The following is a 72,089-nucleotide window of genomic DNA, read 5'->3' on the forward strand; positions in this document are numbered from 1 at the left end:
TTGTAACTGCTCAGATGTAGTCTTCCCATTGGTTTCGTTGTTTTGTTCCTCATGCAATATTTGCTCCACTTTGCTTTCCTAATTTGAAAATGTTCTTCATCAGGTAATTGAATATAATTGTTCTATAAGAAATGATGAGCAGATCAGTTTCAGAAAAGCCTGGAAAGATCTACATGAACTGTTGCTGGACTTGGTTCTTCTCAACAATGCAGTGATTCAAGACAGTTCCCATTTCCCAATTCCAATCCCAAAATTAATCAGTTTCCATCCCAAGTCCCACCAGTGTACTTACAGTACCTAACATTGTACCTGGGAAATAGTAGGCACCTCATTAATGCTCAATCACTGACAACTCTAATGACTAAGAGATATATTTGATTCAGCCCTCCACCTCTCTAACTAGAGTTCTCATCCCATCCCAAGGGAAAGAGGAATGGCTTTAGGGTCAGTGGACATGACTGTGAAATCCACGTCAAACTTTTATTACCTTCTTATTATTGCATTCATCTCTGTGACTTTGAATCTTCCTTGGTTATTGAGTGCTGCTTAAGGGGCCTGTTTCTTGCCTTTTTTGGTGATATCCACAATAATATTATTATTCAGGAAGTCCCTATCCTCTCCAGGTCTCTTTATTCATATGTAAAATGCCAAACACCCATACAAAACAAGAGCAGAGTTGAATTTAGGCAAGCGTTACTCTATGGGAATCCGTCCCACTGGTAGAATCTCAGCGATTGAAGTTTGTAAACACAGCTCAGGCTATTTCAGTAATCTGGTCAATTTTTTTTGTCTGAAGGTACTTGCCAAGAGATGATTTTTTTTTTAACAATCGGGTTAAAAATAGTCTTCTGTCTTATCTTGGGCTTATCCCAATGGCTGTATATGTACACATAACCTAGGAGAGTTGGCAGCCTGCCAGATGTTTAGGATTGTTGTGGAGAGCCTGGTCTTCTCCCATGATTGTGCAGTCTGAATGCATTTAGTTGTTCCCATTTCTTTGTGGTTTAAATAAAAATCATTACACTTTTTTGTGGTAAACATTTGTGTGTGTCTGGGTGTATGTCTATCTATGTCTGTGTCATTGTATGCTGGTGGTGATTTCTGTGTGTGGTCCTGCATTTTCTTGGCTAATTCTCTCAGATCTCAGAATTATTCTGAATGTGTTCTCCAGCATAATGAAGTGGGAAGCGTGTTAGACCAAGGAATAAGAAGGCAGGGATTCAAAGGTCCTCTCTGACACGTACAAGCTGAATGGCTTAGATAATGCCTCTTCACTCTGAGCCTCATTTTCCCCACTATAACATGGGAATGCTTCCATCTCTTTGCCCACTTCTCATAAAGATTGTGTAAAACTCTGTACAAATAGAAAGGATTATCATCATTCTCATTTAAAAATACAAGAGACTTTTTGCATTAAAATAGCAATAGCTATCATATATATGTATATGTATATGTGTGTATATATATTTTAAAGTTTGTAAAGCACTTTATACATATTTCTTCATTTGATCTCCCAACAACCCTCAGAGATTTTGTTATTATTGTTCAGTTGTATCCAACTCTTTATGACGCCACTAAGGGTTTTCTTGGCACAGATACTAGAATGGTTTGCTATTTTCTTCTTCAGCTCATTTTACAGATGAGAAAACTGAGGCTGTTAAGGACCATGCCTAAGTGAAGGGGCAGGTCAATTCTCCGAGAGCCTCCACAGCTGTGAATCCTAGCACTTGAAGGAGTTGCAAAGCAGCCTTTACTAACATAGATGTTCCTTGTGGATTGGGAATGAAATAAATTGGAAGCAAGAGGGAAGAGGAGGGAGGTCAGAGAATGCAATTGCCTCTCACTCTCTTGTATCATCATCATCCTCTCACATGAAGAGATCCATTCTACAGGGTTAGACCTCCAGCAGCCACTGGCAGGTGGCTCCCGTATCACAACATGAGGCAAACAGAGTTAGATGACTTGTTCAGGGTCATACAACTAGTAAGTATCTGAGGCCAGAATTGAACTCAGGAAGATGCTTCTTCACTCTAAGCCCAGTGCTATGAGCCATCTAGGTACCTCTTAGAAATAGGAGTTGTTAGGGATTATTCAATTCACATAAACTTTTTCAAACCTCCTTTCAAATTAGCTACAAAACCAATATTAAGGCCCATACAACTGCAGAGGAAATGGCATGACCTTGTTTAACCACCTATGGAAAAAAAGTTTTCTATAAAGATTGAGGGTGATCAGGTAAAAAATCCTCTCCAAGCCTAGAATCCATCTACTAGATAATCTACAAACACTTTTCTGCTATTTGTGGCACTAGAGGCCAAAGATAGCATAAGGGGAAAGGCTCATTTTCTTCATAGGAAAATAAGAAACAGTCTTTATTTCACAGGGCTGCTGCCAATCTTAATGCACTGGAGACTTATTGATAGCCTTATCTGTACACCTAAATATTTATATGTCTCTGTATAACCATACAATACATATGCATGTATTACAGACATATGTACACATGCACACAACACACTCAAAGACATATACAATTACACATGCACATAAATATACATATAATGTGCATGTGCATGCACATATACATAAACACACAGATATGTCCATGTGGACATATAGAACATAGCGTCATGGGCAAATACATGTGTGCATAAATGTATAAATACACGTAGCATACATGTGTGCATGATGTGTGGCACATGTGCATGTGCCCATACATGAACCATGATTCTGCATATTAGCACACTGTGCACATGCATGTGCATAAACATATAGACCTATAAAGTGCATGCATATATAAGTATGCCTATAACGCATGCATATACATATACACACATACATAGAGATGTACAAAAATACATGTGCCCATAAATATACAAATATGTGTAACATGCACATGCATGTCCACACGTATGCCCATACATAAACACCTGCCTGTAAATGTATCCACATATAAAGATATATACAAATACATATGAATATACATAGAGCATGCACACATATAGACATATAAAATACACATGCACATCAATACAAATATATCTATCGCATTCACATGCATATACATATACACATACATAGACTTACGCATAAACACACAAATGTGTACATGTATACACATACACACATTCACATTCAGAGGCATATATAAATACAATGCAGATAAGCCTATGTACATGTAACCTACACACCTAAACACACAAACATGTGTCCATGTATACATATACACTGTGTTGTAAAGATGTATACAAATACATTTGCACATATACTTCTAACACAATCCATATATATGTACATATCCATATGCTAGCATCATGAGGAAGACAGAGAGCAGCATTACCAGGGGAGTCAAATGACTGGTATCATGTCACCTATTCACTATAGGTAGATGCAGATAGAGATAGCTCAGGCCTTCCTCCCAAGAGCCCCAGGAATAGCAATACCATCCCAGTACCCTCCAAGACAATGGCTCTGCTTCCAAGCTGATCCCTGCAACCATCATCAAAAGGTCCCACTGCTGTGGGGAAGGGACTGCCACCACTACCACCAACACCTGGGTCGGTAATCCCAGTAGTAGTAGTTTCCCCCAAACCACCAATCCTTAAACTCATTGACCTAACATCTACTTCCATAAGTACTACAGTCACCTGCCTCTTGAGGAGACATAGCTCCTGAAGGCCCAGAAAAGACAATTTTCATCTGTGAAATGGCTCAATATCAGAAATGGATATGGTTTTACCACTGCAAATGTTAGCTCCCATGGATTTAATGACCAAATCACTATGCAGGTAAACCTCAGGTCTATTTTTCCAGCCCTAATGTCTACTATGACCTCCAGTCTTGAATCTCCAGCTATATATTGGACATCTCCAAGAGGATGTATTCAACATGTCCAAAATCTTGAACTCATTATTTCTCCCTTCCCCACCAAACACTCCCCCCTTCAATTCAATAGGAAATGTCAATTCCCTATTATTGTAGAGTATGCCACCATTCTGCCAGTCAACCATGGTTCTAATCTGGGTGTCACTTTTGACCCCTCATTCTCTCTCACCTATCCCCGCCCCCATATGTAATTCCTGCCAAAATTGGTCATTTCTACCTTCCTCCTCTCTCTCATCTAATCCTTCTGTCCTCAGATACTGCCACCAACTTGGTGTGGCATCCTCTATACCTTGGGTAAAATATTACCATAACCTGCTGGTTGTTCTCCCTGCCTCAAGTTTCTCCTCCACTTAGCTATCAAAATATTCTTCTTCAAGCTTAGGTCCGATCATGTTAATACAGCCTATCTCACTCAATAAACGCCAGAGTTTCCAACTACCTCCAAGATCAACTATAAAATCTTCTGTTCGGTATTCAAAAATCTTCATCACTCCCTCCTACCTCCCCATTCTTCTTCTACTTACTCCCCAATAGTACTAATCAATCCAGACACATTCTCTTGGCTCCAGACTTTTCTCTGGCTGTCCCAATGTCAGGAACACTTCTCTCTCTTCACCCCTGCCTACTGATTCCTCTGAGTTCCTTTAAGTACCAACTAAAATCTCATCATTTACAAGAATCCTTTCCCACACTACCCAACCCCCTGCTGTCTTAATTCCTTCCCTCGGTTAATGAGCTCCTCCTATTTATCCCTTATAGAGCTTGTTTGTACAATTTTTCCTTCCACATCTCAACTTTCCCCATAGAGATTTCAATATATCACATACAAAATTAAATGGGAATTTAATTTAATAAAAGGGGAGTTTTATGGAAGCCACAGACAACTCACAAAGGCTAGTAAAAGACATAGAAAAAGTTTAGAAATTCAAGAATATATAAAATACATGTATGGTATTATGTAATATCAATCCAAATTATACATTTAGGTTCTGTAAACACCCCATGAAAGAAAAGGGAAAAAATCGGACTTCTTCTTTGGTACAAAGGGAGGGTTAAAAAATTTTACAAGGATTTTCCAGATCAAGTGACCACCATGCTTCTAACGACTGAGATGATAACTGCAGATATTTGTTCGCACGTCTTCTCCCCCATTAAATTGTGAACTTCTTGAGGGTAAGGGCTGTCTTTTGCCCCTTTTTGTATCCTCAGTTCCTATCACATAGTAGGTGCTTTACGTGTATTTATTTATTGATCATTCTTGACGGAGTAAAGAGGATGGATCACCTGTCCCCTATAAACCACTAGAAATTTCTTTGACTTTCTGAGATACCTCTTTTTTGTATTTTGTCCCTATTAAAATATTGAGAGTAAGGACATGAGGCTTTTCTATTTGTATCCTCAATGTTAGCACAATGCTTTACACACAGTAAATGTTGAAAAGGTTTTTCATACATTCATCCACTCCTCCATTCATCCATTCATATGTTGCTGTTGATTTTTTACATCTGCAGGTAATCTTAACCATTACAGCTCTAGTTGCATGGAAGAGTCTATTGGATGCTGGTCTCTGTGTCAGAGCCCACCTCGGTTTCCATCACTTATTCTAGAACTATGTGACCTTGAGCAGAATGGGGATCATAATCTTTGCACTCTGGGACTATTGTGAAGAAAAGCTTTTGCAAATCTCAAAACCCATTATTGATGATATATTACATATAAATGTGTAATGTATTTATTACATAAATATATCTGATGCTTTCCACAAGATAAAAACAACCTTTCCATCCTGCTTCCTCTATAAGACCATAGGAGGGCTAAAAGAGAGGAAATATCTTCTGAAAATCAAAACCTTGCAAGAGACTCCTCTTATCCTATTCACTCTTTTCTGCTACCAAATCTACCAGAACAGTTGACTGACAAAACAAAGGGAAAATGATGGATGGACACTAGTTTTCTGTTCATGTCTATCCCCTAAATAGCAACACTAGAGCTGGGAAAAACTAGAGTCATCTACCTGCTCAATGACTTTCCTATTGGGTTCACACTTGAAAAAAATAATCCTCAGTTACATGTGTCTGGTGGGACTGCCAGAAGGCAATGTGGAGTAGTCTCCCCTTGCTGAGCCTCAGTTTTCTCTCCTATAAAATGAAAGATGATCTTGAGACCTTCTAGCTCAGAATCTGAATTGAGGTGGGACTAGACTTGATAGCTAAATTATCTGCCACCAAATTTATCTATGCACACGTTAACCTTTCCCTTTCTTCTTCTTCTTTTCAATATACAATTAAAGCTGCTCATTTTTAGCATCTTATCTGTTTCAAGTTTTACAGATATGGAAAATAAGTCTAAAAAACTTGAGGTGCTTCCTCAAAGTCATACAGTCAGGAAGTGGCAAAGCTGAAATTCTTTGCTTCCTCTCATCCACTGGAATTTAAATGCCACACTGTAGTTCAACATGTTGGAGTCCAGCTCCTGTAGTGACTTTTACCAGAGCCAGGAGGAGAGAGTCTTGATTATAGACTCATCAAAGTTTATTGATCAGAGAGACAAATATATATACTTCAAATGCTCATAGACTTGATACAAAGTACACTCTTTGACGTTCCTATAGTTTTCTATAATAAACAGGATCTACTAAAATGTAAATAATTAGGCCCTGGATCTTGGTTAATTAGACAGATGCAAATAGTTGAGATACACATCAGGGTAAAGTTTATCATACCATTGTCTCAAGTATCTTCCTCTTATACCTTTAGGAGTGGGCTCCTTTACTGTGGGCTCTTTTTCCTGTCCTAAGTTCAAAGGTTTGCCTTTAATCCAAAGAGCAGTGTTTGCATTTTGCTTCAGTCATTAGATTATTAATTTATTATATTGACAAGCAGTTTCTGCTATTTCAATAAGGGAGTTTTGGTGAACCAAGTTACTGTAAGACTTAAAAATCTTACCTTTGGCCCTCTACAATTCTTCACTTTTTAAATTAAAAATAAAGTCTATGGACTTCAGTTCTCATAGTTGAGAATGATTGCAGAACATTCTTGACAGGACAAGGGGCTAAAGCCAATCAATAGCAAAATAAAACATGCCAGAGGAACATGCAGAAGCATAGAGGTCAGATTATTTACAGGATTTATTTTTTTAACCATTCAAATATTTGGTTAGCTACACTATCAGCATCAATTCCATGGACACTGCTTCTTGCCAAGTTTTTTGCTAAAAAGTTAGCTGTAATTGAGATTCCAAATTGCTCACATGATTCCCTAACCATATTAATGATTGTTCCACTAAATTTAATTCTTGTTTTAACTCATAACCTATATTAATTTGTCCTAAAAAGCTTATGATATACTTTTTGCTGATTTATCTACGAATTGAGCAGTCTGAATAGTTTTTGTAAGAGCTGTAGCTGAAACAGCCAGTGTTTTAACAGTTGATAGATCTGCTAGAATTCCATCAGTGAGGAATCCCACAAATCTCTTCTACTACTATTTTCTAATTTTCCTTTGTATTGTCTCAAACCTGTTCACCTGCTGACCTATACCAGTTGTGATTAATGTTATTAGACATTATTACACAGGATGAATGTTTCATAACAACCATAGGTATGAATAGAAGTAAAACATTGGAATAAAATACAATTGTACCATTTTACAACATATCCTTCTAACACATTCATGATTTGGATTCTAGGGCCATTCCTTAAAACAGTATCTGCAGTTAGAAATATCTGCAGTTATTTTTAAATCTGCTGTACAGTATAGCTCTCAGGGGCTTGAAAACATCATGGAATCCCCTGTCTGAAATGTGAAAATTTGTGCCACAAATACATTATAACAGAAGACCCATCCAGAGACTAGATAATCTGGGGATCCATTCACCGATCAATTCCAATTCTCCCCCTTTTAAACAAATGGAGCTCTGGGAGCCAGGGGGATGATCTCATCTTCTGAAACTGCTTCCTGCTGAGAATGGGAGTAGATTTGCAGGGTCCCATCTTTTTATGGAGGGGGTGGCAAGTAGGAGCTGACTGAAGTGTCCAAAGGTGGATTTAATTCCTTGAAGCTGGGCCACGTAGCTGTAACTGACCAAAAGCTAGAATACAAAACAATTCTAACAAATACAGGTTAGGATGATCTGAGATAAAAAGACAAGCCCATAAGGACTTCTATAAGAAGTATATTGAGCAGCAATTTTTAGGTAATGAAATATATTTGTATTGCAGGACATCCAGTATATACCAATCTGAAAGAGGTTTCAATTTTAGTTTTAAATGAACAATAAAATAACAGTTCATTCTCATGGACAATCATGTTTATTGTTCTTACATTGTTTTGGAAACCTATAAAGAATTTATTTCACCAAACATTTATATGTATCTATAATAAATAGATGATTAGGCCAAATACTCATTCATCAAATTATTTAGGATATATTGACTACATAGTTTCATATTGAAAACAAGATGTTATATACTTGAATTTGTGTCGATCATTTGCTCTTGTCATAGGAATTTGTCATAAAAGGAAAATACGGAGGTATGATAATACCCCCAAAACCGACCCTTCAGGCCTCAGCCTGAGAGCACACACATGACAAAATACAACTTCCTTAGTTTAGATTGATGTCCAATTCTAATCGTTTTACTTTATCAGACTCAGGAATGATCAAGTATGAAACAAAGAAACAGAATTGGGAACCTGAGTCAGAAAGATCTCACTTGGGGCAAAAGCTCCCAGCTCTTATCCTATTAGAGACTCCTATTTGTTCAGGGTCACATTTCTCTAAGTAGCTTATGAAATTTCTCTCAAGTGATGGGTTACTGACTTAATGATCAGGCCATCTAATTCAAAACTCAGAAATAATATATCAGTTGCTGTTCCAATAGGTTTCATTTCCCATATCAAATTCTCCTCACTGCAACTTAAGGCTAGATAAATTCTCTCTTTTACCAAAGTTCACCCAAAGTTTACCAAACTTAAACACATAAAAGATTATTTAACTTGTTTTATATGTTAAACTTATCCTCGTGTAAAGGACTGATCATTAAATGCACGTACAGAATTTTTGTATATAATTTCCTTATTATATATGTTACTACATCTCTTAAAACAGGCTCTCCTCTCAGGGCTGATGCCCTTATCTATCCTGAAAGTTTAAGAAAACTGACAAGTTTAGAATTAAAAAGTTGGGCAGGGGACCCAGAGAAGGAGCTGAGCTGTTTGTTACCCAACCCCCACCCTTCACCTTGTTTTGATGGGCTAGATTTAGCATGATGACAATAGTTCCAAATAACTTTGTTAACAACTTTTTTGATTTTTTCCTGATAATAACCAAATAGTTTTGTTGTAATTTTTCTATTAATTTTCTAACAGCAGAGAAACATACCTAATTCCTTGATTTATATTTACAAAATAATTTGAGATAGGATGAACAAGGCTAAATAGACTTTTCACCTTCTTAATAGTTGCCACATCTATTCTGTCTCCAAACTGCTGAGCTGAGAAGTTCTCAGAGATGATTTTCATTGCCTTAAATAATTTTACTTTTTTGTTTAGAGAGAAGGCAAAGTAATATATGTGTATATATATACATATATATATATATATATGTAGATACACACCTATACACACACACATACACATATTTTGTTGTTGTTCTTATTGTTGTTGTTGTTGAGCCAAAACAGATTTTTGAGATTTAAATGACTTTAATTCATGAAATTTCCTAAATATCAATTAAATGTTCTGGACAAACTGAATATCCATTTTGAATATTTTCCAATTTTACACAAATCATTTTTCCTTGGTGAGCCAGGAAAGCATTAATGTAATTTGTGTGTGTGTGTCTGGGCCCTGAGAAGTCTGATTCTAGATAGCTTAAAAGCAGGCTGATTTTTTGACAGTTTTTAAGTTAGCTGTGAACTGCTTTTCTGTTTTCCTAAATTTAGTTCAAATAGATTACAATTTATAAATTCTTATAATGGGCTTTGATTAAAGTTCCTTTAGACCATTTTTATCATCATATCTCAAATAACAAATTATATTGCATGATGCATATTTTCTTTTTCTCTCTCTTATCCCTTCTTCAGGTCAGGGAAGGAAAAAAAGAAAGAGAGAGATTCTATATACTATCTTCCTAGGCCTTATGAGGTCCTAATTGAATTTGCTTAATGTAATTTACACACCCCCAAAATTATATTTCTCAACAGTAGGGTTGCATATTGGTCACATCTAAAAACCCACAGAGTTATCAAAATATGAAGCAATTTAACATTCATATATCATTTGTTTTTTATTAAGCAACAATCAACATGAGTTGTCTTTACAAATCAGAAAATTAGTCAGATATAAATTAATTTGCCAGAGATTACATAGCCAGTCCATTCCTGTGATTGAAAGAAAGAATGGAGAAATTACCAAAAAAGAAAAGATGTCGCGTGTCTTACACACTCCACCACGCTGCCATGCTGGGTGCTGCCAGGGGCACCCCGATTCTTCTCAAGCAATTGCTGGACAGACGCTGATGAAGCTGGGGAGGCTGGAGACAGGATTCTGAGAATGGTGGAGTTTGGCCCCCACCCCATCTGCATTCCTCCAAACTCGGTTGGGCAGAATTTTTTTTTTGCAAGATTCTGAGTCTACAGCTATTAAGGCTTTTTCTACAATACTTTAACATATGAAAGAAGCTAGGAAATAATGATAAGGATGACAGTAATCCCATCAGCAATCTCTCCAGAATCTCACTCCCACCTGGAGTGGGAGATTACTCCAGACAAGATAAGATTCAAAGAAAAGTTAATAAAAAAACAAAAACAAAACAAAAACAAAAGCTGCTATTTTCCTAAAGGTTGTTTTTGACTAATTTCCAAATTCCATAATCAATTTTCTCAAAATTTTGAGACTTTACTAGGGCGTTTTGCTCATGAAACTTTTGAGAATCTGTAAGATATTATTTTAATTTTATTTTCTAATCACTTTTTCTGTGCATTTTTTCAACCTTTGGCCAGAGGTTTTTAATTCATAAAAAAAGATTAGGCCTTTTTTCAGGAAATTTTTCGGCATACAAACTACAGCACAGAGGGTTTTTCTGGCTGGTTGCCTATGACTCTTTTCAGGTAACAAAATCTAGCTCATACACACATATGACATGGACGTTCTGCCCAGAAACAAACATAGACACAAACAAAAATGACATGGAAGAGAATTGTCCCAACTTTGTATAACGCCATAAACTTGAAAAATAAAAATAATCAGATCCAGTTATTATCACTTTGTGCGCCAGCATCAACTATTCTTTTACACACTCACACACAAAAAACATTACTATGAAGAAATCTTTTAACCAGCAGAATCTTCAGGACTTGGGCTGTTTCAAAAAACAGAAAATTTGCTATCTGAAAAATATTAAGAAGATCTTAAGTAGTATACAGTGTAGTAATAATTGCATATAACTCCTTCTGTGTATTTTCAATCGAGGTATTTAAAAAACATGTTTAGTAATAATGTTCAAAGACAAGGGTAGGGAGAGATCTTGGATGAAGTTTTCATTGCTATTTTTATGCTAAGGAGGGTTTTTACGGAAAAAGAGATAAGGGTCTTTTTAGATAAACAAAAAAGTTTTGGTATTGCTGGGTCATCTTAAGTTTAGCGGGTTTTTTTTAAACTCATTTTTTTCAGGGGATTTAAGGTATTACATTTAAGGATTTACAATCCAGATAGATGGAATACACATACAAAAAGGCTAACTTTTGTTAGTCAGTTATAGAATATTCATCGATGCCTAGTCACGAATTGTAATTAGTAGCTAAAAAAATATTATCAGTTGGACCTTAGTACCCATTCAATAGAACTTGCCAATCATTAAAGCTCTTTGAATCAATATCACCACCATCTGAGGGCAAACAGAAAAGCCCTTCTGAGACTGATCAGCCAAATATACTCATGTCCAAGTAACTATCCAAGGAACAAGAATTTATTGCTCCTCCCACTGCTTGCAACTGTCCCAGCTTACTTGCTAAGATTTCTTTTAGAATTTGGATTAGGAGATCTTTGTAAAATTTGAAATAATTTTGTCAATTCATGTGTTCCCAATTTCAAATAGTTTTGTAATGTCCGGGCTAGCTTTCTGGAGGTCCTCTGGAAGGGCTTTGGTCTCAGCAGGATAGACACCACGAGAATAGACAAGAAGAGTCCAAAGTCTTCATTGTCTCTTACACAGTCTGTGTCTGTCATAGTCTGACCCACTCTCAGTCTGACCCAGTCTCATCCAGTTGCCATCTGAGTCTGATTCTGTCCTGAGTTTAAATACCCTATTACAATTACATCATTACCGCATAATGAGTATAAGCCAATCTAGAGTGATTATATCATACTAGCTATATGTGAAGTAGAGAACCATTATCTCATCAATTCCACTGAGTTAACACCTGGTTTCAAGCATAGTTCTCCAGAGTTCCAGCCCTCTACACAGTTTTATTTAATTAATAGCTCTCACTAATTCCTGATAATCATTTAGAACAGTGGTTCTCAAACTTTTGTTTTTAGTATCTTTATCCTATTAAAAATTATTGAGGATCTCTCCAAAGCATTTTTGTTTATCTGGGTTATATTTATAGACATTTACCATATTGGAAATAAAAACTATTTTTGAATTTGTAGAGCCTCTAAAAGGGTTTCAGAGATCCCTAAGATTCTCTAGCCCATACTTTGAGAACCACTGATTTAGAATAACCAAATTATCCCCTCCAATTTCCATTTTAGAATTGGCCTAAAATCAGTGATAGATTGCATCGAGAATACCTCCTTTCCTGTGTTCCCAAACATCTTCACCATTCTGAATTTTTTATTTTTTATATATATATTTTTAAAATGTTATCTTCATGCTGTTCCTATTTTTTGTAAGGTATTAATAATAGTGTATTATTTTTCTTCCCCTATGAATTTAAGAAAAGTTATCATGGTGAGAAGTGGTATAGAAAAGAATACATATTTTCTTAAAAAATCAAAATGACCTTAAACCTTGGCAATGTTTGTAAACTGCACCTTAAAGTAAGACCTAGCATATCAGAAGGAAGTGGACTTGAGTGGGTATCTAGTGGGAAGAAAATATGTTCCATGTTTATAATTAATGTATCTATGAGAATTTGAAAATAAATTTAAATGTTAAGTTTTTCTGATTTTCAAGCAGTCCCTTGAAAGGTGGAAGTAAGATATTTTGATTTTCCCATAGCTAATTCCCCCTTAAATTAGCATTAGCATTTCTTAAAGGCAGGTTGTTTCAATGGAGTTTTAAATTGTATCCCTTTGCTGATAAAAAAAAAAAAAAACAAACTGACTAGCATCTTTACTTTAAGTTGCATTATTTAGATCAGGAGCTAGAAAGACTATTAGTATTTCAAAAGTAATAGCCCTATTGATCCATACTTAACACCATACACCAAGATAAGGTCAAAATGGGTTCATGACCTAGGCATAAAGAATGAAATTAATAAATTAGAGGAACACAGGATAGTTTACCTCTCAGACCTGTGGAAGGGGAAGGACTTTATGACCAAAGCAGAACTAGAGATCATTACTGATCACAAAACAGAAAATTTTGATTATACCAAACTGAAAAGTTTTTGTACAAAACTAATGCAGACAAGATTAGAAGGGAAGCAATAAACTGGGCAAACATTTTTACAGTCAAAGGTTCTGATCAAGGCCTCATTTCCAAAATATATAGAGAAGTAACTCTAATTTATAAAAAATCCAGCCATTCTCCAATTGAAAAATAGTCAAAGGATATGAACATATAATTTTCAGATGAAGAAATTGAAACTATTTCTAGTCATATGAAAAGATGCTCCAAGTCATTATTAATCAGAGAAATGCAAATTAAAACAACTCTAAGATACCACTACACACCTGTCAGATTGGCTAAGATGACAGGAAAAAATAATGATGATTGTTGGAGGGGATGCGGGAAAACTGGGACATTGATGCATTGTTGGTGGAGTTGTGAACGAATCTAACCATTCTGGAGAGTAGTTTGGAACTATGCTCAAAAAGTTATCAAACTGTGCATACCCTTTGATCCAGCAGTGTTACTACTGGGATTATATCCCAAAGAGATCATAAAGAAGGGAAAGGGACCTGTATGTGCACGAATGTTTGTGGCAGCCCTTTTTGTAGTGGCTAAAAACTGGAAACTGAATGGATGCCCATCAGTTGGAGAATGGCTGAATAAATTGTGGTATATGAATATTATGGAATATTACTGTTCTGTAAGAAATGACCAGCAGGATGATTTCAGAAAGGCCTGGAGAGACTGACACGAACTGATGCTGAGTGAAATGAGCAGGACCAGGAGATCATTCTATACTTCAACAGCAATACTATATGATGACCAGTTCTGACAGACCTGGCCATCCTCAGCAAGGAGATCAACCAAATCAGTTCCAATGGAGCAGTAATGAACTGAACCAGCTACGCCCAGAGAAAGAACTCTGGGAGATGAGTAAAAACCATGACATTGAATTCCCAATCCCTCTATTTATGCCCACCTGCATTTTTTATTTCCTTCACAAGCTAATTGTATAATATTTCAGAGTCTGATTCTTTTTGGATAGCAAAATAATGGTTTGGTCATGTATACTTATTGTGTATCTAATTTATATTTTAATATATTTAACATCTCCTGGTCATCCTGCCATCTGGGGGAGGGGGTGGGGGGAGTAAGAGGTGAAAAATTGGAACAAGAAGTTTGGTAATTGTTCATGCTGTAAAGTTACCCATGCATATAACCTGTAAATAAAAGGCTCTTAAATAAAAAAATAAAGTAAAATAAAATAAAAATAAAAATAAAATAAATAAATAAAATCTGAATAAAAGATCAGGTGTTAACCTGAAAAAAAAAAAAAGTAATAACCTTTTCTCTTTCTTTTAGCTCCCTTAAAGTGTTTACTGAAGTAGTTCCCTGGGTATGAGAATCTGACTTTTCTTCTGGTCTGTGTCTATAAGAAGAAGAAGCCTGATGGAGGGGAGAAGGTATTACTTCTTCCCGTCTTCCAGCATTTAGATTCCACAGTCTCTGTCCTCCTGTCTTCCCCTAAGGTACTGATAAAAGAATTTAGTTTAAGGACTTCAGGGAACTGTGTCTGAGGGTTGGAGAAATACACCAAAATAGAGAATACAGGAATTGGAAGATGTCCCAGTCCTTTTCTTTGTAATTAATTAATATTTTTAGATACTATTCTCAATCCATGCTGATTGATTTTGCCTTATTCCAAATTTAGTCTGTATACTGTATTGATAACAGGTGGACAATAACTAATCTTATAAATTTTATTTTATTATGTATATTCTCATATGAGATCTGATATCTTATATTCTATATTTATTTGATATTTGATATCTTTTCCCTGTCACCCTGGTGATAAGGTATTTCTAATGCCAAATTATTTCCACTGATAAAGTGCCTGTTGGTGATCACCTTTTCCCCCCACTTTATCCTCGTTTTTTGTTATTTAATTCCCCAGTCATATGAATTGTTCATATGTGTCTAAGTGGGTACCCTTCCACAGAAGCTCTGTCCATGTTCCATCCCTGGTTCAGAGCCACTGCTGGAGTCTAGTTCCTATAGTGAGATGAAAGATGTGACAACACACTGGGGCCAGGTGAAATCCTGTTTATGGACTCTTCCAAGTTTATTGATCAGAGGGACAAATACATATACCTAAAATGCTCATCGGTTTGATACAAAGTACACTCTTTTAAAATTTTATAGTCTAACAAAGTTCTGCTATGATTTAAAGTAAAAAAGTTTTTTGTGAAATAGTGGATTTTTATTCCAAAAGGTGAGGTTTTTCTGTTTGTGAAATACTAGATTGTTATAGTCTTTGGCTATTTTGTCCTTTGAACCTAACCTATTCCACTGATCAACTAATCTATTTCTTAGCCACTACCAAATGGTTTTGGTAACTGCTGCTCTATAATATAATTTTACATCTGGTACAGCTAAGCCACCTTCATTTGATTTGTATTTTAATTAGTTCCCTTGAAAGTCTTGACCTTTTGTTCTTTCAGATGAATTTTGTTGTATTTTTTTCCTAGGTCAGTAAACTAGTTCCTTGGGAGTCTGATTGGTATAGCGCTAAATAAATAGATTAGTTTAGGGAGTCTTGTCATCTTTATTATATTTTCTCCACCTATCCACAAGCACTTGATATTTTTCCAATAGCTTAGATCTGGCTTTGTATGGGAAGTGTTTTGTACTTTTGCTTATATAGTTTCTGACTTATCCTTGGCAGATAAATTAAGTAAATTTAAAATTAAATATTTTATGTTACCAACAGTCATTTTCAATGGAATTTCTCTTTGTATCTCTTACATTCTCTTTGCACCTTCAGTCTCCTTGTGGACATTCCTGTTCTAAGTTCAAAGGTTTAGTTTTTAATCTAAGGAGGAGCGTTTGCATTTTGTTTCAATCATTACATCATTAATTTATCATAATGACAAGCAATCTCTGCTATTTCAATAAGGGAGTCTTGGTGAACCAAGTTACTGTAAGACTCAAAACCTGGACATCAAAACTTGCAGCTATTTTGTTTTTTCCTTAACGGGACTTTAGTAACATATCAACAAACGAGGGAACTAAAAGAGTGGAAGATCATAGATTTAGCCCGGAGAAACTGCCTGACTTGTTAGTTTGGGACTAGAATTGTAATTCCTTATCCTTTCATTGCTGTCCTGGTGAGTTTTGCTCCGTTGTAATGAGCAGAGGAGAACAGAAGAGATTCTTTGTGAGTTTTCAAGCAGCTTCGGCCAATACAGTCTGTACTTTAGAAGAATAGAATCCTAATAATAATCATTTAGATCCTAAATGTCATCTACCATGGGCAGGTGTGAAGAGGAGAGAAGCAGCCCAAGGCACTGAGCTGTCCTGTCTGACACCCTACTGTCTGTGGGATTTTCTTGGCAAAGATACTAGTTATTTGCCATTTTCCTCCCCGATGGATTAAGGCAAACAGATTAAGTGACTTCTCCACGGTCACAGTTACACATCTAATGTTTGAGACTGAATTTGAACTCGGGTCTCCCCGATTCTCAGTTCAGTATTCACGTGGGTCGGGTCACTGAAGGAGCCCTGAGGTAGGGCAGAAACTTGGCAACTTTCCACCTCTCTCCATCCAAGCCGGGGGAAGGGTTAGTGCCCTGTTCAGGTTAAAGGTTGAGGTCACTAGTGAGAGTTGAATGGGACCTAATCACTTCCTCTCTGACCCGTCGACTCCACCGCCCCCTAGCAGGGTGGGAAGTTGTCGAGAGGCTGTGAGGAGACTGTGAGGAGACTGTGAGGAGACCACGAAGGTAGCCGTTTTCTAAGTGGGACAGAGAAGCCCCTTGCTGGCTTTCTCGGGGTGTGTGGCTTGGGGGGCTTTTTAATTGTGTTTTTAAAGGTTGTCCGACTTTGGATCACACGGACCGCGGCTGCCCCCGCCGCCCAATTCTGCTTTTCTTGTCATCCACAAGTTTAGGAGAGGCAGGGAGGGGGTTGGGCTCGGCTTGAGGTGGGGGGGGGGCGGGAGGAGGCGAGGGGCAGCCAACTGTCCCGGGCGGGGCTGTCTTTGAAGTTGGGAAGGAGCCCGATCAGGTTGGGGGTGGGGGCTGCCGACCCCAAGCTGAGCTCCGGAGTTGATGGGATTTTATTGGGTACACGGAGGAATGGACGGGTGGAAGGAGGCGGAGGCGTCGGGCACCTGTCACGATCCCCCTGCTCCTTTAGATGTCCCGCTCAGGGAATCGCAGCAGTAAAATAAGCCAGCAGGCGGCCAGGCCACCGGGAAGGAGGGGGAGAGGGCGAGGGGGCAGCTAAAATTAGCCCCGGAGGGCGCGGGGGGGAGGGGTGGGCTCGGAAGCAGACAGGCGGCCCGACGGTGAGTGGGACCCGGGGGAGGGCGGGCGAGGGGTTACTGCCTCACAAAGGTGGGCGCCGACGTCACTGACCGTTACACTGCACTGTTTCCACAGTGGGGTCGGCCTCGCCGGGACTCTACTCTCCTTGGCTTGCGGCTCCGTGAGTACTCTTGGGACCCGGGAGAGGTTCTCGGAGAGAGTAGCCGTGGGGTACCCGACCTCCACGCGAGTCTCGAGCCGGGGACCGTTAGAAGCTGCCCGACGGCCGTCCCGAGAGCCCCAGACCCGCGCCAACGGTGGACAAACGGGACCTTTCAGACCCTCCGGGACTTGGCGGTCCAGCTCCGAGGCCGGAAGGGGGTGGAGCGGGGGGGTGCCTCGGGATCCGGGAGGGGGGGGGACGCCCCAAAAGATCCGTGGCTTTTATCGAAAAGTTTGGGACTCGATCACAGGGGAATTCCGGGAAGGAAAGCGTCAGAATGGTTTCCCCAGAGAGAACTCGGGGGCGGGAGAGTGCTGTGGACCGGACCGGGAGGCTTTTATAGGGTGGCGGGCTGACAGAAAGCTCGGAGGTCGTTGGATCCAACTCCCTTGTCTTACAGCGAGGGAAACTGAGGCCCGGGGAAGAAGAGGAACTGGAGCAAGTTCCCATAGGCAGGGAGTGGTAGAACCGAGGCTTCTTTCTTTCCTGCCAGGCTAAGTACTATCTTGACTACGTCCTGAGACATGACCACACTGAAAGGCTTGTGACCTAGCTGTAGCTTTTACTCTTTGCCTTATCCTGAGACCTCAGAGGGAGCTAGTGAAAGCTCCTTTTCATCTGACCATCTCCCTCTTCTGCCAGCTGAGGTTCATGTGCTGAAGATTCCCCCCTTCCCCAGGTACTCCCCGGCGGGAAGTCACACCTCCAGGGAAATTTGGGGAGGGGTTGGGGAGAGTGGCTAGTGATGACCCTGGGAGATAAGTGGAAGGCAAGAACTTGGAGCCAGACCGGGCTGCACACCTCCCAAGGTGAGCTTGAGCAAATGATATGCTCTCCCTTGAATGGATTTATGCCACTTGTGAAATAAGGGAGCCGACCCCCGATGAAGTCCTGGATAACCAGGTGGGGTTGGCAGAGAAAGCCGGAAGTAACTGAAAGGTTATTCCCTGATGCTAGCAGGGAAGGGTGCTGACAGGGATCAGGTTAGCCTTACATCCCCCCCGTGGAGATCTTGGGTACACCACCCCCATCTTACTGTAGCCGATCAGAAAACCAAGCTCCCAAGTTAAATTTCCCCCATAAATCTGCCCAAGATCTATGCCATCTTTGTCGAATCCCTTTTGCGTTAAGCTACCGGGGTCTTCTGCCCCTTGGTGTCTTTCTTCCCAGCCCCTCCCCCATGCCTCATAGTGTTTTTTTTTTTCCTTGTAACTAACTTTTTTAAGGTGCTAAACTTCTCTATGGTTTTAGCCTACCAGTCCATGGCATACTCCCACCTCACGGTGTATTCCCTTTCTCCTGGTTAAATGAACTTATCCTGTCCCTTGTTGTTTCCTTGCTTATATAGTTAACATGCTCTTCCAAACCTATTTCATATTTACCACTCCCGGGGCCTATTTGACCATTTTATTTTGTCCATAACCTCTTATAAACAAGTGGCCCTTTTGGCAAGAAGAAAGTTCTCGTGAGTTCTTCACATGTAAATTGCTACCGAACCCCAACATTTGGTGCCAAACCTCATCATTTGTACCCACCTCAATCTCATCCACCCCAACCTATTGTCATTACAATCCTATTTGAATACTTAACTGGGACTTGGAGGTGAAAGCCAAGGAAGGTCCTCGTTTCCTCGGTAAGCTCATGGCCCAATGGGGATAAGAACCACATGAATATGGCTGGCATTTGTGGTGGCAAAGAGCTGGATATAACAGAGAGCCCTTATGATGGCGATTTAAAAGAGGCTTGGTGAGGGGAGCAGCAGCAGAGTTGGTTTTTCAAGAATAGGAAAGAAGGTAGAAATTTGTAGAGGGCCAGTATTGAATAAGTCCATACTGTGTATGGAAGAATCTGGTATAGGTGTTACTTAAGACCCGCTCTCTGTAAGGACTGCTCAGACAGATTCCCCACCTAGTTGGTGAAAATATTAAATCCATAACCACACTCTCAATATTCATCGGAGCTCTGTTGGATCTGGGGCCAACAGAAAGGAGATGGGAATTTGGAGGCAGAGCAGCCCAGCCTGCACTGCAGAAGGAAGCCCAAATAACCCCTCGACCAGAGTTCATGTTCCCTTTCCTCTCCCATCTTGAGCAGGTCTCGTGTATCCTGACACCAAGATGAGAGGGGTGGTTTTTCAACCTACAGAGATGAGCCTCATGGACATCACTAAGATATTCTCCCTGCTGCAACAACCTGACGAGGAAGACAACGCTACTGAGAAGCAAGAGCTGAGTCAAATAGTTTGTAACAACAATGCCGGTACCTTAGACCAGCTCCTTCACCAACAGCGCTATAAGCGCTATATCAATAGCCGCAGTGGCTGGGGTGTGCCAGGTACCCCACTACGCCTGGCTGCCTCTCAAGGCCACCTTAGCTGCCTGAAAGTTCTCCTGGCTCATGGGGCAGAAGTGGATAGTCTGGATGTGAAGGCCCAGACACCCCTGTTCACTGCAGTCATTCATGGGCATTTGGATTGTGTTCGGGTCCTGCTGGAAGCTGGCGCCAGTCCTGGGGGTAGCATCTATAACAACAGTTCCCCAGTCCTCACAGCTGCTAAAGATGGTGCCAGTGAGATTCTCAAGGAGCTCCTGTGTCACGGAGCAGAAGTCAATGTCAAAGCTAGGATCCCAGATTGGGCTTCTAACATTGCCTCCTGCTCCGGGCCTCTTTACCTTTCAGCTGTCTATGGTCACCTGGAGTGTTTCCGTCTTCTTTTATTGTATGGAGCCGACCCAGACTACAACTGCACGGATAGACAGCTACTTTCACGAATACCCAAGCCACGCACACTGCTAGAATTCTGCCTACAGCATAACTGCTCCCTCGAGTACATCCAGCTGCTTGTGGACTTTGGGGCTAATGTCTATCTCCCATCTCTTCCACTGGAGAAGACAGACCCCGATGGGGAAGGTGTGGCTCTACTGATGAGAGAAAGAAGTGAGTGAGAAGGGGAAAGAAAGGGTTTCCAGGGCTAGTCTTAGGCACTGTTGGGATGGGAGACCACCACCCTCCAGTTAGGGCCCCTGGGACATGTCCCCAAGCCGAGACTCTCTTACTTGCCAGAACTTCCCCGGGAACCACAACAACTCAAAATCCATTCCAAGAGAACATGTGCCAATTTGTCATCCCCCTTTTTCCTAAGTGGTTAAATCTTGAATCTACCACTTGCTATTTTTGTGATCTCTAGAAAGTCATTTACAAATCTTTCTGGGCCCCAGTTTCATCTACTGTAAAATGAGACAGTTTGACATGATGGTCTCACAGGTCCATTTAAACTCGAAGATTTCTATGAGTTAGAGCAAGGCTTTTCTTGCTCTAAAACTTTTTCTACTTCCACCCCTTTAAGACCAAAAAATTTCACATGTTCCCAGATAGAAAGGTATATAAAATAGTATACAAATCAAACATTTACTGATAATAAATCATAAAGAAATTTATTTTAAAACTATTTTTGGTATATAGATAATTTTACTATTTATAAAGACAAAAGATATGCTTGTTTACTTTTACATGAAGAATTACATCTTGGCAGAATATTTGATACCTTTTACTGTTGCCAAATTTTTTACAACCCCCACATTCAGTTATATGACTTACAGTTTAAGAAGCTTTGGATGAGAGGATTTAGCCCTGAAAGAGACCATAGACACTAGAGCATGTCAGAATCAGCAATAGAATACTGGATTCTTGAACCCCAAATCCAGGGCTTTCTTTACCTTTTTTTTTTTTTTTTTTAACTTCTCTTTACCTTAAAAAAAAAAAAAAAAAAGGTAGCTTGGAATTAAGGCAGGTGGAAAGCTGACAAAGGGGGTGAATTGAAGAATGTAATAAGGGTGTGGGAAAACTGTCTTTCCTCAGCTCTGTTATCTTTTCCTTCAGCTCATCCCAAATCCCTGATGTCACAGGCTCGTCTTGCAGTCCGCAAAGCTCTTCAGTGCTCTTTTCAGGTCAATCTCATCGACCAACTAGATATTCCACCTGTGTTGATTAATTATCTCAAGCACCAGTCATAAAGCAAGTGGGCTGTGGCTGATTTGGGAAAGCAGAAGCCCTGGGCTCACATATTCATAAGCCCATCCACCCTGGAAAGGAACACCTGTCATCTACCTGGAGCTGATAACATTCACTTCACTTTTTCTGTGTCAATAAAGGTGCTAAAAGGTAGACTCAAAATTGATTTATATCTTCCTTACCCCCTCCCCTGCTAACTCCATTTAGTTGGAAACAAGAACTCCCAAAATCCTATTAGCATAAGATACACAGACCAATGTATACTTATTGTGTATCTAATTTATATTTTAATATATTTAACATCTACTGGTCATCCCGCCATCTAGGGGAGGGGGTGGGGGGGGTAAGAGGTGAAAAATTGGAACAAGAAGTTTGGCAATTGTTAATGCTGTAAAGTTACCCATGCATATATCCTGTAAATAAAAGGCTATTAAATTAAAAAAAAAAAAAAAAGATACACAGACCATCTCCCTTTTCAATATATTTTTCCCCCAATTTCTACTTTATTTATTTATTTTTAATTAAATAACTTTTTATTGCCAGAACCCATGCCAGGGTAATTTTTTACAACATTATCCCTTGCACTCACTTCTGTTCTGATTTTTCCCCTCCCTCCCTCCACCCTCTCCTTTTCAATATATCTCAACTCTAGTTTGGTAAAGTGCCTCCTCCCCCAACCGCCCATCAAGTGCACTATTGGTCTACAGTAGATGTGTGCATATTGATTTTGCTCAGATTTCAGAAACTCTGGAACCCATCAGCCACAGGCATTGTTGCCTAGTTTCAAGGGGGAGCCTCCCCTGAAAATAATAACTTTTATTGTTACAGCTCTTTCGTCATTATGAGTGTGATGGGAGGTAGACAATGGCATTCCTCTCTCCCTTCCACAGATAAAAAGTTTCACTCCCAAGAAAATTGCTGTGAGTTGCCCAAACTTACTTTTCAAGGCAATATGTTGGATATAGATGAGTTCTGGATTATCTTTCAGAACACAGGTTAAAACCCCTTCCTGGCCATTTCTCACCTTGGGAACATCAGGCAAGGCTTGTCCACTTTCCATGCTTCAATTTCTTCTGTAAAATGAGGGAATTGGATTAGATGGTCTCTCCATCAGATCCTAAATGTCATGACCAAGACTGGAGTCCATGTCTATGATCCCCCTCCCCATTCAATATAGACTTCAGGGGAGTCCAAAACTATAAACTCCTTCCTCCATAGACATCCCCCTCAGGCTGATGGCCCTTGTAGTCAGAACACATGTGAATATCCCAGCTGTAGCTACACTCCACAAACTCAAGTGAAGTTTACCAAAAGGAAAGCTGGGAGGATCACCAAAGATCCTGGATAGTCCATTCCCTGCCTCAAAGCACTATGGGAGCTATTTTTATTATTTATGACTATTGTTGGCAACAGTAGTGTCTGGTCTAGTGCCTAGGCCTGATTTCCATCTCTGGTCTTATTCAAAAAGATCACGAAGCCCCTGTGCTTGGCCTAGTATTTTCTTTTTCCAAATATACATATAGTTCAACATTCATTTTTGTGAAACTTTGTGTTCTAAATTTTTCTTCCTTCCTTCCCTTATTTTCCCCCTCCCCCATGACAGCAAGCAATCAAATATAGGTTAAATATGTGCAATCCTTTTAAAAGTATTTCTACATTTGTCATGTTTGAAAGAAAAATCAGACCAAAAGGGGAAAAAAAACCCAAGAGAGAAAAAAAAAAAAAAGGTGAAAATGCTATGTTGAGATACATATTTGGCCTCCATAGTCCTCTCTCTGGATGTCGATGGCATTTTCAGTCCCAAGTCTACTAGAATTGCCTTGAACTACTGAATTGTTGACAATGGCCACATTCTTAACAGTTGATCGTCACATAATCTTGTCATTGTGTATGATGTCCTGGTTCTGCTCACTTAACTCGGCATCAGTTCACGTAGCTCTATCCCCTTCCAACCTGGCAAAGGAACCTCATAACCCAAATAAATAAATGTGTGGTACAGGGTCTAAGACCTCGGAGTTTTGAATGTGTTGGCGTGTGGCCACATGGAGTCACTGCCAGCCTAAATGGGCCTGTCTCATGCCTTAAGTCATTCACCAACATAGGTTCCGTACTTTTGCTCCCAATTTCCAGGATGAATGCCTAGGATTTCAATGTATCCTTCTTTTCCTTCCTTGGCCTTGCATCTGAGCAAATCTTTGACTCAATGGCCCATCTTGGGCTGCCTTTGGAAAAATACACAGCCCCTTTGCTTTCAGTGGAAGGCCTTGATAGGAGGGGAGATGTCCCTGGGGTTAGAAGGCTAGATAATCTAGGCACAAATCCTGGTTGGGTTACTAACCTTCTCTACCCAGCCTGCAGTTGTAATCAGTTTAGTCATAGTACTAATCCTGGCCACCAGGGGCCAGAGTTATAGTTTTGTTTTTTTCAAGGAACAGAAACTCACTAGTATTTTTTATATGTATAAAATATATCTTTTTATTTACAAGTTATATGCATGGGTAATTTCACAGCCAATTTTTCCCCTCCTTCCCCCCACCCCCTCCCCCAGATGGCAGGTTGACCAATACATAGAAACTCACTAGTGTTAAGGAAGGCTGGGAGAGGCTATGCTCTTTTTGGGGAGAAAATAGTTTTTATGTGCTTGGCTTATGATGTTGCCAAAGGAGAGAGAGCCAGACTCACTGTTGGGGGAGAATTTGAAAAAAGTTGAGACCACTTTCACAGGTGCCATTTCCTAAAGAATGCTGGGAAGGAACAAGAACGAGAGAAAGGGAAACAGAGTCAATTTGTAAACTGAGGTCAGCAAAGGAAGTTTGTGGATCCACTGGACTGGTCTTCCTGGCCTAGGCAGCAATTGCTGAGCCTTGATTATTGTTCCCTTCCTGCTTCCACTGGCCATTCAGAATATCTAGAAGATATTGTAGCACAAGTGGGGAGCTGGGGGGCCAGAACAACCACCTCTTTCCGAGTTCAAAACTGGCCTCAGACCCTTTCTGAACTGTAACCTTTGTCAAGGCACTTTACCCTGTTCACCTGAGTTTCTTTATTTGTCAAATAAACCGCAAAAGGAAATGGCAAACCCTTGCACTACCTATGCCGATAAAATCTCCAACGGGGTCATAGAGTAGGACACAACTGAAGAGCGAAGCGCTTTCCTCCAGTTGAGGAGTAGCCCTGGGAGAGCCCTTAGGGCTCGTTGAATCCACCGGCTTCGTTTTACAAAGGAGGAAACTGAGGTCGGGACAGAGGCGAAGTAGCTTGACCCCTTCTCGACACTCACTCTAGCTTCTCCCCCCTCCCCCCTGGGTTCAGATTTTGTACACTCAAGCTCAGCGCTGGTTGGACTGCTCACTGAGGTGTCTTCCCACCTAGGGCCTCCTAAACAACCGGCTCAAGATCACGGGGGTAGGGGGCGCCCGGTGAGGCCTAAGGGTGCCGAGCAGAGTGAGGTTCAAGAAGGGATGCTGGAACCAATGCAGGAGAGGGGGGCGAGCGGGAACTGAAGGGAAGCTGGGGGACTCGGGACCCCGGGGGCACCCTCTCGTCTCGACGTAGTCAAATACGGGTCCTGGGAGGCAGCCCGGCGGGGGAGGGGAGGGGACCCGGGCCCGAGGAGGGGGAGCTGGCTGCAGGGTGTAGGGCAAGAACCGGGGCCGAGGCGGGCGCCCGCCCAGCGGCCGACAGGCGCGGGACACGCAGCGGTCCGCCGAACGATCGAGTGGCCGGCTCGGGCCCAATTGCCGGCCAGGAGCCGGGAAGGGAGCTGGGAAGAAGCGAAAAAGTGAGGGGCGCTCCCACAAGGCCCTACGTCCGGCAGTTGGCCGGGCAGGTCGGGGCAGAGAGGGAGGGGGGGCCAACTAGCCGGCTTTGCTTCCCCCCACCCCCCGACTCTTGCTGATTTGCATTTAAAGAGACACACACGGAGGCTAATAGAGGACAGGCGGGGGTTCGTCCAGCCGCAGAGCCCATTGGTCCCGGCGCCCGCCGGTCGGAAGGAGGGGAGGGGAGAGGAGAAGACGCTAGACGAAGGGAGAGGAGGGGAGGAGACGGGAAAGGAGGGGAGGAAACGGAGGGGGAGAGAGAGGTCCCACCCAGCGACTCTGGCGCCGCGGAGCTGAGCGCTGGGAGCTGGGGGCGGGGAAGCTGGCCCGAGCCGCTGGGGGGAGGAGAGGAGAGGAGTGGAGAGGAGAGGAGAGAAGGGAGGGGAGGGGCGGGGCGGGGGGGGCCAGTGCCGGAGGTGACGGGAGCTTCGGCGGCGGCGCGGGAGACAATGCCCGGGCGGGGAGGCGGCGTCTGCGGCCCGGTAAGTAGGTTTCTCGGGAGGGCGGCGGGGAGGCTTGGCCGCACCTGGGGGCGGGGGTAGGGCTGTGGGGAGACCGGGACCCCGCGGGGCTGCCGCGGAAGAAGGGAGCATTCCGGGAAAGGGAGGCACACCCACCTTCCCTCGTTTGCTTGGCCACGGAGAGCCTGAAGGCCCGGGACACGCGCGCACACACAAGCATGCACACATACATTGCATGCACACGCACGCACACGCGTGCACACCCGCCCCCAGGAGCACACACTCAGGGACACACCCACTGTGACCTGAGGCAGAAGGCACACATGCTGACATGAAGGGACCAAGAGACACATGCACTTCTCGGCATAGATGGATGCGAGCGCGCGCGCGCGCGCACACACACACACACACACACACACACACACACACACACGGCGGCTGTAGAGACAGAGTCACTGATTTGCTCGGAGGAATTCCCCCCTCCCCACACAGTGAGCCGGCACGGGCACTGGGAGAGGCACAGACCTTGAGACAGAAGTATGGACACCCACTCAGTAAAAAGGCTGCTGTTGCATGGACAGATTCTCCCAGTCTGAGGAGGTGCACTCTGGGAAGGGGGTGGGAGCCCAGATGTCCAGAGGGACAGTGACACCCCCACTGGGACAGGTGCGCCCTCCCCCGCCCCCCAAAGCCAAGGGCCCTGGAACTAGAGCAGGGACCCTGAGCTCTCCTGGCCACTTAACCTTTTGTGAATCCGTCGTGCAGCTTTGTCCCGCAGAGTGACTTGCTAGAGAAACTGATGAGGCTTCTCGGGCTTCCACCACACCCTTCCCTAATCCCTGGCATATATATCTCCCTGCCCCCTTCTATAGCTGACTGAAGCCACCCCTCAAGCAGGGTGGGGGTGAGGGGGTGGGATGGGAAGGGGAGTGCTCCCAATTGACCTCTGGTCAAGGCAGAATGCTCCTGAAATTGCTGTTGGTACAAATCGAGGGGGACCTCGGGGAGGGAAAGAAGCTAAGTGAGGGAAAAGAGCAGAGTTTTCTAAATGTAGTGAAGCTACCCCCCCCAGTACACATGCCTACGGGCTCCCCTATTGAGATTCCCCTGGACTTTTCCTTCAGCCTCCTTTTTCAGGGTCCACTGTCCGCCTCTTTCCCACCTCAATTCCTGCTGGAGTCTTCAGTTACTTGAGGTTCCCCCTTGTAGAGAGATGTACCTTGGCTTGGGATAAGGCACATCTGTGGGAGGACCATCCTGCTTTTTGTAGTAGCTCAGAATGTTGGAGCTGGAGGAGTCCTGAGAAATCACCTAGTCTTGTTTTAAAGATGGGAAAACTGAGAACAGGACTCATCCAAGGTCACTGAGCGTAGTAAATTGCAGAGTTGGGATCTGAACCTATTGTCTCAGACCCCACTAGTCCCGCCCTCTTTTCTGTGTGTCACAATCCTGCCTGTATATACTTCCATTGAAATAGGAGAGCTGGCCTTGAGTAGGGAAGAGAGGGGAGGGGCTAAGGAGGCTGCCTTTTTTTTTGGCCTCCCAAGTTTCAGGGAGGTGTGCCGTAGACCTCGCTCTGGATGCAGGGTCTGGTGGGACAGATGCTCGAGTACCCCTTTGTTCTTGGTGGCTACTGGCCAGTGCTTGATCTAGGAGCGGCTTCACAGAAAGCTTTTGAAGGTGGATAGCCCAGGTACGTGCTAAGGACAGAAGAGGGAAAATAATGCTTGCTGAACTAAGATTGAACTTGACTTCCAACCTTAGAGTCATCTAGGGTCTTGAGACACCAAGGGATGATGGAAATGGCATTCAGTCCTCTTGGCTTGGGAGTAATGCTCCTTGGTTCAGTATATTCGGGAACCATCATAGCAGACTGTAGCGTCTTCCAGGCCCCAGAAGCCTAAAGCCTAGACTATTTAACTTATATCATATTGCTTGCTGTCTTGGGGAGGGAGAGGGAAGGGATAGGGGGAGGGAGAAAAAAATGAATGTAGAAAACTACTTTTATGTGTATTTGGAAAAATCAAATACCATTGAGGGGAAAAAAAGACTGAAACTTAGAGCAGGGACCCACAGTCCTCAGCAGCTCCTTGCTACCTGACACCAATTCTTGTATTAAGCAACTCTTGTGTACGCTGTATATGAAGTATGGCGAAGATAGGATTCCTATAGTCTAGGAGGTGACATTGTAAACAGGTGGCTACAGCGCCGGTCCAGATATGGACATTGCACATTCCATTCCAAGTGCATTATTAGGAAACAATAGGATGCCCTGTGAGGTCTGAGGGGCAGTGGCATTGCCGCTAGGCTAGACGAAGAAGGCTTCTTAAAGAAGCTGGCCTTGGGGATGAGGTGGGAATAGCAGGAAAGGACTCAGGTAGGGAATAATGAGAAGCACCTACTGTGGAGAGTAGAGGATATGGTCACCTGCGGTAGCCCACCAGTCCAATGGAGTGGCTGACTACACATAGGGGAGGCCGCTAATGCCAGAATTGGATCTCGAGGAACCCCTGCGGATTTCAGCAGGGAAGACAGTGATTCAGACAGCTGTACTAGAGGCTGGATTGGACGCTACTATCTAGATCATTGCTATCCTTCAGGTGTGTAAGTTATACTGAACCCTGTCAGGCTTCTCTAATTGATCACACTCTAGAGAGTGTGATCTGGTAGAAAGAGGCAGAGGGTGATGGTTTATTGTTTGTGTAGTCCTGGACAGGTCTCTTCCCTTCTCTGTGCCTCTGTTTCCCCTCACCCCCAGTAAAATGAAGGGGTTAGACTAGATGAGCTGTGAAGTTCTGGCTTTAGATCTAGGAACCTAGAATCCTAAATCTCTCTATGGATGACCTATGTCCCATGTAGCATTCCAGTTACAGGGTAAGGATAAAAGTCTTGCCAGTGTATTAGAGTCAGCCTTCAATGGGCCTTGGTCCCGTGCTGCCCATAACAGGTACTCAATGAAAAACCAAACTGAATATCTCCTTTGGGTCTTCCAAGATGAAAAACTAAGTGGACAGTTAGGACCCTCCCAATGGCTCTGTGAAATAGGGACCTTGAGTATTCTTGTGCTATTCAATAAGCCAGTTTCGTTAGGCTCATGCAGGAGGCTCCCTGCCTCAAGTCACACAGCTAGTATGTTCTGACCTTGAACCGGGGCCCTTTGTAATAAGCTCCTCTGTCTTGTTTGGAAGGTCACTAAAATGCTGACTTATAAGCAGTACAGCTGTGCCGAGTTAGACAGATGTTGTCTCACAAACACATCATGGTGGACAGAATTTGAGGCCTTCAGGAAAATGCTGCTCTTTCAAATCATTGCTAGTTTGTGTCTCTCCCTAGTACCCGAGAGCTTCTTCCCCCAAGTGGGAGCCTGAACTTATCCCAAACAAGAGCTTTCTTTTATCACCAACGTTGGGGAACTTTGGACCCAAGTGGGGGAGGGGAGCCAAATTACATCTAGGACTTCTTGGGAAAACTAAACTATCTCAAGTGTCACCATTGAGTGACCCACCTCCCCCCCACAGTCTTTGAACTTGCCCCCTCTTTCCCGGACAGTTAGCTCCAAGCATCCTCGGTTGATCAGGGAGGGGGAGAAGAAAGTATTTAGTTAGAAGCTCCCACCTTCTGGTGCAAGAATGTGTAGCAATGTGCAAGTAAGAACAAGCTGTTTCGTTGGTAGCATTGGATCCGGGTTCTCTCTGAGCCTCGGTTTATTCCAATGAGGAGTTTGGCCTAGGCACTCTCACAAAAGACCTCTCTGGCATTAGCATGACCTTGAAAAGCAGGGAAGTGATTACCTGGCAGACTTTTCGGAGTGTTCCAGATGCTGCCAACTGTTAGCGTGACGTTCTGAAAGTGGGAGCAGGGAGCAGCTCTTTGGTACCGCAACAGAATGGGACGATCATGAAAGCGGGAGGGAGTCATGAAAGCCCAGAGGTCATCTTCTCCATTCCCCTGCACTGGACCCTAAAGACCAGGGCTGCCAGGTGAAGGTATGTGCGAGCTATCGGAAGCCACACGGGCAATTTAGTTTCCTTCTGATATCAGGTAGCTTCTTTGGAAAGCTTCTTAGTCACTCCCTTGCCCTATGGTTTAAAAATGAATTTGTTCTTTAGGGCAGATGGAGACAAGCTGTTCACTATGTTGTATCTAGCACTTCTCCAGAGCAAGTCATAGAAATGGACTTTAAAATTTTTATTCATTCATTTATTGATTGATTTTTTGAGATGGACTTTTTTACAGCTGGGAAAGGACTATGGAAGAAGGACCTTGGTGATGACCCAGAGAGGGCAGAGCCTTGGCTTTGGGGCCAGGGACTGGCCTCTGCACCTTGGGCAACTCATGTGTCAAACCCCCACCGGAACAATGAAGGGGTCGGGTCCGCCCCCAGAAACTAAGGGTCTGGTCTAGCTCTAGCTAGCCTTTCAGCTCCACAGATCATTTAGTCTCAGCCTCTTCTTTGACAGAACATGTCACAGGCCCAGAGAACGCAAGCAGTTTGCCCACAGTCACACAGCCACCAAGTGGCAGAGCCAGCCCCAACTAGAATTGTTCAGCTCAGAATCTCAAAACGTTTCATCTGTACTTGAATGTCTTATTTTCTGACCAGTGAGTGAGGAATAAAGGACTTTCTAGTAGGGAGAAATCCAATCTCTAGGCTGGAGAGAGAAGGAAGCAGAATGCTACAAGAGAAGCTGCAAAGTTTGGGGTTCTTTTTGGAGGAAGAGGGAAAGCTTCTCAGCTGACAGTCTTCTGTTTGTTTCCAGAGCAAGGTTCAGAGAGGGCTGCAATTTTTTTCACTTGGAGGGGCATAAGCTTCAGAATAGTCAGGGATCTCAAAGGTCGTCTTAATGTCACTCCTTTATTTTCATGGAGGAAGAATTCTGAAATCCAAAGGTTATAGGTGAACATGTCTTGAAGCAGGTCTGAGGAAACAACAAGATAGGAAAAAATGCTAGCCTCGCTGGCCCTCCATTCCTGCCTCCGCTCTGTGGGACCTCCTCTTTATCTAAATGAGGGGCTTGAACTCAATTTGGGGGCTTCCCTCAGCTCCAGATCAAGGATCCTGGGCCTCCAGATTCAAATGCTCTTTCCTCAGCCCCAAGCTCCCCAAACTCACTAGGGGGAAGTTAGAAAAATGGCAAAATTACTTGTTTTGATTGTTGGTGAAGAAGGAAGAATCCGCTTGGCAGGAGGAGGTCGATTTCTGTGGTGGGGGACTCCCAGGTCTCCAGTGGCCACGTATTATGATCTGCAATCCCTTTTCATCTCTTCAGGGTTGGCTTTGGGGGTAACTGTGTGGATGTGGGTGTGTGCGCGTGCACATGCGTGTGCATGCATGTAGGTGAGGAAAGGTGGCGGTGTCATTCATGTATGCCTAACTCTTTATGACCCCCATTTGAGGTTTCCTTTGCAAAGGTATTGGATGTTTTGCCATTTCCATCTCCAGCTCATTTTACAGATGAGGAAGGTAAAACAAACAGAATGAAGTGACTTGCCCAAGATCATACAGCTAATGAATGGCTAAGGCCTCATTTGAACCGAAGGGCTCGGGTCTTTTTGAGTCCAGACCCACTGCTCTCTCCCACTGCAGCGAGACCTCGCTCTCCCTAGGGAAAAGTGGGTGGCTGTATGAGTGGGTGGGTGTTCTGAGTGTGGGGTAAATACTGATGGGAGATTGTGGAGGCGATGCAAGTGGGGTATGTATATGTAGGGGGTGTGGATGTGGAAGCCGTTGCATGTTTATGTGGTGATGTGTGGCTATATTTTGTGGGGGAGGGGTGTATATAAGTGTATGAGAGGGTATGTGTGCACATAGGTGGCCGCATAGGTGACATCATGTGTATGTATGTTTGTGGGGCCGGGACAGTGTCCCACTCGGCTTCTAGGCATCAGTTGCCTCAGTCCCTCCCCCTTCTCTTGAGGCAGGCTTTCTTTACTGAAAAATCCATCTTTTCTTTTTTAAATAGTATTTTATTTTTCCTAACAGATGCAAAGACAGTTTTCAACAGGATCCTTCTGCCAGCCATCAGGGTGGGCAGGCGAGGGCTGTCCTGCTTGAGGGCCCCTCCTGTGGATTACCTGTAGGTGGTCTTTATAGCCTAGGAGACAGGGGAAAGCAGCTGGCCTCACCACAGGGCCACTAGGACTTCAGAAGGGTTGCTGTTGCTTCTTAGCTGTGCTACGGACTCTGGGAAAGATGCTTCTCTGTCTGACCCTCAATTTCCCCTTATGTTAAATAAAGGCATTGGCAAGCCAAGCCCCAGGTATAGCTTCTTGCTGTAGAGGGAAGTGCCCCCCTGCCTCAGGAGAGTAAAAGGAGATTGGGAATAAACCAAGCTGGGGTCCAACCCCGCTCACCCTCACCCAAGAGTGAGGGGCCACTGAACGATAGAGTCTGCCCGGGGCGGGGGGGGGGGGAGGCTCATGCCAGACCGCCAATGTCAAGGCCATTCATACTTAAAGTACAAACACATAGGCAGGAACCAAAATGCCAGGGATGCACCAAGTTGTTTCCAGTGGCAACCATAGGCCTCCTGGATCCATTCCTTTGTTCAGTAAGCACTTATTAAGCACCTGCTCTGTGCTGGCCACTGTGCTGGACTCAAGCCATGCAGAGACAACAGTGAGACAATCACGGTCCTCACTGGGAGTTGCCACATGCTCACAGACAGATAAAGATGGGGAATGGGGAGGCCATCAAAAATTAGGAAGATCCCGAAAGGCCTGTCAAAGGACTTGAGGTGGAAGACCAAAAGAGGAAAGTGAGGGCAGGGAGAATCTTCTTGGGAGAGGTTGAATTTGAGATGCCCATGGGAAGGCCACTTGGAGATGCCCATAAAGCCATTGGTGAGAGAAGCTATTTTTAGGACCATTTTTGGCCTTCTCAGCCAAGCTCCTGGTCCGTGACCTGAAGCAAAGCCCTTCTTCTTTTTTCAAATGATTTTTTAAAATTATTTTTATTTTATTAAATATTTCCCTATTTTATTTTAACAGGCATTTTAAAAAAATTCTGATTCTCTCTCTTCCTCCCAGTCCTCCTCACTTCTCAAGAAGACAAACACATTGAATTCAATAGTACATGTGAAGTTATGGCAAACACATTTCTGTATTAGGCGTGTCGCAAAAGAAAACAAAATAAAGTTTATTAAAAAAAAAAAATAAGGCAAATCCCTTCTACTCTCCAGCCTTGGGTTACCCCATCTTTCAAATGGGCACAGTAACCCTAGCTGTCCTGCCTGCAGATGACATTGGCAGAAAGCATTCTTGAAAATAAAAAGCCTCATGCATACGGCCTCCGTACACAGCTCAGTGTAGCTGCTCAGATGCCATTGAGCATTGGATTTCAAACGTGAGCGCCGCTCCAAAGCCCAAGTAGGTGGGATTCACCTGGACCTCAGTGCCAATCCCCAGATAGCTGCCTTTGGTATCTTCTGAGAAGTTAAGCCACAGACCTATGAGCCCATCCTGCCTCTGCCAGTTATTAGCTGTCCCTTTTCATCTGTGGGCCTCCAGATTCTGCATCTTTAGAAGGAAGGCCATGGACTAGCTTACCAGAGGCCACTGTGACCCTGAAAGTAACTACTACCTGCTTGTCCAGTCCTACACTCCCTAGAGGCCCAGTAATACTATAGGGAAACTCCTGGTAAGATGAAATCAGTCCAGTAACCTATCTTGACACCAAGAGAAACCGGAGGCCAAAGACATTTGGTGTTTTGCCCAGACCCAAACGGCAAGTCAGGACAGGGCCAGGATCAGCCCAGCCTACCTTCCAGGCCCAAGGTTGCTTCTTGCTTCTGTGGCAAACCGAGGTTGCAAACTGGGTTAGGGATTTTGCTACCTCTTTGGAAATGAGCTGAGGCCAGAGTTGGCCAAGCTTGTCAGGCCTCTGGAGAACTGGTAAAGAATGGTGGTAACTGGTAGACTGTCCGCCATCTCCTCAGAAACCATAGCAGGCTGAATTTAGAGAAGATTGGAGAAAGATTGGCTGAAGGTGCCATCCAGCACTAGGGATAGTGGCCAAGGAACTGCCAAAGAAACAGTTTGAGACCAAGCTTGTCTGGAGGTGGCTGGGTGAGATGAACAGGGAGGAAAGTGCCCAGATTTGGTGATTCTGGTTCTGTGAAAACTATATATAGACAGCCCTGCCCAAAGTCCCTCTGAGATGAGCCAGGAGCTCTCAGAGCAGGCTCCAAAGCCAAAGGATAGAAAGGACTCCAATCTGTTGTGGCCACATCCTGGCTCTGCTGCCTACATTGTGGTCCCCTTACCCCCCGCCCCGATCCTGGGCAGGACACCTCCCTCTTTGGATTTCATTTCCTCCTTTGCAAAATGAAAGGATTGGGCTACACCTTTTCTGAGGGCCTTTTCAGCTGGAAAATAGAGAATTCTGGGATGTGCAGGAAATCCACAGCTGGGATCACTGCCAAGATAGGATGTGCTGGTGTACTGGGGGCTGTGCCCAGCCAGCACAGAGCCAGCTCAGGGTGGGTGAAGGAGAGGCTTTGGCCTCCTCCCTTCCTCCCTCCCTCCCTCCCTCCTTTCCTTCCTTCCTTCTCTCCCTTCCTTCCTTCCTTCCTTTCCTTCTTCCCTCTTCCTCTCTCTTCCCTCCTTTCTTCCTTCCTTCATTTCCTTCTTCCCTCCTCCTCTCTCTTCCCTCCCTCCTTCCTTCCTTCCATCCTTCCTTCTTCCCTTCCTCCTCCTTTCCCTTTGTGGACCCCAGCCAGCTTTTCCCCCTTCCCCATCTCCCTTGTGGCCCCTGCTCCCCTAGAGTCAGCAAAATTCAAATTTAAATCTGACCTCTGACACCTGCTAGCTGTGTGACCCTGGACAAGTCACTTCGCCTTATCTATTTTTCCTCATCTGTAAAATGGGAATAATCATAGGAATTACCTTCGAAGGTTGTAAGGATCAAATGAGACAGCCTGTCAAATGCTTGGCAAACCTGATAGCACTATTTAAACACTAGCTGGTATTGTTACTAGTTAACAACTCTAGTCTAACTCCCTAATTTTACAGGTGAGAAAATTAAGGCAGTTAACCTTGCTCAAGGTTATCCAGTGAAAGAGTAGAATTTGAACCCAGGCCATCTGACTCACAGTCCAACACTCTGCAGTGCCACAGTTTCCCCCATTTCCCCCTCTGGCTCAAAGACCATCTGGTTTATTATTAATATTCTCTAGGATTTACAGAGCACTTTAAAGTTGGCAAAGCACTTTATATAAGTTATGTCACTTCATCCAAGGATTCCAGGAGGTAAGTGCTGTTATTGTCCCATTTTACAGATGAGGAAACTGAGGTACTCTATCCACTGAGACACCTAGCTGCCTGCTACTACCGTAAAGTTGGTAGACTGTTCTTTGGATTGGCTTCTGGGCCTCTTCAAAGCTTTGACTAATCAGCCACAGTAACTATGCTAGAGTGTCCCCCTACTATAAGAAACTCTGGGCTTTGGTCCCTCTTGAGTGTACACATGGAGAATCCATCAATACGGCCTTTGCATTTTTCAGACTCTTGGAGTGAAGAAGGTCATGGATGACTTTAGGCCTGAGAAAGGCCCTGTCCATATTGTCTCCAAGTGTATGAGCCCATTGTGTACAGAGACCCACGTGACGTACACTTGCTCTGATAGGTCTGGAAGCTCATCTGGCTAGGCACTGCTGGTATAGATTGCAACCCCTCCCCCCAAACTCATTTTATCCAATCTTTGTCTCTTTGTATAGCCACCTCAGCAGGGTGGTGGCTCACCCCTGGGGGGGCTTATGAAATACCAGGTCTGTTGAGATCTATGCAACCCAGAGTCTAAAGTTTGACAACTATAACCCGCAAAATGTTAAAGCAAGTCAAGCAACATTCGAGTTTTTGGCCCCACTCCCGCTGTGTCTGCCCGATTCTCCTGTGCGTGCGCACAGCCAAAGCCCTCCTCCCTAGCACATGGTGGAGCCGGGCCTTGTTTTGGGTGGTGGCGTTGGGGAGAAAGAAATGAATGAAGCCGTGCCCTACAACCAGCTCTAGTTCTCCTTTCCTTGTGCCAGCCTCATCATAGCAGTTAGGCTTGTTTCTATCCCAGCAGCTGGACTAGAACCTGGACTTTCTCCAGGGACAGCGATGGCGTTCCCCTTTCTCTCCAGAAAAATTGGTTTGAGTGCTTTTTTTTGAACCGAATGCCAGCCAGCATGCTTGTGCCTGTCTCCCATTTGGGAGAGGCAAGGCTGTCCTGATCTGCCTGATTTTCCCGCAAGTAAGGCCTGCACAGCCAAATCCCTCCTTCCGGCGAGTGACAGAGCAGAACACTTCTCTGAGGGGGGAAAGGACAACAAGCTCTGATATTGCTTGACTTTTTTTTAAACTTTCATTTTTCCCAGTTACATGTAAAACAATTTTTTAACATTTGTTTTGAAAACTTTGAGTTCAAGTCTCTCCTCCCTACTTCCCTTCTTCTTCCCCTTCCTCCCCCTCACTCCCCCCCATTGAGAAGAAGCATGTGAACTTATGCAAAATAATCTAGTGTACTCTAGATGGAAACTTTATGTTGATGAATGTGATTGTGGTTCCCTTGGCCTGAATCACTAAGCCAATGAGTGAAAAGTGGGTGTGAATCCTAATTCTTCTAACTTGCTGTGTGACTTTGAGGAAGGCCTTTCCCTAACCCAGGATCTCATGAACCCTGAAGTTAGATCTAGTGTGGGAAAGACCACCGAGTCCTTCATTTTACAAAGAAGGCCCAGGGAGTGGAAGTAATATGAAGCCAGCATTCAAACTTGAGTCTTGATTCCAGGTCTAATGCTTTCTGCTACTTAAGTACTCAAACCCGATGTTCCTGAAATGAAGGAATTTTCAAAGGGTCACCGGAAAAGACACAGATCCAATTCCCCTCTCCCTCTGAAAATTCTGGTCCTACTTAAATGTGGGAATCTTATCACCTTGGCGACTGACCATAGGCCTTCACTGCCTATCACTAGGAGCATGACTTTGTCTCCCTCTTGGAGCAGTTCACCCTTCCCCTCCCCCAGATTTCTGGGTTTACACTGTCCCCAGAGATCTAGGACAGCAAAGGAGTCCTCAAGGGAAAAGTGTTGCTTGGATGTGTAGCCCATTGAAAGAATCTAGCCCCAGAAATGCGGGAAGTGGTCAGTCCTCCTCTACTTCCCTTGGAATCCTTGGATGGCTCCAGATTGTTTGGGGTGGAACGGGAGGGAAGTGATAAGGTAATTTTCTAATAGTTAAGGCTCTCAGAAATAGTGTGAGATAATCTGCAGGTTGGGGGAGGGTAAATTGCCACTTGAACAACACAGCCTCAGGATACCATTCCAGAGGTAACCAACATTTATAGATGTGGAGAACCATGCCACCCTTTCCTCGGAGCTTAGATGGAGGAGAGACACTTTAAATAATTTTAATTGATAAGTTTTTCTCTGTAATATTGTACTATTTACATTATTCTCCTCAAATCACCCTGCATCAGTTCTTAGAGGTCTTCCTCTGAAGTTGTCCATTTTGTCATTAATATGACATTAATATATATTATTATTAATACAAGAATATTAATAAATTAAATATAAATTGATTGAATGATATGAATAATATATATTCATAATGAATGAATATTAATATTCATGTGACATAATATGTCTAGCCATTGCCACTAGGCCAGCCCCTTAGTTTTCGATTTTTGGTGACCGTGAAAAGAACTAAAAACATTTTGGTATATATAGATTCTTTTCCATTTTGATCTCTTTAAAGAATTTGCCTAGCAATATTTCTGGGTCAAAGGCCAGACACAGTTTGGTAACTTGCTGGGCATAGTTCCAAATTAGTTTGCAAAGTGGCTGGACCAATTCACACCTCCACCGACAGTGTACTGAATGGACATCTTCCCACAGCTCCTACAATATTTGTCATTTACCCTTTTGTCACCTTTGCCCATCTGGTGGATGTGAGGTAGAATCTCAAAGTTGCTTTCATTTTCATTTCTCTAATTATTAGTGATTTGGCACATTTTTCATTTGTGGATGGTTCAGATGACTTCCTTTGAAAATTGCTGGTTCATAGCCTTTGATCATTTATCTCTTGGGGAATATCTTAGGCTTATAAATTTGAATCAGTCCCATATATATGTCTCTGTGTGTATCTTAGCTATGATACTTTCTGTCAAACAAACTTTGCAAAGATTTCTTCCCCCATTTGTTATTTTCCCTTCTAATTTTAGCTGTAGTATATTTGTTTATACAAAAACTCTTTAGTTTTGTATATTCAAAATTGTTTATAATTTAAAATTTTTGACCTTAATAAACAGTTCCTAGACAAGCATTTCCACATACTAAGGAAAACACCAAAATAAGAATTGTATATAAAACTGTAAATTTCTTTTCCATACCTCTAGCATTTCAAATATATATGTGTATATATATATATATATATATATATATATATATATATATATATATATATATTATATTATAGCTTTTTATTGATAAAACATATGCATGGGTAATTTTTCAACACTGACCCTTGCAAAAACTTCTGTTCCTACTCTTCTTCTCCTTCCCCCCACCTGCTCCCCTAGAGGGCAGGTAGTCCCATACATGTTAAATATGTTAAAGTATATCTTAAATACAATATATATATGTATATAAATATATACATATTTATACAGTTATCTTGTTGCACAAGAAAAAAATGGATTTAGAAAGAAGGTAAAAATAACCTGGGAAGAAAAAACAATAACAGAAAGTGTAAATGCTATGTTGTGGTCCACACTCATTTTCCCAGTGTATTTTCAATGATGTAGCTGGTTCTGTCCATCACTGATAAATTGGAACTGATTTGGATCCTCTCATTGTTGAAGAGAGCCACGTCTATCAGAATTGATCATCATACAGTATTGTTGCTGAAGTATATAATGATCTCCTGGTTCTGCTCATTTCACTCGGCATCAGTTCCTGTAAGTCTCTCCAGGTTTCTCTGTATTCATCCTGCTGGTTATTTCTTACACAACAATAATATTCCATAACATTCATATACCACAATTTACTCAACCATTCTCCAATTGATGGGCATGCACTCAGTTTCCAGCTTCTAGCCACTACAAACAGGGCTGCCACAAACATAAAAAATATATATTTAAAAATTAAATCTGGTACTTTCAGAGCTGTCTTGCTTATCTATTCAATCACCTTGAATTTCTGCACTTTGAAAAGTTTTACAATGGCCCTCTATTCTCCACCCTACAATTAAAAAAAAAAAAAAGAAAAGAAAAAACTACCCTTGTAACCAATAAGCAGAGCCAAACAAAGCAAAGTCAGTGACTGTGTCCACACATTTACTTCTACACCTTGAATTTGTCACCTCTGTGTCAGGAAGTGAGTATCATGCTTCATCATAAATCCTCTAGAAACATGGTTTAATCACTGCAATCATCAGAGATCTTGACTCTTTCAAAATTGTTTACTGTTAAGGACCATGAAGGGGCAGGAGCCTCCACAACTGTGAATCATAACACTTGAAGGAATTGCAAAGCAGCTTTTCCTAACACAGATGTTCCTTGTGGATTGGGAATGAAATAGGAAGCAAGGGGGAAGAAGAGGGAGGTCAGACAATCAACTGCCTCTCAGTCTTCTTGTATCATCTTCATCTTCCTCCTTCTCCTCTTCTTCCTCTCACATGAAGAGATCCATTTTACAGGTCTGAGTTAGAACTCCAGCAGCCACTGGCAGATGGCTCCCATATCACAACAGTTTATCTTTTCTATTATATTATTATTGTATAAATATTATCCTGGTTTTCCTATTTAATTTTATGTTTCCCCAGGACTCCCTGAAATAATCTTTCCTCATTTCTTGTGTTGGCATTGTATTCTGTTTGTATACCATGATTGATTTGGCCTTTTCCCAAGTGACAGGCACCCCCCTTAGATTCTAGTTCTTTTTTTTCTTTCCTTTTGATTTTCCCTCCCTTTGGGATCAAGACATTTGTTTTGCTTCTTGTTATTCTCTGCTTTGGTATTTGGTATTAGCTGCTCCGTTGCCATCTGTCTTGTTACCTGTTGAGTTTTGTTATTTCTTACCAAACTTGTAAATGTGTTCAGCCCTTCTTTATCACTTTATGATAATAGTGAGGTTTGGATGCATTCTCTCTTCTATATTTGTGTACTTCTTGTATACTCCAATGATGAGAAATAGTTAAATTCTACCCCTTTCTTTCTCCTTCTCATACTGGTGTACTCCCTTTACCTTCCCTCTACATTGCCCTCTTAAATCCCTCAGGACAGAACCAATAGATTCTCTAATTTTCTGCTTTTCCTATTTGGTCTCTTTAATATCCTTTGAAGAGGTTCTGGAGAGAGATCCATTTCTTTCTACTCCATTAGCATTGCAACATCATACACCTTATTCCAGTGTCTCAAATACATTTTTATTTCTAGCCCTCTCTTGATCCTTATGTTGGCATTTCAAAGTTCTCATTCAGCTCCGGTCTTTTAATCAGAGATGCTTGAAAGTCCATAATTCCAATAAAAGTCTACTTCCCCCCCCCCCCCCCCCCCCCCCCGAGGGATTTTACTTGCTTTGCAAGATAAAGTATTCTTGTGCCTAAGCCTACATGTTTTGCCCATCTCCTCTCATTTAGAGTAAAAGCTTTCAAGTCTTGTGTGCCATTTCCATAATTCCTGGATACTTAACCACTTTCTTTCTAGCTCTTTAAAGTACTTCTTTGTCATAAGAAGCTTTGGATTTTTGCTCTGACATTCCTAGTATTTTTCCTGTTGAGAATTTTTTTCAGGGAGTAATAAGTGAATACTTTCTTTACTTTGCCCTGTAGTCCAAATAAATCTGGATGGTTTTCATTTATGATTTCTTGAAATAAAGGGTCCAGGGATCTTTTTTTTAAAAGATATTTCACTTTGACCTGTTTTCTAGTTAGTCATTTATAATATATCTTACATTTTTCTCAGTATTTTGATTTTTTTACCTTAATAGATTGGCATTTTTTAAAATAGTATTTTATTTTTTCTAATTACATGGAAAAATGGTTTCATTTTCAACAAGATTTTGAGTTTCCGATTTCCCTCCCTCCCCTTCCACCAAACAGCAAGCAGTCATAGGTTATACATGTGCCATCATCTAAACATATTTCCACATTAGTCATGTTGTAAAAGAAGAAGGAAAACAAAAAGGGAAAGCCACCAAAAAAAAAAAAAAAAAAAAACCCAGTGAAAATAGCATGTTTCAATCTGCAGTCAGATTCCACAATTCTTTCTCTGGATGTGGATAGCATTTTCTAGCATGGCTTTGTAGAGTCATTGATTTCTATTTGGTCTAGTCTAATTTTCAGAAAGTCCATGACTTGTCTAAAGTTTACCTGTTATGTTCCAAGATGTTTCTTTTCTTTTTTTTTTTATACTTTCAAGCATTCCTTTTTTTTAATAACTTTTTATTGCCAGAACCCATGCCAGGGTAATTTTTTTTTTTTACAACATTATCCCTTGCACTCACTTCTGTTCTGATTTTTCCCCTCCCTCCCTCCCCCCCCTCCCCCAGATGGCAAGCAGTCCTATACATGTTAAAGAGGTTATGGTACATCTTAGATACAATCTATGTGTGCAGAACCGAACAGTTCTCTTGTTGCACAGGGAGAATTGGATTCAGAAGGTAGAAATAACCCGGGAAGAAAAACAAAACTACAGTTTACATTCATTTCCCAGTGTTCTTTCTCTGGGTGTAGCTGCTTCTGTTCATCGTTGATCAATTGAAACTGAGTTAGATCTTCTCTTTGTTGAAGAAATCCGCTTTCGTCAGAACACATCCTCATACAGTATCGTTGTTGAGGTATATAATGATCTCCTGGTCCTGCTCATTTCACTCAGCATCAGTTCATGTCAGTCCCTCCAAGCCTCTCTGTATTCATCCTGCTGGTCATTTCTTACAGAACAATAATATTCCATAACATTCATATACCACAGTTTACCCAACCATTCTCCCATTGATGTGCATCCATTCATTTTCCAGTTTCTGGCCACTACAAACAGGGCTACCACAAACATTTTGGCACATACAGGTCCCTTTCCCTTCTTTAGTACAAGATGTTTATTTTCTTTCTAATTCTTTGTTCCAAAATTTTTATTCCACAATCCATGGTCATCACAGCTCAGGAAATCTAGGGTGAAGATGATTCCATTTAAGATGAGGTGCTAAACCCAGCCCAGACCAAATCTGGGAAGGCTTCACAAAAGAGGCAAAAGCTTTTGGGGGTTTGTTCAGTTGAGATGAAATCTTCATCAACCCATGGACCAAACTGTTTATGGGGTTTTCTTGGCAAAGAGACTGGAGTGGTTTGCCATTTCCTGCCCCAGTTTTATGCTGGCAGGGCTTAAGTGACTTGCTCAGAGTCACACAGCTAAAAAGTAGTGGAGGCTTAATCTAAATTCTGCTCTTTCTGATTCCAAGCTCAGGGCTCTGTCCACTGAAACCCGTCTCTAATTTTCTCCCTTCCAGCCAGGAAAGCCGGCACCTAGGCTAACCTGAAACCGGTCAGTAAACTAGCATTTATTAAGCACCTTCTGTGTGCCAGGTGCAGTGTTGAGTGCTAGAGATACAAATACAAAAAATACAAAAACCCCTGTCCTTGGAGCTTACATTATATGGGGGAAAAAAAGACTGTGTTGATAAGTAAATACAAAACACATTGAAGTAACTGGGGGGACTAGGGAGATACTAGCAACTGGGAGGATTCTGGAAAGGCCTTGGGTAAGAGGTAGTGCTTGAGAAGAGGGTGAGGAGGTCAGGCCTGCACTTCAGGAAAATTCCTTTGGCAGCTGTGTGGAGGCTGGATTGGAGAGGAAACAGCAGTTAGCCCGGAGGAAGCAATTACAAGAGTCCAGGTGAAAGGTGATAGGGGCCTGAACTAGGTTGGTTATGAGAATGGAGAGAAGGCAGAGAGAGGATATACTATGGAGGTTGACTTGACAAAACTTGGAGAACAATTGCCCTGTTGGAGCCTAATAAAGACATGATTCTGGTTTTTCCAGGTGCTGTGCCCTTCGGTAATGACTCCAGCAGCCAGTCAGGCCACAGGGATAGCCTTGATGGAAGGGAGGGGAGGAAGATTGTGGTGGGAGTGTAGGAGGCACAGCTGCCTGTGGCTCGGTGTAGAATTTCACTGCTTTGGGGCCTAGAAAGGGAGAGACAAAAAGGAAAAAAGTGTAGAGTAAATGAAGGTTTTCCCTAACGTTGTGTTTAACTTTGCTCAAGCTGAGCCACAGAGCCTGGACACTTTCTCACTACTGTGTGTGTGTGTCTCTCTCTCTCTCTCTCACCTGTTCCAGAGCCCTCCGTGAGATGTCCTGACCAGTGGCCCGGGCCCAATTCCAAGGTCCCTGTTTCACACCTCATTGGTCCCCGTCACCATGGAAACATACAAGGATGCCCATTCCGAGGAGCTCACCAAGGCTAAAGGAAAAGTGGCTGGTAGGGAGCAGCAGGGCAAAGGAGCGGAAAGCAGAGCTCTTGGACAAGCACCTGAGCTTGAAGGCCCCGGTTCTGAGCTGCCCCTAGCAGGGCCAGGCAAATTCAAGAAGACAGCACTGAAGCTTTTTGGTGGCAAAAGAAGCATCTGTACTCTTCCCAGCTTTTTGGGGGGTGGCCGGAGCAAAGGACCAGGGAAAGGAACTGCAAAGAAGGGTCTGAGCAAGAGTAAGACCCATGATGGCCTACAAGAGGGCTGCCAGGAGTCAGATCCACTCTCTGTCAAAGGAGCTAACCACAACTCACCCCTAGCTATGTCCCCCCACTTGCTCCCTAGCCCCCTGAACTCCCATGGAGCCCTAGAGACGGAAACTGTACCCAGTGGGCCCGAGAAGCCCAGACCAGAGAGGCCTTCAGCTGCACCCCGGCCAAAGAAAGGATTGAAAGGGTTATTCAGTAGTATTCGCCGCCACCGTAAATCCAAGGCCCTCGAGCCTGCGCAGAGTTTTTCAGACAAAGAGGGACTGGGGCCGCCCAAAGAAGGGTCTGGGGAGCCTCCAGGCTCGACCCCTCAGCCCATCACCAAGGATGAGTGCTTGTCTCTCCTGCCAACAAAAGCTAAAACCGTTGAACTCCAAGGCCCAGAACTAGACCCCCTTCCACTGGTCGCCACAGAGATGTTCCAGGAGAACCCAGAGCAACTCTTGGCTACCTCCAGCTCTGTGCCTCTGCCACTTGAAACTAATCCTGAACCTAGTGGGCCAGGGGATTCCCCTGGCCTAGAGGAGAGGGGAGATGAAGACGAGGGAGAGACACGCTTAAGTCTCTCTGGGGATCAGCTGAACCTCCTATTTGGGGATGTCACATCCCTAAAAAGTTTTGATTCCCTGACAGGCTGTGGAGACATTATTGCAGAGCAGGATGTAGACAGTATCAGTGAGAGTGTCGTCTCTGCAGAGCGAGGACCTGGGCGAGAGTCTGCCAAGCGGAGCTCCTGCTTAGTCACCTACCAAGGAGGTGGTGAAGAGATGGCCATGCCTGACGAAATGGAAGAGGAGGAGGAGGAAGAGGAAGAGGAGGAAGAAGAAACCATGAGACATTTGTCTGAGAGGGCTGAGTCGGCACAGGAAGAGACCAACATCTATTGCCTCACCAGAGAGTTGGTCCCCCACAGCTGCTACCTATTTGAGGGGGCCCAGCCATATGCTAATCCTGAGCCTGCGGAGCTCCTGACTCCCCAGAGTGATCAGCAAGAGTCTGCCCCTAATAGCGATGAAGGTTACTATGACTCAAACACCCCAGGACCAGAAGATGATTGTGCTGATGGTCTGGGCCCTACGAAAAAAGATCGATTGCCACGGGACAGCTACAGCGGGGATGCCCTCTATGAGTTCTTTGAGCCTTGTGACAGCCTCACGGACTCCCCACCAGGGGATGAAGGCCTGTTTGATCCTCCAGGCCCCGGTCACGAACTTTTTGGCAATTTCTTGTCTTTTGAACATTTTCCCCCCAACAAAGAGCTGGACCCGTTTCTGGGCACTATGGAGACGGAGGAGGAAAGGTTGGTGGCCATTCAAAGGCAGCTGCTTTACTGGGAGCTCCGGAGGAAGAGACAGGAGCCCCAAGAGCCCTATCCCCTACGGGAAAAGCCCAATGAAGAGCATCACAAGAGGCTCCCAGGCCCTTGCAGGAAGGGTCCAGGGGGGCCACCCCTTGCCAGCCGGAACCTCAGCTCAGTCTTACCCGTTGCCCCGGTTTGGAGGGATTTCTCGCCTCCAGAAGAATGTTATGAGTGGAAAGACCAAAGCAGCTGCCTGCTTCAGCTCTGCCCAGGTGACCAAGTATTTGAGTCAGGTCCAGACGAGACTGGCTTTGAAGGCAGGTCCCCAAATAGGCCCTATCGTGCCTACGTGCCAGTGGAAAGCCCAGAAGTAGATCTAGAGGAGCGGGAGGAAGATCCTGCCATGAGCTTCTCCCAGGCCCTGGTAGAGTTCACGAGTAACGGGACCCTGTTCTCCAGTCTTTCCGGCAGCTCTGATTCTGATTCTTCTTTCGCCCAGAATCTCCCAGTGCTTCCGCCCATGGTGACCTTTGACATTGCTGATGTGGAGCGGGAAGGAGAAGGGGAGTGTGAGGGCCCCCCTGAGTTCCATACCAATGATGAGGACTTTGACGTAGGCTACATTCCCAAGGAGGCCTTGGATGACTTGGACGATCGCTTCTTTTTCAGCTCTTTCCGAGGCTTTCCCTGGGGAGTGGGCAGCCTCCCCAGGCACCTGGGTCTGCCCGGCCTGAGCCCTCCCCCCCTGCCACCCCCTGTGACCCTCAACAGGAGGAGCCGCTCCCTGGACACAGAGACCCTGGAACTAGAATTGACTGGCTCTCAGCTAGCCCCGACTTACATGGAATCTGCAAAGCTGGCAGAGTCTAGGGAGGGAAGGTGGGAATGGGAAAGCCCTTTTGGCTCCTGCTTAGAGCCCCCAGAAACATATGACTGGCCAGCCTGGACCCACTGTTCCCCATCAACAGGGCCTGACCATAACTGGCAGCAGTCAGATGTGGCTAGAACCCCATTTGGGTCCCCAGCCTGCTATGGCTCCCTCCAGGGGCTAGCGCCAAGGGACTCCTGGAATCCAGGGCCCCAGGTTCGGCAGCAGGCCGTCCGTCCTTCTCACCTGGACTTGGAGGGGGGCCCGTTCTGGAATCCTCAAGCACATTATACCCAGGCTGAGGCCAAGAAACAGGCATTCCTGATGCCCCTAGAATCCAAAGGGCCTACCAGAGGCTTCTCCTCTAGTCTTTCAGCCAAGTGCAGATCTGTGGGCGTCATCCAAGGGGTACCCCTCTCTCCTCAGGGCTGGGAAGAATACCCCAAATGGTGCCCCTCACAGTCTAGGGGTACCACTACTAATCCGCTCAAAGGAAGGGGCGGCCATGGCGTTCCTTTTCCCCCCAGTAACCCATCCGGTGCCATGAACGTGAGCACAACCAAATAGCACCTGCTGCAGCTGCTGGGGCCTAAGCCTCTGGGGCTAGGCCCAGAACATAAGAGGTGCTTGCCGGTGAACTCAAAAAGTATTTTGCCCCACGAAAGCTATTTTGAGTTGTAAAAGTTCTTTCCTCCATTGGCTGTATCATATGGAATATATATCCCCATCAGAAAACAGATGCACACCTAGCTTTTTCTTTGTCATTTTTTTGTTTTTTTAAGATCCATTCAGGGTTTTGGCTGCCATGCCTTCATACCCACAATGCCTACCGAGTCAGTGATGTTGCTGTCTTTGAACATGCCACAGCACTGATTACCAGCAAGGGACCAGCCCCTCTCCTTCCCCCGACACTCATCGATCTATTTGATGTGGTTTATCATCAACGGGCAATGATGGTGCAATTCTCCCTTTGATTCAGCTTATTTGCCACCTTTGGCTCAAGGGTGAGAATATCCCCACTGATATCTGAACCCAATGTCCTTCACGGGTAGGAGGCTGGTTTCTAAATATTGTTCCCCTAAGTACAAGGGAGCCCACCTTGTAACCTGGGCTTTGGAGTGACTTGGAGTGGACAAAATCCCCATTCCCTGTGGGGGGGGGGGGTGGATTGGACTCTTCAAGATGAAGACAGGAAAAGAGTGTCTTGCAGGCATCACCCATAGAAGCCTTTTCCCTTCAATAAGCTAAATATTGGGGTCTAGCTAAGTTACTTTCACCATTTTCTCCTGTTTTCCTCAGAAGAAAGTTCCCATAGTCTCATCACAAAGAACATATTCTTCCCATTAGAGTATGGGATTGTGAGACAGCCTAAATTAGACTTTGCTGGACTTTGAGGTGTTTTTCGGTGGTTGTTTTGTTGTCATGTTATTGTCATAGGGTAGTTCAGTTCAGTTTGGTTTTTAGGAGAGTGGAGTGAGGAGAACTAAAGATTTGTCCAAGGCCTCGTTAAAGGAGGAAGGTCCCTTGAGAGGTGGGAGGTGCAGTCCCTTGAGTCCAGCTTCCTGGTATGTTATCCTGCAAGCCTCACTCCGGTCAGAAGCAAAATCATGCCCTGAGAGGACCTGTTGTTATTTAGCTGGCTGGCACCAAACTCTGCCCTTGCATTGGCTACCAAAAGCATCTCTGGCTTCTTCGCGTCAGAAGAGCTTTTATTGGCCAATTCCTTTGGCCTTAACGTCACCAAAGACCGTGTGTCTCTCTCCCTCCCCCCACCCCATTTCTTCCATGCTGCTGCACCAAGAATTGCATGAGAGTTCCACTTTTCAAACCAATCAGTTCCCCCTCCCCTCTTGTTTCTGATCATTTTTTAACATTTAACTAGGTTATAAGTGATGGCGGGAGCTCCCTGGCACAAGCCCATAAGGGAGTTTTCTTGGTGCTGCAGTGGGGGAAAAGCAGGATTTGAAGTCAGAGGTTCTGATTTTGAAGCCTGTCCGCCACTTCACTTAGCTATGTGACTCTGGGCAAGTCACTTCCCCTCTCGGTCTCAGTTTCCTCATCTGTAAAATGAGGGGGTTGGATTGGTGGTGTGTTTGTGATTGTCTGAAACCCCATGCTGAGCCTCTCGTTATTCATGGGAAGAGGGCTCTGAGTAATTCTGCTTGAGTTTCTTTTGAATTGCATGCAAGATATTAGTCTTCTGGGTGTGTAACGACCCAAATTCTGACTTATTTCCCCCTCCCCCTACTTGTATGTGGAAGGATAAAGTTACCAGAGCTTTCTATTTGGAGAAGGGTGCCTGAACAGTTGTTGCCGGATTCCAGCGGGCCCGGGACTGCCGTAGCCTGCATCATAGAGCTTGGAAGTAGTCATTGGGCCAGGATCTGGGTCACTTCCCTTTTGCCGTTTGGGTGTTCTTGGCTGGATTTGGCCAGTTGAAGGATCATGCCTTCAGATGACAACAAGCTGTCCCCTTAGTGAAACTGGTGCTAGCTGGTGGTTTATGCTGGCAGGGCCTTTCCTCCTTCTTAGTGAAGGCCCCACCCCTGTTATGAGGCCTTGCATTCCAGAAAAATGTGCCCACATTCCTCTTCCCTGGCCTCCGCCCAAGGCTGTCCAGGGAGGTGGGAGCTGAAATACGTCTGGCCGGTCTGGCAGGAAGTCCCCTGTCTCGGCTCACTCTGGCCCTGGGTTTTCCTCCAGGGCAGCCGAAGTTTCTGTCTGCTCATTTGAACCGAGTTACCTCGGACTCCTCAGCCCATGCCAATGAAAGGCAAGCAGCCAGCATGGGAAAAGAAGAGAGGAATTGGGTGGTAAGTCCTTTGGAGGATTGCCAACAGAGAAAGAGCTGGGAACCCAACATACAGTGCCAGTCACTTGGGATGAGTCAGTGCTATCCCTAAAGACAGTTGGGCCTCCAGCTGAGACCTCTTTTCTTTGCTTGGGCCTGAGATGAGGCTGGAAATGGGAAGAATCCTATGCGAGAAAGAGCATAAAGCCCACCTTTGCACTGCAGGATTGAATGGAAGCCAAAACAACCAGTTATGTTAAATGCCCATGCTCAGCACATCCTCCTTTAGGATCTGTGGCTGCTCATTGTCCTTGACAGACACATTTGAGCCCTTAGAGGCTAATTCTTCATTCAGATGGTCTGTGCTAAAAGGGCACAAGAGGAGACGGTACCTTGGGCCAGCTCAGGTCTGAGAAATGAATCCCCTAAGAGCCCTGATCAAGTAGATCACAGTTGGTAAACAGGGGCCACAGGACAATCGGAGAAGTCAGTTCCAGACTGCTGTTACTGTGACAAATGATTAAGCCTGAGATTTGAGACCATAGAATTGAGTCTTGGAAAGGGCCCTCTTGGTGATCTAATCTACCCTTGTTTTCTACATGAGGAAACTGAGTTCATACAGTGACTTGCCCACACTGCAGAGCCCCACGTACCAATCTTTTCACACTGCCACAAGCTTTGCCTGGGATAAGGAGGAAGACATTGTAATAGAAAGTGCTTGCCCAGAAAAGTGAAGGAAGGTCTCCCAAATCCATTTGTGCACATCCAGCTAGACTTCCTGCTCCAGGGACCCTCCAGGTGCTCCAGGAACATCTAGTCCAAACCATTGCATTTAGAATCAGAAGACCTGTGTTTGAATTTCCACTCTGGTACTTAATGGTTGGGCAAGTTCCTTTCTCTCTCTGGGCCTCAGTTTTCCTTTTCTGTAAAATAGCAAAGTAGGCTGAATGATCTCTAAGCATCCTTTCAGCTCTAAGAGTATGATTTCATTATGGCTTTGCTTCCCTTTCCTGTCTGTATAAGGCATCCTGCCTTAGCACCTGCTTGGAGTTTTCCCATCCCCATTCCCCAAACCTGGAGGATATCTCAGCCAGCCATCTTTTGCCCTATGGAAAATGACCTTTTGGCTCTTTTCCAGGAGCCAGGCAAAGTGGCCAGTCTGCCCACAGCTACACCTCAAATCAAGTAGAAAGCCCAGAGCTTCCTATGAACAGGGGTCTCAAACACTCAGGTGTTTTGGAATGGGGGGAGGGAAGAAAGGGCTTGGAGGGTGCCCACTTCACCTTATCCAGGGGTATGTTACATCCAAGTTGCTTTTAATATATATAAAAGGCCAATTTTATCTATTTTTATATTGTTTGCATTTTATATTCATGGGAAATGTTTATCAACAGTTCTTTTCTTAGATATTTTATTTTTAAGCATTGCTGTTTACAATTTAAAGAGAAAGTCAACAGACATTTCTGCTTGTACAAAGAGGGTGTCTCAATTGCCTTCAATCCCCACTTTGCTTTCCCTGGGCTTGTCTTTCCCAGTCTGTGAAATGATCCACATAGACTAGAATTGACCCGGCTCATGATTCTGTGACTAGTGTTGTTATCCCCCTAGCCCTGTCCCCAGTATAGCATGCTGATCCCCTTGTGATGCCAGCAGGGAATGCCCAGGCACAAGGTACCTATGTGGTACCTGAGGAGGGGTGCTGGTCTAATTTGGTGTAGATATTTTGTTTTTTCATTTCTGACTTTCTATTGTTATGTGAGTGTGTGTGTGTGTGTGTGTGTGTGTGTGTGTGTGTGTGTGTGGTGGTGGTGTAGTAGTAGTAGTAGTAGTAGTAGTAGTCGTCGTCCAGGAAATTTTGTGATCTCCATGCCCCTGTCCCCCGCTTCCCCTTGGTGTTATGAGCTAGAATGCCCAGGACACACTTGGTGAATTCCTAAAACGTGTGCTAGCATTGTTTTTGTTTTTGTTTTTCTGCCATTCTCAGAGGGCATGGGCTTCGGGCCTTAAGATGGCTTTTCTGGATCAGATACCTGCTCTCTCATCAAAGGGCCAGGAATTGGGGAGATGCTTCCTCCCACACCCCCTCCTCCTTTTCTGGGAGTTGGCTCTGGAAAATCTCCTCGAGAACCATCTTGTTTTTTGGTGTTGGCTCTTAGCCCACATGGGAACAAGATTTGGGGACCAATCACCACCTGCTTGCATTTCCCCCGTTTCCCTTGGTCCCTTCTCCCTTCCTCCCTGCTCCAGCTTGAATGTGGGGTGGAGAGACGGAGATTTCTGAAATGAATGTTTTTATTTTCAGTGCTCAGATTTCCCTGTTTCACCCAGGGGACGGGAGGGAAGTTGATTGGGAAGGGCTGAAGGAATGCAAGTGTATGTTGGGGGGAAAGAAAGGAAACTGCTGCCTGGGCCCCTCACCCCTACCCTTACCCCCAACCCGGTCACTGGAGTTAGGTTCTGTGAGCTCACAGTGAACTTGCTGCTTTTAGGTTGGTTGGGTTGAAGCCTGAAATACAGAGATTTGACCATCTTAAGCTTCCACCCTCTCCCAAACAAGCCCTTGCTTAAAGTGCTCTGTCTTTAACACGGCTTCTGAAATCAATTCCTTGACTTTAGGTGCTGTGCTTAAGGGCCTCTCCTCCCCAACGAACTTTCCCCAGCTTGATTTCTTTCACTCTTGCTCCATCTTTTAAACTTTCTGACTTTTCATAATGAATGTTCATTTTGCAGATTCTAATAAACTTCTGGGTTTTAGAGAGATGGCCGAGTTCTTGGTATGCCTTCCTGTCATTCCCACGGGGCCACGTTCTGGGCAGAACTTTTGGAGGAGGCTGCACAGTCAATCTGGGTAGCTTTGGGGCTGTAAGAAAGGCACTGAACTTCAAGTCATGCCTGTGTTTAATGCCACCTGCTTGCAGTATCGGGGTGACTGGGAAACTTGGAGGAGACAACACAGGAGAGTAGGCTTTGGGTGCTGGCTTGGAGATTAACTTTGAATCTCAGCTCTATCCCTTTCTTGAACATGTGACCTTAAGCAAGTCACTTCCTTCCCTGGGCTAAGGACTCTTCTGGCTCAAGCTAGAATCCTGTGTTTAACTCCCTAACTATCTGTTTCCTCACTGATATCATAGGAGTACCAGGGGACTACCAGAGTACCAGGTCTTTAAGAGGCCAAACTATCTGCTTCCCCACTCTGGGTCTCAGTTTCCTCATCTTTAAAATAGAGATAACACTCCTTGCTCTATCTTCTTTGCCATAGGGAAAGAGCATCAAAAACCATGAAATGACATGGAAACATGCCATCTTCATTATTTTAAAGGAGCAGGCGAAGAGGACAGCACGTGGCCACAGCACAGAGAGGCAGGACTGGGCCAGGCCATATTGTCCAACAGGGAAACCTCTGGGAAGTAGCATGGCGCAGGGGAAACTGTTAAATGGGATTCAGGGAACCTGGGTTGAGATTGTGACTTGGCTATATTCTAGGTGATTCTGGGCAAGTCACTTAACTTTTCTCAGCCTTTGTTTTCCTTAGCCACAAAGGAAAGGAATTGAGGCATTTGGCCTCTCAGGCCCCTTTGAGCTTTAGATTGAAGGTTTTGGGCCCTCTGGATTCATTTCAACAATCATGAGGTACTTTGGTTGCTGCCTGAGAGTGGAGCTAGTCAAGGGCAGGCAGACTAACACTGACAGTTTTGAGCTATCTACCAGCTATTGGAAACAGATGTGGAAACAGCCAAGACCTCCTCAAGACTTTTTCCTGTTTCCAAAAACACTTGTTCCTGTGGCCAATTTCCTCCAATCTTGTCCCCAACTTCTCCCTTCTGAGCTCTTATCCATCTTCGCCACTTCTTTGTTGTGATAGCATCCCCACACACATATGCATTTATCTCATAGCCAAACAGCTGGGAGACAAAGCTTCACAAATAAGTCAGAATGGTGATTCACAGCTACATGGCAGATAACTCCCCCTGAAGATTCTAGTACACAAATTTTCTCTGTGTCCTTTTTAGCTGGGTTTCTGCAAGGAGATACAAGGTGAGGGAACTGTAATTGCCACAGAATATTCTCACCCTTAGCCACTAGAAAGTACTGGACCAGTGCCTGCTAAAATGCCAACTCCCCCAGTCAGTGATCTGCCCAGAACACTTCAGCAAAAGCAATAAACCTCCAACTGGGGATGAAGGATTCTTGGAGTACAAGAAGAGTTGAGGATTTGAGGTATGAACTGAAGGAGCATGTCTTTCAGCCACCAAGCAGCTGCCTCTGCTCTCTGAATGAGTCCCAGCCCCAACTGAAGGCTGCCACATACTGCAGTGAAAGGGAATGGACTGGCATCTATGCCTTTCCCTCTCGTGCCCGGGAACAGGAGGGGCACTGAGCTGGGAGGGTAGCTGTCTTGAGCGCTCCTGGCCTGGTAGATGCTAACCCGGAGCCCATGGGGGTGGCCCATTTTTGGAACCTTCCTTATTCTTCACTGGCACTACATAAGCTCTGACCATTTTCTAAGGTCTGGAAATAAAGCGGGTTTAAGGAATGGTCAAATTTATAGTTTATGGTATTCAATGGAAATCCCTTCACTGTTTTCAAAGAAAAAGCAATGAATATCAGGAAGTCAAAGAAGCATAGGAAAACTTCCATGAACTGAGGGGAAATGAAGGGAGAATAACTAGGGAACAAGATGGGATCATCAACTCATAGATTTTGGGCCAGAAGGAGTCTCTGAGACTATCAAGTCAGACGCCCTTATTTTTAGTCATGAAGAGATTTAAGTGATTTGCCCGAGATAAGTGACTGGGAGAGAATTTGAATGGAGATCTTATTCTAGTTCTCTATTAGACCATACTGCCATTAGACCACACCCACTACAATAATGTTGAGTGTAAAGTACTAAAAACGTAAAACAAAAACAAACCACGTGAAACTGGACAAGAGACCTTGTTTTTGTTTTTGTTTTGTTTTAAGGATTTGCTCATGCTTTATGATTCATAACTTCCCCAAATTGTGATAACGCATTTTTATAATGCATTTAATAAATGGTAGCACATTTTATAAGTTTTTTTTCTTTAATATTAAAGATAGTTTTCAACATTTGCCTTTGCAAAACCTTGTATTCCAAATTTTTCTCCCTCTCTTCTCCCCACCCAAGAAAAGGAGCAATCCCATATAAGTTAAATATATGCAATTCTCCTAAACATAATTCCATATTTGTCATGCTAAGCAAGAAAAATCAGACTAAAAAGGGGGAAAAAACAGGAAAAAAATCCAAGCAAACAACAACGACGGAAAAAAAGGTGATCCACATTTAGTGTCCATAGTTCTTTCTGGATGCAGATGGCTGTTTCCATCACAAATCTGAGGATCTTGTTCATGAAGCAGCCTAGACGTTGATGTCACTGGGCAGAAGAGTATGTGTAGGAGAGTTAGTAGTTAGTTAGTTAGTTAGGAGTTAGTTAGTTCTGGAAAGGGAAGAGGGGGCTGAATGATAAAGGACATAGTGTATTTGCTCCTGGAGATCTCAGGATTCAATAGAGTTTATTAAGTAGGATAATGACATGGTGGGATCTGTTCTTTAGGAAAAATCATTTTAGTGGCTGAATGGAGAGCATATTGGAGTGGGGAGAGACTGAAACAGGCAGACCCTCCAGTAGCTATTGCAGTAGGTAAGGTGTTAGGTGATGAGAGCCTATATCAGAGTCGTGGCAGGAGTGTCAGGGGAGAAAAGGGCAGAGTATTAGAAAGATGTTTTGAAAAATAGATTTGGGCAGCAGAACCAGATATGGAAGGTAGAACGTAGCCTCAGAGTCAGCAATACCACTAGCAAACGCACTCCAAAGAGATCAAAGAAAGGAAAAGGATTCATAACATATAAACATATTTATAGCAGCTCTATTTCTAGTAGCAAAAATATGCTGGAAATTAAAAGGCTATGCTATTGAGAAATGGTGAAATAATATGAATGTAATGCAATATTGAAATAGTATCATAAGAAAATGGAGTTTCAGAAAAGTGTGAGAAGATATAGATAACCTGGTGCAGAATGAAGCAAGTAGGACCAAAAGAACAAATTATATAGTGGTGACACCATTGTAAAGACAATCCATTCTGAAAGATGATTATTCTAATTGATGCAATGCCTGACCAGGCTTCCAGAGCTCTAGTCCTCAACTATACTCTCCTCTCCTGAAAAAGGGAGGGGATGAACTCATGCTGCCCATTGAGCCATGAATATGGTCAAGACAGTTTCTTTCCCTAAATTCTAATTTGTTAAGAGAATTTTTTTTCTTTTAATTGTTGGTCATAGGGGAAGGAAGTGGGAAAAGAGAAAGAAAATTAGTATTGATTCCAGATATAATAAAAGTATATGAAAAAGAAAATGGAATAACAGAACCAAAAAAAGCAAAAAGAGCTAGATGTGACCCCACCTCAGCTATCCTCCTTTAGCAAATAATCTTTTAAATTACATTCTTGTTATTTTTTTCTGGGAAAAGTGAATGCTTTGAGAGAATGGAGAAAATGGCTAAATAAAAAGTCTAACAGAAAAAAGAGAGAGGGAATGTCGGAGCTTTTTAGTGTACTTATGTAAACAACCAATCTAGAGGGGAAAACATACCTACCAATCACAATGAATACTCTAGCACTTACACTTCTAAACATCTAAATGGCCAAAAGTTAAGCCCTATTAAAGCAAATGCAGTCTCTGGCTGAGCAGACAGGTGTCTTTGTGTATGTGTGTGGGGGGAGAGTTTGACTTTTAATGGCATTGAGTTATGAAACTTTGGCTAAATGAAATCTACCTCTCCTAAAAAAGGGAAGGAAGGAAGGAAGGAAGGAAGGAAGGAAGGAAGGAAGGAAGGAAGGAAGGAAGGAAGGAAAGGCAGAAAGGAAGGAAGGAAAGGTAGGGAAGGAAGGAAAGAAGGAAAGGTAGGAAGGAAGGGAAGGCAGGAAAGGTAGGAAGGAAGGAAAGGCAAAAAGAGTAGGAAGGAAGGAAAGGCAGGAAAGGTAGGAAGGAAGGAAAGGCAGGAAAGGTAGGAAGGAAGGAAGGTAGGAAGGAAGGATTACAACACAGATCTTCCTGATTCCAGGTCCCCATACATTATGTCACATTCCAGATTCCTATCTACCACGCCACTCTGCCTTTCATATGCAATGACTATAACAATGTAAATGGAAAGAATAAAAAGAAGACACTACCTAAGTTGTATAGGCATATCCTATAAGGACAGAAAACAAAATGTACTGTCAATCAACCCAACAAGGCACAGGTCTAGAGAATATCTTGTTCCTTTCTTCATGGAGGTGAGGAACTTGGGCTTGGAACCGGGTTGTCAGCTCGTTTCACAGAGACGGGAGGCTAATGATCAGAAATGTTTTTTGTAAAAATAACAAAATTTTACAATGAAATTTCAAAATTTAATACTATATATGTGGAGGGGCGGAGCCAAGATGGCAGAGAGGACACATCCTTCTTTCTGAACTCCCAGGACCCTCAACTAATTAGCAAATTCAGCCTTTGAATTAGTCTGGACTGGCAGAATCCACGCATATTGGGAGTGCAGCACACTACCAGCAGAAGATAATTTCAAAGATCATCAGAAAAGGTCTTTTGGTTGGGCATGTATTGGCGTATAAGATCCTTTTTAATTTCTTCTAGGAAGTCTTTGTGTGAAGACCAATTTATATCACCCTTTGGAGCTTTGTCTGGAGACAACCTGTTTTTATTTTCCTCCAGGTTTGAAATCTTTTTTTCTCTTTCATCATAAAAACTATCTATGGTTAGAGTTCTCTTTGCCTTTTTACTCATTATCAAAGAGAACTAACTAACAAAAAGAAATGCAGTCTGCTTTTTTTTGGGGGGGGGAGGGGGAGGGCTGGATGGTATTACCCAGCTTCCTCTACAGACTGCAGGGGGCAGCAGTGAGGCACTAGCAGGACAGCAATGGTTGTGCTGCGTCTGGGCTCTGAGACTGAGAGTGGCTGAGACACTCTGGGTGGGTGTGGCCAGGTCCTGAGAGACCCTAGCTTTTCAGGGTTATAGTCTTTACCCGCTATGTTTACAGCTTCTCTTGCTGATCTTGGCTTGCTGCCAAGGCAAAGTTGCCACACTGTGGTAAAGTTCTTTCCAAAGAAATGACTGAGATCACACCACACCCCCCTCTGGTCTACACAGTGTGAGCTGCCTGCCCTCAGTCTGCACTTGATCTGACCATCCCCGCCTGCAAACAAAAAAGACCTTTTCTGGCGAATTTTGAGGATATCTTCTGTTGATAATTATTTGTGGGGTGTTTGTAGTCAAGCACTAATTCTGAGACCTTGTCATGAAATAAATTCTGAGAGCAAAGATGGAGATTATGTAGATGTGTGTGTCCTCTTTGCCATCTTGGCCAGAAGTCTGATCCAACTTTTTTTTAAAAAATGAGTAAAAAGGCAAAGAGAACTCTAACCATAGATACTTTTTATGGTGAGAGAGAAAAAAAGATTTCAAACCTGGAAGGAAATAAAAGCAGATTGTCTCCAGACAAAGCCCCAAAGGGTGATATAAATTGGTCCCCACACAAGAACCTCCTAGAAGAAATTAAAAAGGATCTTAAAAGAGAGCTAGAAGAAAAATGGGGAAAGGAAGTTTGCAAGAGGGTTTAGAAAAGGCATATAACTCATTAAAAGATAGATTTGATAAAATGGAAAAAGAAAACAACTCCAGGGGGGAAAATTGTGAAATGGAAAAAGAAAATAACTCCTTAAAAAACAGAATTTGTGGGGGAAAAAAAGTCCATAGCACAAAACAACTCATTTTAAAACTCAATTGGACAAATACAAAAAGTAAAAAAAAAAAAAAAGTAAATGAAGGAAATAATTCACTAAAAATCAGAACTGAACAAATGGAAATGAATGACTCAAGACAACAAGAATCAGTCAAGCAAAACCAAAAAAATGAAAAAATAGAAAAAATAGAAAACACCTACTTGGGAAGACAACATACCTGGAAAATAGATCTAGGAGAGACAATTTAAGGATTATTGGACTCCCTGAAAACCATGATGAAAAAAAGAGCCTAGGCACTATTTTGCAGAAAATCATCAAAGAGAACTGCCCTGATGTCATAGAATCAGAAGGTAAAATAACCATTGAAAGAATTCATTGAACACCTTCTGAAAAACACCCTAACATCAATACCCCAAGGAATACTGTGGCCAAATTTCAGAACTATCAAGCTAAGGAAAAAATATTATAAGCAGCCAGAAAAAACAATTCAAATACTGAGGAGCCACAATAAGGATCACCCAGGATCTAGCAGCTTCTACTTTAAAGGGCCTGGAATCTGATATTCTGAAAGGCAAAGGAACTTGGAATGCAGCCAAGAATAAACTACCCAGCTAAACTGAGCATTTTCTTCCAGAGCAGAAGATGGGCATTCAATGAAACAGGTGAATTCCATTTATTTCTGATAAAAAAAAGAGCAGAGCTAAACAAAAAATTTGACTTCCAAATATAGGACTCAAGAGAAGCATAAAAAGGTAAAAAGAACTCTTGAGAACTGTATACATAGAGAATGAATGTATAATTTGAATGTGTTGTCATAATACAAAAAAGGAACTATATGTGGAAAGGGGATTGTAACAGAAAAAGGGAAAAGTGGAGGTAAAATGATGGAAATTATATCTCAGGAAGAGGCAAATAAAATCTATTATAATGGAGGGAAAGAAGAGAGGGAAATGAACATTGTGTGAATCTTAATTTCATCAGATTTGATTCAAAGAGAAAATATTAGACATATTTGGTTTACAGAGAAACTTCCCTCATAGAAAAATGGGAGGAGAAAGGGGGAAAGGGAAGAGAAAAGTGTAATCTGGGGATAATAAGATGGCAGGAAATACAGAATTAGTAGTGTTTACTGTAAATGTGAATAGGGTGAACTCTCCCATAAAGCAAAAGCGAATAGCAGACTGGATTAAAAGCCAGAATCCTACAATATGTTGTTTACAAGAAACACATTTAAAGCAGAGTGATACATAGAAAAAAAGTAAAAGGCTGGAGCAGAATCTATTATGCTTCAGGTGAAGTAAAAAAAAAAAAAAAAAAAAAAAGCAGGGGTAGCCTCCTGATCTCAGATCAAGCAAAAGCAAAAAATCAATCGAATTAAAAGAGATCAGAAAGGAAACTATATCTTACTAAAGGGTATCATAGATAATGAAGCAATATCAATACTAAACATATATGCACCAAGTGGTATAGCATGGAAATTCCTAAAGGAGAAGTTAAGAAATAGACAGCAAAATTATAATACTGGGAGATCTCAACCTTGCTCTCTCAGAACTAGATAAATCAAACCACAAAATAAATAAGAAAGAAGTTAAAGTGGTAAATAGAATACTAGAAAAGTTAGGTATGATAGATCTTTGGAGAAAATTGAATGGAAACAGAAAGGAGTACACTTTCTTCTCCATAGTTCATGGAACCTATACAAAAACTATTCATATATTAGGACATAAAGAACCCAAATTCAAATGCAGAAAGGCAGAAATAGTAAATGCATTTTTTCATATCATGATGCAATAAAAATTACATTCAGTAAAAGGCCAGGAGAAAGTAGACCAAAAATTCATTGGAAACTAAATATTCTCTTTTTTTTTTATTTAATAGCCTTTTATTTACAGGTTATATACATGGGTAACTTTACAGCATTAACAATTGCCAAACCTCTTGTTCCAGTTTTTCACCTCTTACCCCCCACCCCCTCCCCCAGATGGCAGGATGACCAGTAGATGTTAAATATATTAAAATATAAATTAGATACACAATAAGTATACATGACCAAACCGTTATTTTGCTATACAAAAAGAATCAGACTCTGAAATATTGTACAATTAGCTTGTGTAGGAAATCAAAAATGCAGGTGGGCATAAATATAGGGATTGGGAGTTCAATGTAATGGTTTTTAGTCATCACCCAGAGTTCTTTCTCTGGGCGTAGCTGGTTCAGTTCATTACTGCTCCATTGGAAATGATGTGGTTGAACTTGTTGCTGAGCATGGCCAGGTCCATCAGAACTGGTCATCATATAGTATTGTTGTTGAAGTATATAATGATCTCCTGGTCCCGCTCATTTCACTCAGCATCAGTTTGTGTAAGTCTCTCCAGGCCTTTCTGAAATCATCCTGTTGGTCATTTCTTACAGAACAATAATATTCCATCACATTCATATACCACAATTTACCCAACCATTCTCCAACTGATGGGCATCCATTCAGTTTCCAGTTTCTAGCCACTACAAAAAGGGCTGCCACAAACATTCGTGCACATACAGGTCCCTTTCCCTTCTTTATAATCTCTTTGGGATATAAGCCCAGTAGTAACACTGCTGGATCAAAGGGTATGCACAGTTTGATAACTTTTTGAGCATAGTTCCAAACTACTCTCCAGAATGGTTGGATTCGTTCACAACTCCACCAACAATGCATCAATGTCCCAGTGGAAACTAAATATTCTCATCCTAAAGAATGAATGGGTGAAACAGCAAATCATAGACACAATAATTTCATCCAAGAGAATGACAATAAGGAGACAACATACCAAAATTTGTGGGATGCAGCCAAAGTGGTAATAAGGGGAAATTTTATTTCTCTAGATGCATACTTGCATAAAATAGAGAAAGAGATGAAAGAATTGAGCTTGCAACTAAAAAACCTAGAAAAAGAGCAAATTAAAAACCCCCAATCAAATACCAAACTTGAAGTTCTAAAAAATAAAAGGAGAGATTAATAAAATTGAAAGTAAAAAAAGTATTGAATTAATAAATAAAACTAAGAGTTGGTTCTATGAAAAAAACCCAACAAAATAGATAAACCTTTAGTAAATTTGATTAGAAAAAGGAAAGAGGAAAAATCAAATTGTTAGTCTTAAAAATGAAAAGGGAGAACTTTCCTCTAATGAAGAAGAAATTAGAGCAGTAATTAGGAGTTACTTTGCCCAACTTTATGCCAATAAATTTGATAACCTAAGTGAAATGGAGGAAGACCTACAAAAATATGAATTTTTAATTATAACAGTTATACAGATTAACAGATAGCAGATTAACAGAGGAGGAAGTAAATTGGTTAAACAGTCCCATTTTAGAAAAAGAAATAGAACAAGCTATTAATCAACTCCCTAAGAAAAAATCCCCTTAATGAAAAAAAATCAAATGAAGGTGGCTTAGCTGTACCAGATCTAAAATTATATTATAGAGCAGCAGTTACCAAAACCATTTGGTATTGGCTAAGGAATAGATTAGTTGATCAATGGAATAGGTTAGGTTCAAGGGATAAAACAGTCAACAAATATAGAAACCTAGTCTTTGACAAACCCAAAGACCCCAGCTTTTGGGATAAGAACTTACTGTTTGATAAAAATTGCTGGGAAAATTGGAAACTAATATGGCAGAAACTAGGCATTGATCCACACTTAACACCGTACACCAAGATAAGGTCAAAATGGGTTCATGACCTAGGCATAAAGAATGAAATTATTAATAAATTAGAGGAACACAGGATAGTTTACCTCTCAGACCTGTGGAAGGGGAAGGACTTTATGACCAAAGCAGAACTAGAGATCATTATTGATCACAAAACAGAAAATTTTGATTATACCAAACTGAAAAGTTTTTGTACAAAACTAATGCAGACAAGATTAGAAGGGAAGCAATAAACTGGGAAAATATTTTTACAGTCAAAGGTTCTGATAAAGGCCTCATTTCCAAAATATATAGAGAATTAACTCTAATTCATAAAAAATCAGGCCATTCTCCAATGGAAAAAATGGTCAAAGGATATGAACAGACAATTCTCAGATGAAGAAATTGAAACTATTTCTAGTCATATGAAAAGATGCTCCAAGTCATTATTAATCAGAGAAATGCAAATTAAGACAACTCTAAGATACCACTACACACCTGTCAGATTGGCTAAGATGACAGGAAAAATAATGATGATTGTTGAGGGGATGGGGAAAACTGGGACATTGATGCATTGTTGGTGGAGTTGTGAACGAATCCAACCATTCTGGAGAGTAGTTTGGAACTATGCTCAAAAAGTTATCAAACTGTGCATACCCTTTGATCCAGCAGTGTTACTACTGGGCTTATATCCCAAAGAGATTATAAAGAAGGGAAAGGGACCTGTATGTGCACGAATGTTTGTGGCAGCCCTTTTTGTAGTGGCTAGAAACTGGAAACTGAATGGATGCCCATCATCTGGAGAATGGTTGGGTAAATTGTGGTATATGAATGTGATGGAATATTATTGTTCTGTAAGAAATGACCAACAGGATGATTTCAGAAAGGCCTGGAGAGACTTACACAAACTGATGCTGAGTGAAATGAGCGGGACCAGGAGATCATTATATACTTCAACAACAAGACTATGTGATGACCAGTTCTGATGGACCTGGCCATCCTCAGCAACGAGATCAACCAAATCATTTCCAATGGAGCAGTAATGAACTGAACTAGCAGCCTAGAGAAAGAACTCTGGGAGATGACTAAAACCATTACATTGAACTCCCAATCCCTATATTTATGCCCACCTCCATTTTTGATTTCCTTCACAAGCAAATTGTACAATATTTCAGAGTCTGATTCTTTTTGTACAGCAAAATAACGGTTTGGTCATGTAGACTTATTGTGTACCTAATTTATATTTTGATATATTTAACATCTACTGGTCATCCTGCCATCTGGGGGAGGGGGTGGGGGAGTAAGAGGTGAAAAATTGGAACAAGAGGTTTGGCAATTGTTAATGCTGTAAAGTTACCCATGCATATAAACTGTAAATAAAAGGCTATTAAATAAAAAAAAAATTCCCAGGACCAGATGGATTTGCATATGAATCCTACCATTAAAGAACAATTAACTCAAATGCTATATAAACTATTTGAAAAAAAATAGGGAATGAAGGACTCCTACCAAATTCCTTTTATGACACAAAAATGGTACCTATACCTAAACCAAATGGGACAAAAACAGAGAAAGAAAATTATAGACCAATCTCTCTACTGAATATTGATGCAAAAATCTTAAATAAAATATTAGCAAAGAGATTACAGAAAATCATCCCCAGGATAATACACCACAACCAAGTAGGATTTATACCAGGAATTCAAGGAGTTCAGTATTAGGAAAACTATTAGCATAATTGACTATGTCAGTAATCAAATTAACAAAAATCATATGATCATCTCAATAGATGCAGAAAAAGCATATATATTTTAACATATTTAGCATGTATTCGACTACCTGCCATCTAGGGGAGGGGCTGGGGGGAAGGAGGAGAAAATTTGGAACAGAAGGTTTTGCAAGGGTCAATGTTGAAAAAATTATCCGTGCATATATTTTGTAAATAAAAAGCTACAATAAAAAAATTAATACTATATATGTGATATTAATCTAGACAATCTCCAAGGACCTGTTCAGCCCTAGTTGCTCAGTTCTTCGGATGCTGTCACCTACCTCCAGGCATAAAAACATGCAAATCTTCTCCTTCTCCCTCTTCTTTTCCTTCTTCCTCTTTTCCTTTTCACTCTTTTCCCTCTTCTTCCTCTCCCTTTTTCTTCCCTTCTCCTATCCCTTTCTGTCTTTTCCCTCTCCCTCTTTCCTTTTTCTCCTCTCTGCCCTACCCCCACTTCTTCATTCTGGGCCTGTGTTAACCAAGTCTAGCATTCTCAGACACATGAGGTCAAGGCTGCTGCTGCCAAGGCAACCTGGTTAAAAGCAGCCTAGGAAAGATCTTAAAAAGCACAGTGATTCAATAGAGTAGAGCTCTTACTTGGCCATGAGCCCATGGTGTCCCTTAACAGCATTTGTAGAGAAAGACTAAATGGTCCTGAGGACCCCCGTCATTGAAAATCCAAGTGTAACCTTGAGAAAGTCATATGACAACATATTGTAGAGACACAACTGGAATCAGTGGAAAGAACCCTGGCCTGGTAGTTGCTCTGTGGTCTTGGGCAAATTGCTTTCTCTGAATTTCAGTTTTCTTCTCTGTAAAATGGGCATCATCCAACCATGACCTGGAAAGAAGGTCAGAGCATCTTGATTAGAATTCTAGATCATCAGTGACAGAAGAGAAAGTCTATTTCAACCACTGCATTTTATAGAGTAGAGTAAAAGAGCTAATTATGCTTTTAAATCTCTAGAATTGCTGGAAAGTTGTTTCTTCCCTCAGTCTCCAATCTCATTCTCTGGTTCTCTTTCTCTTATTCTTATTGCATCTAATTTTGCCCTCAAGTAACAAGTGGATTGTCAAAAATTCCTTGATAGCTTTTCAATAATCGAAGACCCATATTATAGTCTTAAGTCTTCTTTTCAGGATTGCCTTTCCCTTTTGCTTTGAGCTATTTTGTATGCAATTGATTTTACATTTAGCACTATAGTTATCCTTCCACATTTCAAGAGTTAGGGTTTTGGTACTTCATGAACCTGGAAAATATGCATAAAATTTTCAGCCCTCCCTTCGTACCAGAGAAGAAGTCAAAATTGTTTCTTTTACTTTTATGGAGTGTTTACAATACCTTATTGTGAAAGCTGGGTTAACAATTCCAATTATTCAGTGATGAAGATAGCCATCTATACCCAAAGAGAGAACTATGAAAGCTGAGTGTGGACCACAACATAGCATTCTCACTCTTTCTGTTGTCGTTTGTTTGTATTTTGTTTTCTTTCCCAGTTTTTTTTTAATTTTTGATCCAGTTTTTCTTGTGCAGCAAGATAACTATATAAATATGTATACATATATTGGATTTAACATATATTTTAACATATTTAACATATAATGGACTATCTGCCATCTAGGGGAAGGGGTGGGGGAAGAAGGGGAAAATTTGGAACAGAAAGCTTTGCAAGTGTCAATGTTGAAAAATTACCCATGCATATGTTTAGTAAATAAAAAGCTTTAATTAAAAAAATAATAATAAAAAGAAAGGTGGGTTAAGTATTTGGTCATAGACTGTGTTATCTGCTATGTTTTCTGGGACTTCCACAAAACTCCCACTTAATTTCTTATGTCAACCTGCAATATATTGAAATCTTGATGAGGAAAGTTGTAATGTGCAAGGAATAACTTTATTAAGTTCCATCCTGTTACATTCAGCCCATCACAATTTTTTCCTACTGGGCAGGCAGGTCATCGTGCCTGGAAAATAACAGAAGGAAGCAATTACCATGGGGCCCACTCCAGCAGGGGTCCAAGTCAGCGTGCTAAACTGATTCAACTCCAGATTTGGAAGAAAGTTGTTTAGATTTCCAGTTGAAAACTGGAAGGAAAAATTTCCTTGATTTGTATCAGGAAAAAAAAAATTATTTTCTGTACAATGAAAGGGTTGGGAAAGTGATTTCTAAACCCTGCCTTCCCACCTAGCTCTAAAATCTCTCATGATCCTTTTTGAATCTTCCCTTCTCCTTCCCCTTCCCTTCTCATATTACCTTGTTTTCACTCATCTACCTTGAGAAAGGTGTTAACCTTTTTTCTGTTAATGATCTCTCTTTGGAAGTCTAGTGAAGCAAACGCATCTTTCTCAAAAACGTGTTTTTAAATAAGTGAAGGAAATGCTAGATTTTAGTAAAGAGTGAGTTGAAAGCAAAGTTATGGGGTTTTAATTTTGTTGTTGTTGTTGTTGTTTTGCCCATCTAAGTTCATGGAGTTCCCTGAAACCCATCCATGTACAGGAACCAGGTTAAGAGCCTTGAAAATAGAATTATGGGGATTTTGGAAGATGAAGAAACTATGGGAAAGGAAGATTGGAGTAGATGAGAGCCTGAAGAAAAGAGTCTGAAAGAAGTGGGAGAGAAAATATTAATTGGTTACCGTGATCAGTACGTACATATATAATTCTGGGCTGAGGAGAGTTGGTTCTGTATAACCATTTTCCCCAGCCCTCTTTGGACTTCTTGGATGTGTGAATCAGAATGTCTGAGCTGAAAGGAAACCACCATCATCATCCTTTACATTTGCACCATACATATATTAATTCTGTTTGATCCCCTTAGAATATAAGCTCCTTGAGGGAAAGAACTGTCTCATTTTTGGTCATGATCAGGGCTTAACAAATCTTTGCCAAATTCTTAGACTGATTTTCCTTATGCTTTTTCCATCTCTTTTGGGTCCCATAAACTTGGTTCTCCACAGAAGGCGCTGCATCCAGAGTATTCTCTCTGAAGTAGAATAGGAATGCTTGGCAATTAGTTCAAGAGAAGACCTCAGTGTCTGGTGTCTTATCCTGCCAGGTGACCTTCAGAATCTTCCTAATACAATTCAAATGGGAGCGATTCAGTTTCCTAGCATGGCACTGCTATACTGTCCAGGTTTCACAGGCATACAACAACGAAATGAGTTTGCTAGCCAGTTTAATACCTCTTTTCTCCTATATTTTCCTTTGGAGCCTCCCAAACACTGAACTAGTTCTGGAAATGTGTGTCAATTCTATTATCAATGTGGCCATCCCTGGAAAGTGTACTGCCAAAGTAAGTGAACTTACCTACGGTATTTGAAACTTCATTTGCTGTAACTCATAGTTCCACATATCCATGGTATGGTACTGGCCGGTGGAAGACTTGTTTTCTTGATGTAATTGTTAAGCCAAAATTGGCACAAGCAGCAGATCCACACTTTGTTGCATCTGAGCTTCGGAGGTAGCACTGACAGCTACACCCATCGAAAGAACACTGGGAAATGAGTGTTGACCACAATATAGCATTTCCACTCTTTCTGTTATTGTTTACTTGCATTTTTGTTTCTCTTCCCAGGTTATTTTTACTTTCTTTCTAAATCCGACCTTTCCTGTGCAGCAAGACAACTGTATAAATATGTATACATATATTGTATTTAAGATACACTTTAACATATTTAACACGTATGAAACTACCTGCCATCTAGGGGAGGGGGTGGGGGAAAGGAGGGGAAAAGTTGGAACAGAAGTCTTTGCAAGGGTCAATATTGAAAATTTACCATGCATATATTTTATAAATAAAAAGCTATAATAATAAAATAAAATAAAAAAGAGGTAGCATTGAGTGCACAATCATCTACAAACAAAAAAAAAATCACGCACACAACTATAATAGTACAATAAGTATTTTTGTACATATGGATCCTTTTTCTTTTTCTTTGAACTCTTTGGGGTGGAAGCTTAGTAATGTTATTGATTGGTCAAAGGGCATGCACATTTTGGAAACTGGGGAGGAACATGGTTCCAAATTGCATTCCAGAATGACCATACCAATTCACAGCTACATCAAGAGGGATTAATGTTTTTTTTTTGCCCACAGCCCCTCCAACATTTGTGATTTTCTTTTTTAGTTATCTTTATTGATTGCATGGTATGAGATAGACTCTTGGTTGCTTTAATTTGCATTTCTCTATTAAGCATTTGGAGGAATTTTTTTTCATGAGGCTGTTCAATAGCTTGGATTTCTTCCTTTGAAAAGTGCCTGTTCATCAAACTGTGCATACTCTTTGATCCAGAAAAAGACACACATGTGCAAAAATATTTGTAGCAGCCCTTTTTGTAGTGGCAAAGAACTGGAAACTGAGTGGCTGCCCAACAGCTGGGAAATTATGGTATATGAATGTTATGGAATATTATTGTTCTATAAGAAATGATCAGCAGGATGATTTCAGAGAGGCCTGGACAGACTTATATGAACTGATGCTAAGTGAAGTGAGTAGAACCAAGAGAACATTGTACTCAGCAACAGCAAGATTGTGATGATCAACTCTGATTGATATGGCTCTTTTCTTTTCTTTTTTTTTTTTACACTTTTTTTTATTAAAGCTTTTTATTTTTCCAAACATATGCATAGATAATTCTGCAACATTAGCCCTTGCAAAACTTTGTGATCCAGTTTCCCCCCTTCCCCCCAAACCCTCCTCTATATGGCAAGTAATCCAATATATGTTAAACATGGTAGAAATATGTGTTAAATCTAATATATGCAAGATAATTGTATAAATATGTGTACATATTTATACAATTATCTTGCTGTACAAGAAAAATAAAATCAAACCAGAAAAGAAAATGACGAATAAAATGCAAACAACAAAACAAAAAGAGTGAGAATGCTATGTTATGAATTACATTCAGTTCCCATAGTCCTCTCTCTGGGTGTAAATGGCTCTTTTGATCACAAGACCATTAAAATAAAAATAAATAAAATTTTAAGCAAAAAGAAAAGAAAAATGAACTCTTTATCAGAGATATAAATTTGATAATAAATTATAAAATATATAAAATTGATAGAAATTCCCTCCTCACTTTCCTGCTTTGATTCTAATTTTTGCTGCTTTGGGTTTTTGCCTTTCCAAAAACTATTTCATGTACACAAAATTATCCATTTCACTTCCTATAACCTTCTCCATCTCTTGTTTGGTCATAAATTCTTCCTGTACCCCAATCTGATAAGTAATTTTTCCACACTTCCCTAATTTACTTATATATTACACTCTATGTCTAAATCATGTACTCATTTTGACATTATCTTGATATACAATGTGTCATGTTGGTCTAGGCCTAATTTGTACCAGGCTGCTTTCTAATTTTCTGAGTAACTTTTGGTATATCGAGTTCTTGCCCTTGAAGTTTGGATCTTTGATTTTATCATACACAAAACTATTATGGTCATTTATTACTGTGTTTTATGTTCTTAATCTAATTGATCCACCTGTATTTCTTTGCCAGGACCAGATTGTTTTGATGATTACGTCTTCATAATATAGTTTGAAAACTGGTACTACTAGGCTGCCAATTTTACAATATATTTTTTTCATAGATTCCTTTGATATTCTTGAATTTTTTTCTCCCAGCTGAAATTCACTGATTTTTTTTTTTTTTTTTGGTTCTAGAAAACATTTTTGGTTTTATCGATAGGGCACTGCAAATTGGCAGATTAGTTTAGGTAGAATTGCCATTTTTATCACAGTGGCTCAGCCTACTCATGAGCGATTGGTAATTTCTTCAATTATTTGAATCTGTCTTTATTTGTGTAAAAAATGTAATTGTATTGATATGGTCCCTAGGTTTGTCTTGGCGGGTAGAATCCCAAGTATTTTATTTTACTTTAAATAAAATTTCTCTTTCTATCCCTTAAAAAAATTAAATAAAAATGTTTTTTTAAGTGTCTTTTCACATCTTTTCATGATTTATCAACTGGAGAATGGCTGTTATTCTTATCAGTTAGAACGGTAATCCTTTATATATCTTGGAAATGAGCTCTTTATCAGAGCAACTTGCTGTAAAGATATTTTTCCCAAGTATTCATTTCCTTCTCATTTTAACTGCATTGGTTTTATTCTTGCAAAACCCTTTAAATTTCATATAATCAAAATTTTCCATTTGTAATGATCAGTCTTTCTAACTTCCCAATCCAAAAGGATAGAAACACTTCCAGAGTGGCTTATAAAGCATTAGTGTCTGTGCAAAGTTAGAGGGCTTATCATAGCAACCTAGATAGAGGAAGATCAAAGGTATCTGGAGTCAAAGGAACATGACTGGAAGGGACTGAGGACTTGAGAGAGAAAACAAGGCTACCTCCCACTTTCCCTCCTCCACTTAAGGCAACTATACTCTTCCCTTTTCCCAGCCAAGTCCCCATCCCACTGACTACCAAAAGGTCTCTCTTTCAATGTAAATAAAATAAATAAACTTAGATTCTGCAAGCACTGCTTAGTAAACTTCATAAGAGCTAAGCTTCTGAAATGAGGCCTCTCCTTTTGGAGAGGAAAACATTGCAATCAAGCCCCTGAGAACTAATAGACTCTTGTTATGAGGAGAAAAATAGCTGAAAGTTTTTCACTAGCCCGATAACTGTCTGTGAGAAGGTTACAGTCTTATAACAGACTTATAGGTTTTAAGATAAAATAGTAATGGCAGAACCTACTCTTATGGGGAAGAAGTAGCACCTTATCTGAGTAAACTACATGGCATTGTGTCCAATGGAGGCTCCTCTGGCAGCAATCTGTATCGATCATGAATTCAGTGGCACTCTATCAAAGCATAGCTTTGTGAAAGCCTCAAGAAAACTATCATAGAGAGTACACACCACATAAAGATCATCAGTGAGCCCGCCCCAAAGATATCAATAGCCCAAGTTGTGAGTTACCTTCCAATGAGAAGAGTGGAGGAGTAGAGGTGGAAGGGCACCCACGAGAGACACATGTGGCCAGAGTACAATCCATAGATAGGCATCTTAAGTCATTGTAGGGCCATTGATGGCTCTTGTATTTGTGAGAGTATGTCCTAGGCTTAGAGAGGAAATGTTTTTATTGCTGTTTTTCTTACTATACCATTTCATTACTGCTTTAATCATTTAAGCCAGGGGTCCTCAAACTACGGCCCGCAGGCCAGATGCAGCAGCTGAGGATGATTATCCCCCTCCCCCAGGGCTAGGAAGTTTCTTTATTTAAAGGCCCACAAAACAAAGTTTTTGTTTTTTACTATAGTCTGGCCCTCCAACATTCTGAGGGACACTGAACTGGCCCCCTATTTAAAAAGTTTGAGGACCCCTTCTTAAATTTTAAGCATTTCATTAATGCTTTAAGGCATCACTGCTTTAAATTAATTGTGTGCTGGCAGATGAATTAAAGTTAATCCTCTGGTGGACTCATGCAGACCCACAGAATACCTTGAATCTGGAATCTGCGGTGGTATGAATTGGAGGGAGTGTACTGGTGGAGGACCACAAATATAACCTCTACCACCTGAAGGAGAATGTCTCAACAATTAGAGTCACTCCTAAGGTAAATGGGTTCTATAGTAATGAGATATCATTTCTGAAAGTTTTTACTCAGAGCCCTATGAGCTCTTATTAGGGATGTTGTAGAAGGCTGAGGATTAATTTAGCTGATATCTGAGGTTGCTTCCAGCTCTGAGATTGGGTCATTGATTCAACTCAATAAATGCTGGAGCTGGAACTAGACCACACGGTTCCTGACTGTTAGTACATTTACCTTTCTCCTGTGCTATGGGCCCTTCAAGCTTCATTCATTGTTATTTATTCTTTCATTAAAAACAGATTAACTCCCTACTGAATAAATAGCTCCTTTGGGGGAGGTAGACAATTTGGGCTCCTAAATGATGCTTGTTTTCTCATAGTTCACAGTGCACTAGTAAACACATGTCACTGTTGTGCATGAACACATGATATGATAAATGCATTTGAAAGCTTTAAAACCAAGTGTCCTATGAGATCTCAAGGGGTAGGATCAGGGCAGGCTTCCCTAGGAGTTGGCATTAGAACTGGGCTCTCAAGGTAGAGATTCTACAGCTAAGGAAAGGGAACAAGGAAATTCCAGGCAGAAAGCTTATGTGAGGAAAGGCATGAATGTGGGAAAGAACAGTGTGTTTTGAATGACAAAAAGGAGTACCTTTGATGGAACACAGAGAATATAGCAAGGAATGAGTGATAGGAGCCAAGTCTGGAAAGAAAGTACACATCCAATTGAAGAGGCCTGGAAATTCCAGGTAGAAGAGCTTAATTGTTAGCCTGTTTCCTGCAATTAAGTCCTGCAACAGGCCTCTTTCTATTTCTGGCTGGGGGACTCCCATCTGAGGAAGCCTCTGGATAAGATCTGGGATAACTTCCAACCAGCTGTTAACATCATCAGCAGTTCAATTTCCCTGAGTATGAATATTTCCTGGTCTTGTGACAGATGAGAATGTCTAACAGGGACTCATGGCCTCTTCTTTTAGAGCTGGAATAGATCTGTGAGAATCTTCTTTTTCATTCCCACAACTGCTTGGGCTGGGGGATTGGAAGTAGAGATTGTTTTCCTTATTCTACAGCTGGAGAAACTGAGGTTTGCAGTGAGTTGATGATTGACAAAGAATTGCTTTGAGTTGTGAGAAAACATAGAGACATGAAGGAATAGAGAGAATGAAAACATAGAGACATGAAGGAATAGGGAGAATCAACATGAGAGTCAGTGTAGTGGAGATTCTAATCCAAGTTCTGCTATAAGCTAGCTGCTTGACTTTGGCCAAGTTTATTTCCTGTTTCTAGATCTGGTGTCCTAGACAATGAGGAGGTTGAGTAAAATAACCAAAAGTTTCCTTTCAGCTTTGAATCCTTTATAGAACTGTTAGTTCCCAAGTGGAAAAGAATGGAGCAAACTAAGAATTCTTTATAGC

The 72,089-nt window shown here is 42.1% G+C and overlaps 2 protein-coding genes across 3 annotated transcripts; both read left to right on the forward strand.

The window, feature by feature from the left end:
• The first annotated feature begins 17,858 nt into the window (after window positions 1-17,858).
• ASB12 (ankyrin repeat and SOCS box containing 12) lies at window positions 17,859-22,212 on the forward strand. Of its 2 annotated transcripts, none has more exons than XM_031944631.1 (4): window positions 17,859-17,934; window positions 18,470-18,655; window positions 20,122-20,913; window positions 21,856-22,212. In XM_031944631.1, exons 3-4 carry the CDS (start codon window positions 20,124-20,126, stop codon window positions 21,987-21,989), a joined length of 924 nt encoding a protein of 307 aa, XP_031800491.1. In that variant the 5' UTR covers window positions 17,859-17,934; window positions 18,470-18,655; window positions 20,122-20,123; the 3' UTR covers window positions 21,990-22,212. The 2 variants fall into 2 exon arrangements, with proteins under 2 accessions (XP_031800491.1, XP_031800490.1); XM_031944630.1 differs by having other exon boundaries at window positions 17,860-17,934; window positions 20,071-20,913; window positions 21,856-22,211.
• Window positions 22,213-26,223: 4,011 nt separating this feature from the next.
• AMER1 (APC membrane recruitment protein 1) lies at window positions 26,224-51,702 on the forward strand. The gene is made up of 2 exons (XM_031945256.1): window positions 26,224-26,290; window positions 43,584-51,702. The coding sequence occupies exon 2, from the start codon at window positions 43,665-43,667 to the stop codon at window positions 46,716-46,718; it is 3,054 nt and encodes a 1,017-aa protein (XP_031801116.1). The 5' UTR covers window positions 26,224-26,290; window positions 43,584-43,664; the 3' UTR covers window positions 46,719-51,702.
• The last annotated feature ends 20,387 nt before the right edge of the window (window positions 51,703-72,089 follow it).

This window comes from Sarcophilus harrisii, chromosome X (genome assembly GCF_902635505.1).
Source record: "Sarcophilus harrisii chromosome X, mSarHar1.11, whole genome shotgun sequence".
Lineage (NCBI taxonomy): Eukaryota > Metazoa > Chordata > Mammalia > Dasyuromorphia > Dasyuridae > Sarcophilus > Sarcophilus harrisii.

Bases quoted from the DNA above. Each gene is read 5' to 3' on its own strand.
- AMER1 (XM_031945256.1), top strand. From the start codon at position 43,665: ATGGAAACATACAAGGATGCCCATTCCGAGGAGCTCACCAAGGCTAAA.
- ASB12 (XM_031944630.1), top strand. From the start codon at position 20,094: ATGAGAGGGGTGGTTTTTCAACCTACAGAGATGAGCCTCATGGACATC. The intron at 20,914-21,855 runs GTGAGTGAGAAG...CTTTTCCTTCAG, and splicing joins TCTACTGATGAGAGAAAGAA to CTCATCCCAAATCCCTGATG.